Here is a 72,089-nt window from a genome sequence, read left to right on the forward strand (position 1 = left end):
ATATTACATTGTAGTCTGATAATTCTGTATTCTTCATTCTGATATTCCAGCAACTTGTATTTTTTTCCAACGGCTCAAAAGTTGTGTTTCTCAATAAAATAATTACAACAGAACAGTCTCCTTTCTATAAAATGAACATCAACATTTCAAATCCAAGGCCAGAGACCACAATTCTTTTGACAGTAGCAGAAGATATCTAGCGAGGAGTTAGCAGCAATATAGTTGGCTTGTGTTGCATTTTTAATTAAATCAGAAACTGTTGAATAGCACTCAAAGTAATCAAGTTCCTGCCCTGTTGACAAAAGGTGAAAATATACTGCTCCAGCTACTTTGGGGCTTAACACTTTCTCCAATCAAGAAGAGATGTTGACAACTTCTAGGGGCCCATCATCCAAGACACTGGCACTAAAGAAATACACCTAAGATTTTGCTCTGGAAAGGTATTTTATTAAATGCACTGCCTTTTTAATGGTTTCATTTATCATGGGTTTATTATTACCTTTCTGTGCATTAAGGAGATCACAAAAACACCATCCAAATGATAAGCCAAAGTGCACTGACTGAATTTTCTAATAAAAATAAGACACAAAAAACTAGTTCCAATTTGCTTATTTATTTTTGTTGAAATAAGTATGTTATAATTTTTGTAATCTTTTCAAGAGACAGGGTCACACTGTGTTGCCCAGGCTGTAGTACTAGAGTGCAGTGGCTATTCACAGGCACCAGCATTTTATGCTACAACCTTGAAGTCATGGGCTCAAGTGATCTTCCTGCATCAGCATCTGGAATAGCTGAGACTTCATTTGTGTCCCACTGCACCTGGCTTTTGTAATTTTCCCTTAGTTGAAAAATGGTCAAACCTTAGGAAAATTTCTTAAAATTAATCAAGCATAGTTGCACTATTTTTTCTTTACCAGCTCTATAATTGATACACCTTGTCATTATTGGATTCATTTTGGGATCCCCAGAAATGGACTCCTACCATGAGGGAAATCACATGTTGATACTATGGATCTCGGTGATCCAGAGTGTTCCTGGTTGTCTTCTTAGAGAAAGAATTCACCAAAAAGACCAATTAGTAAAGCAGGCAAAAGTTTTATTGGGGGAAGTAAAAGTGAACTTCAAGACAGGAGTGCACTGACCCTGCTGGAAACAGCCCCAGGACATTCTGCATTGTGGTCTTCTGTGGTCTTCTTCTCCTTAATTAATTGATTAAATTTTTGAGATGGGGTTTCACTCTTGTTGCCCAGGCTGGTGTGCAGTGCACAATCTCAGCTCATTGCAACCTCCGCCTTCTAAGTTCAAGCAAGTCTCCTGCTTCAGTCTCCCAAGTAGTTGGGATTACAGGCATGCGCCACCACACCTGGCTAATTTTTTCTATTTTAGTAGAAACCAGGCTTCACCATGTTGGCCAGGCTGGTTTTGAACTCCTGACCTCAGGTGATCCACCCACCTCAGCCCCCAAAGTGCTGGAATTACAGGCGTGAGCCACCATGCCTGACTGGTCTTGCTTCTCCTTTACTGTGCATAATGCATGTGTACTGGACCTAGAGATCAATACAAATCTTACCCAATAGTGACATTGCTCATTACTGCCACCCAGGAAGGTCATATAGCAGTCAAATTTGTACTCATTGCACCAGCGCAGCTCTCAGGAATTCTACTTTTGCCTTTTTCCTTCCTTATCAGGATCTAGTTAACCACATTTTGAGTTTGACCATAGAGTGAGTACTGGTCATCTGAAGAGGTGTTCTGGGCTGTTCCTTCCAACATGGATACCTCCCCTCTTGCCTGCTCATATCTGACCAACTGCCTACTCTTACATTTATCCCTCAAGGAGTTGGGACCCAGAAATCTTTTGGGAAATGAGACGGGGGTCATTCTGTAGATACTTTCTGCTAAAAAGGGGTATCGAGGGTCTTCAGGGTCCTCGCCTTCCTTGCTATCATGGTGACAAGGTTTCAGAGATTGTTGCTGTATCTCTAAAGGTTTGAACCACAGTGTCCAGTGGAGACGTGCAAGGATTTGATTGTCCTCGAGGGTAGGAAAGAGGTTGATAAACCTAGTTAGCAGGTTCAAGAAGCAAGGCCCAGAAAGGAGAAGAAGGAAGGTAGAGGCCAGGGGTCCTAGGAAGGGGATGAACAGTAAGAGTCAGAATCAGGAGAGCCAACCCTCAGTAGTCCTTTCCCAAAGGCAAGAGGCCTGGTTTATGAGATCTCTAATGTGCTCCTGGGTCTGCCCTGGTTTCTTAACCCAGATTAACGCTTTTCTCCAAGCATAGACTAATTTTCCCTAAATTACAACCAGCATGTCAAGACCTCAGCCACTTTTGAGAACTAGAGCTGCAAGAGAATTGACTTGCCACTGTAACTCTGTTACAGTTCAAGCAGTGGTTCCTATCTCTTGAGTCAATTCTAGAGACAGGCTGTGGTAGATTGAGGAATCTGTGCCAATGCTGGCTATTCCTATCATGGCATCTGTGGTGATGCCAAGTCTGATGAGAAAGGGAATTAATTGTATTGTTTGGTGGGCCCAGTGTGAGGTAATAAATAAGGGAAAAGGCAGAGAAGCATCACTGGCAGCAATGGTGATGTTAGCAGTGAGATAAGCCAGAGAGCAATCTCCAGTCCAGTTTGCAGGGAGACAGAGGTGGGCCTGTGTCCCACATAGAAAATAAAGTTCTGTTATAGGTAGACAAGGACGGACACTGAAGGAGGCAAGGTCAGTTCCAAACATTGACCAATATACCTGTTGGCTACCTGAGACGTGATATTCTGTCACTAAAGATTCAGCTGCCAGGGGAGCCAGACATGGGTGACTAATTTGAATAGAAGGATGGTTCTTCTTTCCCAGAGGATCATGTGTCCAGTAATGTCAAGGAGAAGAACCTCCCAAAGGGAGTTAAAGATTTGAAACTTTTTGCATGACCCAATGCTGGTTTGGTTGGGTAGAGAACCTTACTTAGTATTTGGAGATTTTAGTTTGTAGAGAAAAAAAGTATGAGAGATATTAACAATGGTGATGTTTGTGTTGAAGTGTTCAGAGTTAAGAGAACCCACAAAAGTTCCAGAATCTCTGGTAGTAGTGCTGCCTAGGGATGCCTGGCTGATGAGGGTAATGGGGGAGTACAAGGGGCCTAAAATAGTGCAAGTGGGCTTAGACAAGGCTTGAATGTCCACTTTAACTTGTATTAGGTACCGTATGACATCTCTTGGAATGTTTTGTATGCAGAGCTCCCAATGATAGGTGAATCTAAATTGGGCTTGAATAGTTGCCTACTCTTGTATCATGGCTAGGGAGCCTGTTCCTGCCCTGGGTGGAAAGAATTCATGTATAGCCAATAGGATGAGGCACAGGAAGATTTGGTGAACTTTAGTAGTTGTTGAGCTGCTTGTAGAGATTTTTGTTGTGGTTGTGGGCTGCTGGGGCCTATGAGGGTGATTTTAGGTAGAAGCATTAGTGAGCATAGAGCACTGAGTTGCATGATCCCAAAGAGAACAGATTAAAGCCAAATCAAGATGTCCCTTGATTAGGGAAACAGAAGCTGTTAACTCGGTGAGTATTAGAGAGAATGCCGCCCAGATTATGGCTTTGAGATTTAAATTCAGGTAGTACAGAACAGACCTTTTCTTGGAGGGGATTTTGGTTCATAGTAGCAAAGACATATTAGTAAACCTGCAAGGAGTATTATGACTCATGGTATAACAGGCCAAAGCATTACTAATTTACCTATGTTTATTCTTTTGGCTTTGCTTGAAGAGGAGTTTGAGACGCTGGAGGGAACAAGTGGTCCAGGTGTCCAATGGCACCTCTAGGACTTCCTCTGCCCGAGACGCATCATATAGCTTTACCTTGGAATAGTGGATCCACTTGGTGATCCCTGGCACCATAACTGCTATAGGAGTGGAGAGTAAAACAGTGTAAGGACCTCTCCAAATAAGACTCAGTTGAGAGTTTGGAGTTCCATCCTTCCAAATCTTGATGAGAACTTGAGTACGGGTGGGTTTAAAATTTGGTCAGAGTTTTCAGGGTGTGAAAATATATTTTGGCCTAGTTTTTGAGCCACCAGCAGAAACTGGGAGAGGGAATTAACATAATTAGAATTGGTAAGGTCAGTATCCAATAGGAAAGTGAAGAAAGGGTCTTCCACATAATAACTCAAAAGAACTGAGTTGTAAATTAGAGATGGGTATGTTTCTCATCCTTAGTAGAGCAATACGTAATTGTTTTGGTCATGGTTTGAAGTTTTTTGGAATAATTTTTCCAAGATTTGCTTGAGAGATTTGTTAATTCTGTCAACCATTCCACAGTGTTGTGGGTGCCAGGAGGAATTTAGAAAGTAACTGATTCCCAAGGCCTGGGAAACAAGTTGAGTAACCTGTGAAGTGAAGGATGTACTATTATCACTTTGCAGTGACCTGTGGATGCCAAACCAGGGATGACCTCCTTAAGGAGGGCCTATACTACACACATTGCTTTTTCCATTCACATGGAGTACGCTTATATCCAACCTGTAAATATGTCTACAAAGATCAGAAGATATTTAATCCCTGACAGGCAAGAAGTCAGGTAAAGTCAAACGGCCAGTCCTCCCCAGGATAAGTGACCCTCCATTGGACTGGCTGGAAAAGAAAAGGAGGTTTGGTTCCTTGTTTAATGTGCAAAATGTTTAATGTGCAAAGGGCACAGGCCCTACAAACTTGTTCTATAGTCTTGGAAATATTTTTTTCCCAAAAGAGCCGTTTGCACATTATTGAAAGCTGTTTCTTGAGAAAGTGGCAATAGTCATGCAAAGCATAGCTAACTGCCCATTGAACATTTTAAGGTAGATGAAGAACTTCTCCCAATTGATACCAGCTTCCAGAGCCTTGTGTCCCAGTGCCCATTCCTATTCCTCTGGTGAGAACAAGGAGCTGGTGGCTTTGGATCCTCAGTGGGAGGATTAAAGGAAGCTGAGGATGCTGTGCTGGGAAATTTCCTAAGACATTTAATGGAGAATTATCTGCTGAGGGGCTCATGAGAGTCAAGATGGCAGAGTCCCATCTGCATTTTTAGCAGAGATACTAGTCTTCTTTTAGAGCCATAATGGCCTGGACATAGGGCACCTCTGACCATTTTCCCTGTCACCTGCAAAGTAGGTCCAACTGCAAGATGGTGTTAAAATTAAGGCTACCATTTTCTGGCCAGTCTTCCTAGTCATATAGTTTGCATTGAGGCTACGAAGCATTACAAAGGAAAACTAATATAGTTTTCTTTAATGTCTGGGGATCAGACTTGTCCTAACTGTTGAGAATGCATCCAAGGGGAGAGTCCTACAGTATGGAGTGCTGAATGCACGTCTGAAAAACAGAGAGAAGAAAATGCTAGTGGAGTGTGAGCATCCTCGCTTTCTGTCCATTCTCATCCATTGTGAAAGGGAGAGAGCATCCTTTCCATCCCTTTCCCACACTAGACCAGGTATCCCTAGTCTGTGAAGAGCTTCAGATTTCGTGCACCCTTACTACATGCTCCCAACCGAGCAGTGACCTCTTCCCCTCATTTGGTCTGTGGACCCCCTAGGTCCATAGGTCTTGCATCTAATTATAGATGACTCTGCCCAATTATAATTTTGTAGCCTTCAGTGATAATCCTCTGCATACAGGCAAAGCATGTCAAGGACAGCGGGGAGGGCTAGAGACAAGAGGGAAGTTGATAGGTAAATCCCTGAGAATTCAGTGGTAAGAACATGGAGAGAAAATTGGGTGCTAGATACATCCAAGGAGACCCCTAAACCTAGACCATAGCACCTAAAATTTACCTACATTCCATCTGGAGGTGGAATTAGTGCAGAGGAGATGGTGACAGAGCATGCAAAAAGCCATTCTACTGGGGCCTACCTGGGAAGAGACAGGGCAAAGGAGGTGGCATTGGCTAGCAAGAGAGATGCCATGATGGCACGGGCAGCAGGAGCAACTGTGAAGACAGGGTGGTGAGTCCCCAGAGGTCAGTTGTGAGAATATGGAAGTAATCAGAAGCCTTAGGTTCTCTGTCAAGAAAAAAGCATTCTGTGCTTGGGGAGCTCTGTTGGGCATTAGGTGAAAGTGCTCTAGTTGAACACACAAAGTGGAGATGCTAGGGAGATTGCTCAGCATGCTCAGCATTCTCACAGTCTATGCTGCATAGGAGCAGACATGTGAGAGGAGACAGTGGCGAGCACAGTCCCTACCTGACGACAGGATGCAAGTCACAGCACCAAAAGGTATGGCCAAGCCTGGAGTTCCAGAAAGTGTCCTCAGTTCTTGTCTTTTTGCATGAAAGAATTCAACCAAAACACCAGTTAGTAAATCCAGCAAAACATTTATTGTGCAAGTAACAGTATGCTTTAAGAGAAGAGTGGGCTGACTTGGCTGGGAACAGCCTCAATACATTCTGCATTTGATCTTTTCTCTCACTTTCTTCTTTAGGTTCCTGCCTTTGTTCTTGCCCAGTTCACACCCAGGCTGCAGACCCTCCCTTACTCTTGGTTAATGTGCATATGCAGATCCCAGTGATCAAGACAAATTCTACCCAATGATGGCATTGCTCATTACCTCCACCCCAGGAAGGTAGTATAGCACTCAAATTTGTACTCATTGTGCCCACACAGCTCTTAAGAATTCCCCTTTTGCCTTTCCCCTTCTTTATCAGATTGTAGTTAACACATTCTGACAGTTCAACCATAGAATGAGTAATTACTGAGCATCTTAAGAGTCGTTCTGTGGTGTTTCTTCCTACATAGCTACCTTTCCTCCTGCCTGTTAATGTCTGACTAACTGGCTACCCTAACAGTTGGATTGAAAAGTTCTTGTTCAGTTGAACCTTGAAAGTTTGAAAGTGTCATGTCCTAGGGAGCTGGGAACCCTGTGCAGTTTTACATGGAATTCTGAGTAGAAAGAACAGAATGTATTCTGTTTGGTCACATTTGCTATTTAACTACTCCTGATATCATTGCCATCTCAGCCATAAATCATTTGAGTGATGGTAAGATAGACATAAGTGAACTTCACTTTAAGAATTCAAATATTGCTTTAAGTATTTAAAAACCACTGTACAATTGCACAGCAACAGGCACATTTTGCAACAATTGAATTGAAATGCTGTAAGTACAACAGCAATTAAGGATGTAATCATGTAAGAAAAAAGAATGAGTTCATGTCCTTTGTTAGGGACATGGATGCAGCTGGAAACCGTCATTCTCAGCAAACTATGACAAGGACAAAAAAATCAAACACCGCATGTTCTCACTTATATGTGGGAATTGAACAATGAGAACACTTGGACACAGGAAGGGGAACATCACACACCAGGACTGTTGCGGGGTAGGGGGTGGGGGGAGGGATAGCATTAGGAGATATACTCAATGTAAATGATGAGCTAATGGGTGCAGTACACCAACAAAGCACATGTATGCATATGTAACAAACCTGCACGTTGTGCACATGTACCCTAGAACTTAAAAAAAAAAAAAGTAAGTAAGCCAAAGCATCTCCAAGTATAACTTTGGTTGTTAGGCAATACCAGTACATTTCCACAATCTAACTTAAATGCAATTTTTACAGAAATTTAAAACGTGCTGGTATAGTTACATTTGTTGAGTAAAGTTAAAAAATGAATATCTTTTGACAATTAAAACCACAGGGACTTAAAAAAAAAAAAAAAGCTGTAAGATTTGTTTCCTTTCCTTAGAAACACAGATAATTATGACCTTTATTTAAAATGTATGGTCAGTTAGACAACTCAATATCTTGCCAAAAATATAGAGAGAACTATATCAGAAGTCTGAAAACCAAAGAAAAAACAATACTATACCTAACTTTTGACAAGTCATTCTCCATTCTGATATTTGAAGACAATGAGCTTGAAGTAGGAATCATTAAGGTTTCTCTTGGGATATGTATTCTGTTGAGATCTAAATTATCATTAAGATTTCCATTGCATGGTGACTCTAGGACTGGCCTTGTAGTATGAGAAGTAAATAAAGATCTGCTCCACTCATTTTCTTGAAGAAGTTTGGTGCTGACATCTGCTAGAATTTCTTCACGTCTGTGAAGATTGCAAAAGACAGATACTGAGTATTTTGTTTTTTAACAAATGTGTCTAAATGACTTGCGTTGTTTAAATAGTGACCATGAGTCAATGAAAGATACAACAAACCATGTTTTAACTCTGAAAGTGTATTAGAGCCTATATGCTGTATACAGTTATAATTTTAAAATTGTTGTAAAGGGCCGGGCGCGGTGGCTCAAGCCTATAATCCCAGCACTTTGGGAGGCCGAGACGGGCGGATCACAAGGTCAGGAGATCGAGACCAGCCTGGCTAATACGGTGAAACCCCGTCTCTACTAAAAAAAAAAATACAAAAAACTAGCCGGGTGAGGTGGCGGGCGCCTGTAGTCCCAGCTACTCGGGAGGCTGAGGCAGGAGAATGGCGTAGACCCGGGAGGCGGAGCTTGCAGTGAGCTGAGATGCGGCCACTGCACTCCAGCCTGGGCGACAGAGCGAGACTCCGTCTCAAAAAAAAAAAAAAAAAAAAAAAAAAAATTGTTGTAAAGAAGTACATATATTTCTCAAGGATTTCTAACAAATAAGTAATTCAAACAAAGTAGGGAGGGAAGAGCAAAAGCTATTAATGATGTATGGATTAACAAGTCACACTTGTTGCCTTCTGAAATGGCTCTACTTCTAAGATTCTTAAAGATACCATTAGAAATATTTGTGTTTAGCCGAGGCACAGTGTCTCATGGCTGTAATCCCAGCACTTTGAGAGGCAGAGTCAGAGGATCACCAGAGGTGGGGAGATTGAGACCAGCTTGATCAACACGGAGAAACCTTGTCTCTACTAAAAATACAAAAATTTGCTGGACTTGGTGGTGCATGCCTGTAATGCCAGCTACTCGGGAGGGTGAGGCAGGAGAAACACTTGAACCCTGGAGGCCGAGGATGCGGTGCGCCAAAATCGCGCTATTGCACTACAGCCTGGGGAACAAGAGCGAAATTCTGCCTCAGAAACAAAAACAAACAAACAAACAAAAAGAAATATTTGTGTTTAGGCTGGGGTCGGTGGCTCACACCTGTAATCCTAGCACTTTGGGAAGCCGAGGCTGGCGGATCATTTGAGATCAGGAGTTTGAGACCAGCCTGCCCAACATGGTGAAACCCCGTCTCTACTAAAAATACAAAAATTAGCCGCGCGCGGTGCTGGGCGCCTGTAATTCCAGCACTCAGGAGGTTGAGGCAGGAGAATCGCTTGAACCTGGGAAGCGGAGGTTGCAGTGACCCGAGATTGTGCCACTGCACTTGAGGCTGGGTGACAGAGCAGAGCAAGACTCCATCTCCAAAAAAAAAAAAAAAAAAAAAAAAAAAAAGGCCAGCAGTGGTGGTGTGGTGGTTGCTCACCCCTGTACCCAGCACTTTGGGAGGCTGAGGACGGCGGATCAGCTGAGTTCAGGAATTGGAGAGCAGCCTAACCCACATGGCAAGAAACCCCGTCTCCACTAAAAATACAAAACTTAGCTGGGCGTGGTGGTGGACGCTTGTAATCCCAACTCTTTGGGAGGCTGAGGCAAGAGAATTGCTTGAATCTGGGAGGAGAAGTTTGGAGTGAGCCGAGATCCCACCATTGCACTCCAGCCTGGGCGACATAGGGAGATTCCATCTCAAAAAACAAAGAAAGAAAGAAAAGAAAAGAAAAAAATACTTGTGTTTCAAGAGTAACTACATGAAATGTTAAAGATGCTAATTCGCTGGACCAGAGTAACCATTGGACTGTGTATAAATATATTAAAACATCATGTCTTACTCCTTAAATATGGACAGTAAAATAAATAAAATGAAGCTTGTATTTAGTAAACCAGTTACAGCAAACAAACAAACAAAAAAAACACTGTCTCTCAAAGACATTTTCAAACATTTCTATTGAACACTCTTATACATTTCACCCATTATCTGAGAAAAATTAAGCATTTGGCACCAAGGAATCATTCAGAACAACAACTCTCAGGGGAGAAGGAGACAGCTGAGATCAAAGAGAACTTAATCATCTCCTAAGGCATTTTGCTCCTAAAATCGTGGCCAAGGCATCAGAAGTAGGGCCTGCCCTTTTGGTCTTCCACCCAACACTTCAGGCTGACCAAGGTGTTATTCTTCACCACTTTATGAATTATATTTTCTTTCAACCCTGTGTTTACCATTCCCTATTTCACAACTATGCCTTTATGTGGAGTGGAAAAACTGCACAAAATACTTTGTTCCAAGGTGACCTCTAAGGATAATACCAAAGATTGCAATCAAGGAAAGTTAATTTACTGAGTGCCAGAATGTGCAAAGGAGTAGAAGTGCCTGACCCTTATTTCAGTTTAAGTTGTAATCTTATCAAAAATAATTAAACTAAATATTTCTATATAGAGGAATGCTGACAAACAATTGTATAACAGTATCACTGTCTAAATTATGAAGCTTCAAGATACTTGGCAGAAAAATTAATAGATCAGGTTAACTACATAAGAATATTAAGGGGAAAAGGAACCATATAAAACCAAAAATCAGGCCAGGCATGATGGCTCATGCTTGTAGTCCCAGCACTGTGGGAGGCAAAGGTGGGCAGATCACTTGAGGTCAAGAGTTTGAGACCAGCCTGGCCAACATGGTGATACCCCGTCTCTACTACAAATACAAAACTTAGCTGGGCGTGGCGAGATCATGAAAGGTCATACTTGGGAGTCTGAGGCTGGAGAATTGCTAGAACTCCGGAGGCACAGTTGCAGTGAGTCCAGATCATGCCACTAACTGCACTCTAGTTTGGGCAACAGAGTGAGAATCCATCTCAAAGAAACAGAAAACAAAAGAAAAACAAACAAACAAAAACCCCCACCAAAAAAAACAGGGGAGTGGTATGAATTGTCCTAGACTAACATTTTAAAAGTAAGTTCATTTACTAACATCATTTTCCAAAATTGTCTAATCTAGTTAGCTTTGGCTTCCCCCAATCTTATGAATCTGTCTCACTAAAAATTATGCTTTTGAGGCAAATTAATGATCTTCATTTATTTTCTGTGATTCTGTCTTTGACGTACTTGCTTAATTTATCTGACAGAGATTCTCTAGCTTTTAATTCTTCTAGATGTAGTTTCTTATATGTTTCCAATTCTGCTGTATTATAGTCTGCTTGTGAAGTGTTTGCTTTGTAGAGTTGGAATTCCAGATTTTCAATTATAAGTTCCATCTGACTTTACATGGAAGCAATGTTATCTTCTGTTAACTACTGTAGCTCTTCTTGAGATGTTTCTTGTGTCTAAAACAAATTAAAAGGGTACATAAAAAATGATAGCCTGAATAACTATTGTATATTTGTTTCTTTTTGTTTTGGGTCAGTGATCTAGAGAGCATTTTTAACTATATGAAAAAAGAATCTCAAGTTTAATATATTTATTGTCAGTATCAGCTAAGTTAATAATTTAATCTGAATTATAAAAAAATGAAATCATATTTATGGTAGTACTCATGAAATGTAACACTCCAAAGAATAACAGAATCAATTTAAATACTAAAAAGTTGAACAATATAACTTAAGAATATTTTAAGAGTGTAGTATAATTTTTAAATCACATTTTTCTTTCTCTATTAGTCTTGTTTTATGCCAACTGATTTTAGTAATCAAATGATTCACTAATGAGAATCATTATTATGGAAGATCAGTTTAGTTACAGTAATGGTGGCAAGTGAAATATTTAGAGAGAGAAACAGATATCACCTTCCTTCTAGAAATCTACCAAACAAATTGCTATAAGAGAAGTAGAGGAAACACATAGAATGTTTATATCCAAACTATAATTTGCAGTGAAATGAATGAAGGCACATTATGGATAATAAACTAACCTGTAAAAATAGATTGACTTTTTCTAATTGTTCTATTATCTCCTGCCTTGCTCTTCTTCAACCTCCTGTTTATGGTGTTCCAATAGACCACGTTCTAACATATTCATTTCCATGTGACTTTTGAGGTTCACTACTTCTTCTTCCAACCTCTCCTGATCCATCTGTAGTGTTTCACATTTATTTTGCATCATTTTCATATATAATGCCTGTTGAAGAACTTCAATCTATCCATCCACATGTCGATCTTCTGAAGATGCAATTTCCACTGCTTCTACAGGATCAAACAATAAGGTTTGGTAATGAAGAAGGAAGACTGAGAATAGTCTAACATAAAAGTAGTAATTTTTAGTTGTAATAAAGTTCAGACACAGAGCCAAACCATATCAAAATGTAAATTACACTTTTAGCTGGGGGACAAGATGGTCAACCAGATGCAGTCAGGAAACACCTCTTCCACAGAAAGAAAACAAAATATTAAGTAAATCGTCACACTTTGAACAGATCTTTGGGAAAAAAAGAAACACATGAAGTCAATAGAGCGGCAATACAGACACGGAGTTTGAAGAGGGAGGAAGCTAGGAAGCCAGACGGAGTCACCAGACACCAGGACCAGCTCTTGGTCCAGAACGGGACCTAAGGAAGGAGAGAGTGAAGGAACTATGGGTCACACACGCTTGCCGTGGACCCCTAAGATCCTAGCTACAAGAGATCCCATGATCCACACAGACATTTGAACTGGCAGAGGGCACTGCCAGGAGAGTAGGGAGAGGCGGAGCTCAAACATGCATGGAGCCCAAAAGGTTTCATGCATGAGGCAGCTGTAGCAAAATACAGGAATAGGCACCCATTCCTCAAGGCTCTCCCCCTTTCTCTGCATGACTCTAGTCCCTGCTGACAGCTGGACCAGGAGAGAGCAGGGCTGCCTTTCCTGAGGGTCTGAAGTGCATCTGATCTGTACAGCCCCTTTTCTGCCGGGGCCTTCCCCAGTTGATGCCTGGTTGCTCCCTCAAGGGTGTACACGTAGCACAGCCTCCACTGTACCACCTGAGTGTTTTTCTGGCAGACCAAAAGCAGTTTTCCTGCTTCAGCACAGCTTATCCCTGAGGTACAAGAGGATACAGCTACAAGACCTGTCCCAGCTTCCCAGAGTTTGAGCACAGTTAAGGGGTATTGAGCTCATAACTGTGGCCCGAGCTCAAGTTGGGGTGGCGCTCCTACTCTCAGAACACTGAGAAGAGTGAGGCACAGGAAAAAACAAATAACTCCATCAAAAAGTGGGCAAAGGATATGAACAGACACTTCTCAAAAGAAGACATTTATGCAGCCAACAGACACGTGAAAAAATGCTCATCATCACTTGAATCAGAGAAATGCAAATCAAAACCACAATGAGATATCATCTCACACCAGTTAGAATGGCGATCATTAAAAAGTCAGGAAACAACAGGTGTTGGAGAGAGTGTGGAGAAATAGGAACACTTTTACACTGTTGGTGGGACTGTAAACTGGTTCAACCATTGTAGAAGACAGTGTGGCAATTCCTCAAGGATCTAGAACTAGAAATACCATTTGACCCAGCCATCCCATTACTGGGTATATACCCAAAGGATTATAAATCATGCTGCCATAAAGACACATGCACATGTATGTTTATTACGGCACTATTCACAATAGCAAAGACTTGGAACCAACGCAAATGTCCATCAACGACAGACTGGATTAAGAAAATGTGGCACATATACACCATGGAATACTATGCAGCCATAAAAAAGGATGAGTGTGTGTCCTTTGTAGGGACATGGATGCAGCTGGAAAGCATCATTCTCAGCAAACTATAGCGAGAACAGAAAACCAAACACCGCATGTTTTCACTCATAGGTGGGACTTGAACAATGAGATCACTTGGACACAGAAAGGAAAATATCACACACCAGGGCCTATTGTGGGGTAGGGGGAGGGGAGAGGGATAGCATTAGGAAACATACCTAATGTAAATGACTATTTAATGGGTACAGTACCCCAACATGGCACATGTATACATATGTAACAAACCTACATGTTGTGGACATGTATCCTAGAACATAAAGTATAATTGAAAAAAAAAAAACCACACATCTTGGCTGGAATACCATAAGCAGTGAGTTTTATCTCAACAACAGTAGAAAAGCAACCAGATACAGAGTAAGCAGGAAAAAAATAGAGAACTTAGAGGACTCCATACGTTAACTCTATAGTTGTGAGTTTTTAAAATAATAACCATTTAAGCCCTAAATTTTCCTGATGTAATTTTGCCTTTTTATTTTAAAATGTCCAAAAGAAGCATTATACTATGTAGCCATGAGGAGTCCAAGAAACCTAGCATATCTGAATGTTGGAGAATCCCATTCTGTTTCTTATTAATATCTAGAGAGCAAAGGAAATTCTATAAATCTTGTAAGAAAATGCCAGGAGGTTAGCCCAGTGTTTTAGATAGTGGCAACTAAGCTAGTGTCACTTTTTAGAAACAAGTAAGGGGGAAACGTCACACAAATTCAAAGGAGCCCAAGATAAAAACGTTCATATAAAATATAACCTTGCTGTGTAAATCAAACAAAATATAAAACTATGTGTGCAAACTAGAAAATAAATGCTTCACAAACAGAAGGTAAGTTCTGTAGAAACCAAGAGTACACAATCCAGAAAGATGTTTGTCTTTATAGCAGAAAGGACTTACCAGAAATGACAAAAAAGCTTTCATTGTTCTAGGAGGGATATATGGTCTTTTATTAAAGGAGCCTTATTCAAACCAGACCTCAACATACCAAAAATCATGTATCAAATAACTGAGGTTTAAACTGAAAGAAGACTCACCAGGGCAGAAAGGGTGACTTATAGAAGCAGAGCGCTAAAAGGTATGAAGTGAAGACTGCATGCATGCTCCAAGAATCACCAATTCCTTCCAATTGTAAACTTTGCAGGTCCCATTTATGACACCATATGTGTAAACCTAAACAGCAAACAAAGAGTCTCTGAAGTAAAAAATATTTACGTGGAATAAATTATTGTAATGAGAATGTAAATGTCATAGTAAACCATGTGCATATTAATAGAGGTAAAGAAGAACAAAATTTTAATGTGGAGGATTGCATAGTTGTTTTTGAATTAATTATTCTTGGCTGCAAAGATCAGTAACAAGGGTGATGAGTCTGAGGTTAGACCAGCAGTTTCTGGGCCTGTGTCACTGCAGGTGTCTTTTCTGTGTAAGGCTGCAATGCCCTTTGTGCAAGGTTGCGGTTTTTTAAGTCTTTTCTGATAGTTTTTATCAGACATATAAACATGACAATCCTCTAATGATGGCCTTCTTGGGTATATTTGACCAGGTTTTCTTTTTTTTTTTTTTTTTTTTGAGACGGAGTCTCGCTCTGTCGCCCGGGCTGGAGTGCAGTGGCCGGATCTCCGCTCACTGCAAGCTCCGCCTCCTGGGTTTACGCCATTCTCCTGCCTCAGCCTCCGGAGTAGCTGGGACTACAGGCGCCCACCACCTTGCCCGGCTAGTTTTTTGTATTTTTTTAGTAGAGACGGGGTTTCACTGTGTTAGCCAGGATGGTCTCGATCTCCTGACCTCGTGATTCGCCCGTCTCGGCCTCTCAAAGTGCTGGGATTACAGGCTTGAGCCACCGCGCCCGGCCTGCCCAGGTTTTCTTAGTCTTAGTGAGACCATTTTGATTCTGATAACTTCCAGAGGGGTAAGGTGTACACGAGAGCAACATACCTTTTGTTTAATTTTGCTGTCAATGTTAAAGTTTTCTAATACAGAGTATATTAAGAAAAAGAAGGAAATATAATTAACCAATATTTATATTTAAATTTAAAGATTACCCTGGCCTTTATTGGGAACCTGATAAGATCTGATTTATTTCAGCATGAGTGTGCATAAATTTTACATCAGATAGAGTTTCTGTGCAATGGGAATATTGTAAGATTGTTCATTTTGTTAATTTGATCATTTTAAAACCATATTAAATGAAAATAAAACATATAGAATATTTTGGCTTTAATCCCCATCAGAGACAAACAAACAAAAACATAAACAATGGAATCCATTTAAATTTAGCCATTAATATAAATTGAATTTTATCCTGCTAATAAAACAATAATTTACAACTCAAACTTTATGCATTAAGTCAAAAAATTAAAGAAGGAAAAATTACAACATTAGATCCTAGAATAAAGTATTTGATGATTACACATGCAAAATAGCATAATTTAAAAATTCTTAGTAAAAAAGGAAAATTCTGCAAATATACTAATCAAGAAAAAACATTAGAAGTATTTCAATAAAGGTAAAGTTAAAAGATGGAGGGGACTGGGCTCTCACAATTCACCACTGTGTGAGATGGCTGAGTAGGAACCAAAACAAGGAAGAGAAGAAAAACAGGAAAGAAGCTGATTCAAAGAATCTGAATTGTAGCTGTTCACAGATGACATGGATGTAAACTAGAAATGGAAGAAAATCTATTTTAACATGCAGAACATGAACTGTTAGAAACACAACATCCAGAAAATTGGGTAAATGCATGGTCAACATACTACTCTTCAGTAGTAATAATGGATGAACAACAGGAATAACAACAGCATAACACAGACAATCAACGTCTATCTTGATTATCAAATGTACCAAAATACACATTTACAAGACATGTCTAGGCCTGCAAAAACTCATAAAACTTTACTGAATGACACACACAAAAAAAGACATGTTTTAAGACAAATCAAATCCTTGGATCAGAAAAGTTAGTAAAATAAAGATCTTTACGACACAAATTTAGTGTACTTTAAACCTGAAGTCAACATATTTCCAAAAAAGTCTCTTATGTATTAATCAAGAGACAAAATTATAGTAAAAGGAAACAAAATGGAGGGCTTGTCAAGTTTGATAGAAACTTATATGTATAATATAGTTTGGCTATGCCCCCACGCAAATCTCACCTTGCATTGTAATAATCCCCATGTGTCATGGGCGGGGCTAGGTAGAGATAATTAAATCATGGGAGTGGTTCCCCTATACTGTTCTCGTGGGAGTGAATAAGTCTCATGAGATCTGACACTTTTATAAATGGGATTCCCCTTGCAAAAGCTCTCTTGCTTGTCATCATATAAGACATGACTTTGCTCCTCATTTGCCTTCAGCCACGATTGCCAGGGCTACCCAGTCATGTGAAACTGTGAGTCAACTAAACCTCTTTCCCTGATAAATTACCCACTCTCGGGTATGTCTTCATTAGCAGTGTGAGAACAGACTAATACGATGTATTATCTTAAACTTCTAAATGAATCAAATACAAAACACATACCAAACAATATTGAAATAAAATGACCTTAATACTACTTAAAACAAAATAAACAAAGACTCAAAAAATGACCCAAAAATGAAAATAAACTTCATAACCCCATAGCTCCTAAGAATTCTCTCACCTGCCTTCTGGTCTTAGGCTCCGGGAGATTGCAAATGACCTGCTTTCTTTCTGATCCCAGGCTGTGCTCCCCCTGTCAGATAGTAAATCCCAGGTAACATACCTGCTGTCTGTAGATCTGAGCTTTCTTCTTGGACACCTTATACCCACAGTCCTCCAGGTGCAAGAGCAGGGTATCCATTCCCTTGGCACATCCGACTGCCATGGGGTGTCCCTGCAGGAGGTCGTCAATGTACTGGAGCAACATGCAGCCTAGGTCTCTAACGGCAACCAGTTTCTGGCTCTCAGGGGCTAGTCTGATGCTAAAGAAAGCGTCCTTCAGGTCTAGGCAGGTGAACCCACTCTCCTTAGCTGGCAGCAACCCCAACAACATGTACAGGTTAGGTACCATTGGGTGCAAAGTCACTATAGCTTGGTTGACCAAGTGCAAATCCTGTACCAGACTGTAGTCTTTGGTCCCTGGCTTGGGAACAAGCAGGAGGGGAGTGTTCCATGGAGACTGACAAGGGACTATAATTCCAAAAGCCTTCAGGCATTTGAGATGGACCTGGATACCTTCAGGAGCTTCTCTGGAAACTGGCTACTGTTTTTGCCTGACTAGCTGGGACCCAGGCATAACTTCCATGAGTACGGGGACTTAGTTGATTGCCAACCCTGGAAGGTTGTCTTCCGCCCACAACTTTGGTCACCACTTAGCCAGAACTGGTCCTATCTCCTGGCCTGGCTCAGTTAAGAAGAGTCTCCATTCCTCCTCCCGAGAAACCATAAGAGCCATGATGACTCCCGTTCCAGGTAGCTTTAGCTGTAAAGAACTGTGCTTTGTAAAAGAGATGGTGGCTCTCAGCTTGCTAAGTAAGTCCCTTCTTAGCAAAGCAAGGGGCAGTCAGGCATGTACAGAAACTGGTGAATCACTTCATGCTCCCCAACAGTGCAGGTCCAGGGCAAACAGAAAGCTTGCTTTGCCAAAACCCCTGTGGCTCCAATTATATCACCAGTCTTTGTGGATAAGGGGGCAACTGGGGTGGTTACTACTGAATGTTCAGCACCAGTATCGACAAGAAACTCAATGTCCTTGCCCCCGACTGTCATCCTGACCATGGGCTCTTTGGGGGCACATGAGCCTGGCCCCCTCAGTCCAGTAACCCTTCTGCCAGATTGAACAAGGCCCCTTCATCCTTGTCTAAGGCCTCCTGTTCAGAGTCACCTTGTTTCACTTTCAACTGGGGGCACTTGTCCTTCCAGTGTCTTATTTCCTTACAGTCTCCCTTCTTTAACCCTTCCAGAAGGGCTTCCCTGTATCAGTTTAGACTTTGCATACCCTGTCTTTCATTTGGGTCCCACTGGGGGTCTGTTCCTGGTAATTGGATCCTCGTATACTCTTGGGGCTTTGGTAATCAGCTGGAACATGTTTTTCCAGCCACTTAGTTGCTGCTTGGAGCACTCTCTTCCTTTCCTCTGTGTTAAAGAGGTATGTGAGCAACTGGTGGCAATCAGCCCAGGTGGGGTTGTGGGTCTGGGTAACAGCTTGGAGCAAATCAATTGTAGCTTGAGGCTTTTCAGTATAGCATGGGGTATTGTTTATCCAATTGAGGAGATCAGCAGAGGTGAAGGGTTGGTACACCAAGGCATGCCTTTCCACCATATGCCCATCCTCATCTACCCCAGTATACCATTGCTCTCTCAGGGGCATTTGTATCCCAGTTCTAGGCCTTAAACAGGCTGCCAAGGAAGGGGTTTCCTGAGGTCTCGCATCCTTTCTTTTCCACTCTGGGTGGCCTAGGGCTGTGTAGGCCTTGTGGAAGCTCAGGCACAGTGGGCTCAGGAGTAGGAGGTCTTCCTTTTTGGTGAAAGTAGGGGGTCACTGGCACCATTTCTTGCCATGAATCCTCTGATGTCGGGTAGGAGAGGACTTTAGGAGCCGACTCCCCTTGGCGAGTACAGGGGGATTCTTCCTTGGCTGTCTGTTCCTTTGCCGCTAGTACTACTGTTGCCTGTCCTCTTAACCACTGTGGGGGTCTAAAACCAGCTGTAACCAAGTGTCTATGTACGTAAACTGGTCTGGGTATCTGGACTTATGAGTTACCTTGTGCCATACCTTTGAAACAAGGGACCTGACTAGGCTTCCTTCAGATGGCCAACCCACTTCTAATGCCAGTCAGTCTATCTCACACAAAGTTCTAAGCTTTCCTGCTGTCATAGTAACTCCACAGTCTCCAATAAATGCTTTCTTAAAAATTTTTAACACAGTTCCTAGCAGAGAGGTCTTACTTTATGTTCTACCCATCTTCCTCCCAAGATAAAACAACACTCACACCACAAGAAGGAAAGGGTTAAGGGGTCACTCCTTTGCCTCACCTGTCTGAAACTCAAGCACTTACTCACTTTCACTTTCCTTTTTGCAAACAAGTCAAGTCAAATCAATACTGAGATCAAAGTACCAATAAGGGCACATCTTGGGTGATCAGGCCATGCTTCCACTCAAATGGAGCAGACAAGTTCCCAGGACTGGTCCTCCCAGATTCCAGATGTCCAGACTCCAAGCGCTGGTTCCTTCCTGGTGTTCAGCCGCTGTGTTGATCCTCCACAGGGGCCTACCATGCACTGCTCTGACAAAGGGTTCCACCGGGGCAAATGCCTACCTGGGAGCACTCTCAGGATCCGCATCACTCAAGCTGGCAGGAGTCCCCTACAGGGATGCTCAATAGGGCAGGCCTAAGCCAACTAAGGGGCTGCCTCAACCATCCATTAATCACCTCACTTCCCAATCAGGGAACCAAGAAATGTAGCAAGACTAGCCACAGACAAAACCCCTCAGACACCAGGTTAAAGAAGAAAGAGGCTTTATTTGACCAGAAGAATTGGCAGGCTTGTGTCTCAAGAACCGAGCTCTCCAAAGAAAGAGTTCCTGGCCCTTTTAAGGGCTTACAAATCTAAGGGGTTCACGTGAAAAGGTCATGACAGATTAAGATCCACAGATAGCACATGTGGTTAGAGTGGGGGGTTAATCTTTAACCTCAGGAGAAATGGCCTCTGTCCTCAATAGGCGGCAGAGATCTCCCTCACTCCCACATATCACACACATGTGTTGATAAATCTAATCACATGACCCTTGCTCTGTGAGAAGCACTGGGAAAGGTTGGGGAACAGTTAACCACTCAGATATAATGAGCATTTCAACTGCACTCACTCCACCCAGCCTTCAGGTGAGAAGTCCCTAGGTTCTTTCACAGCCCATGCTCTGTTTTTATGCAGCCTGTCTACAGTGGACAGTAAAGTGTCCATTGTGGAAATAGATTTTTTTAAAGTTAGATAATAGGTTATGCTCACACATTTCACATTGGTGCAACTAAAATACAATAATTTATCTTTTTCCATTGCTATTACTTTTTGTTCAGAGATATCAAAAAAAAGACTGGTGTACAGTGTCAGAAAATATTATTTGTATTTTGTCTTATGTACACTGTGAATAGTAGCAACTCAGTGCTGATGAAATAGCCCAATGACCTTACAAGGTATCAGTTAGTTTTTCTCTTTTCTCTCTGATTATGTGCGTACTTAGTCATTGTGCTCATGCCTAATTTTTTAGAACCCAATGTTGGCTGCTTCACCGACAGGTATCAAATCACATTCCACACAACATCAAAGAGGAAACGTCAAGCCAATAGCACATAGAATATTTGAATAAAAACCATTGCTTTTTAGTTCAGAGAACATTCTCCCCAGGTGTTCTCTTTAAATCATATTGATTGAAACTCTAATATATGGCCACCCTACGCAGAGACAACTCTCTGACTCACAGAAGAACACAAGAGAACATGCATGAGCATGGCTGTTGTTACTTGTACTGTTTCACAGGACCTGACAAAAAGGCTGTCAGCTTCTGCACTGGAACAGGGTGTCATGATAAACCTGTCATATTGAGAACACTCATCACAGATGCACAAGAATATACATGCAGTCCAAGGGCAGTGTGCTGGACAAGATAATTAAGTAAAATAACTTCCTATTTTTAGATTTGTACAATTTATTATATTATTATACTAAAGCTAAACATAGAAAGTGATTAAATTCATCATCTTGTATAAGAACAAAAATAGCCCTTAAATGATGGTTTTGTTTTTGCTTTTTTTTTTGTTTGCTTTGTTGTTTTGTTTTGTTTTGTTTTGTTTTGTTTGACACAGAATTTCACGTTTTTGTTGCCCAGGCTGGAATGCAGTGGCACAATCTCGGCTCACTGCAACCTCTGCCTCCCAGGTTCAAGCGATTTTCCTGCCTCAGCCTCCCAAGTAGCTGGGGTTACAGGCACCTGCCACCAAGCTTAGCTTCGTTTTTGTTTGTTTGTTTGTTTGTATTTTTAGTAGAGACGGGATTTCACCATGTTGGCCAGGCTAGTAACGAACTCCTGACCACAGGTGATCCACCCACCTTGGCCTTCCAAAGTGCTGGGATTACAGGTGTAAGCCATTGCGCCTGGCCAAATGAGGTTCAAAAAATATTACTACAGATGCATAAATAACTTATTTAAATACAAATAACACATCTAAAACACCAAAATGAAGCATGACAATTTTATGTAATAATTGAAAAGGCTTTTTATAAGTATAAAATAAAACATAAGCATAATTTAGAACAGTAATAACAACACATTTGCATGTCCGTTTGTTTTTTTGAGACAGAGTCTCGCTCTATCACCCAGACTGAAGTGCAGCGGTACAATCTCAGCTCACTGCAACCTCTGGCTCCTGGGTTCAAGCATTTCTCATGCCTCACCACACCCAGCTGTACACCACCACACCCAGCTGATTTTTGTATTTTTAGTAGAGACAGGGTTTCAACATATTGGCCAGACTGGTCTCAAACTCTTGAACTCATGATCCACCCACCTCGGCCTCCCAAAGTACTGGGATTACAGGCATGAGCTATCGCACCGGGCCTGCATGTTTTATTTTTTCAGAAAGTTTAAACAGATACAAAGTCAAAATTGATTAGAGACTAAATAATGGATTATAATTTATTTTGTAAGGAAATAATTCAGTTTAAAAACATCTCCAAGAAATCAAAACTAACAAAAAAAAGAAATTTAAAATGCAAACAAATATTACCTAAAAATAAAAGTTCTCAATTCGATTTATAATTTGTGAACTGTGATTAGATATGGGTTGAGAAGTTTATATAGATCATTTCACCAACTACTGAATAGGCAGTAAATATTTCCATAACATTTTTCTGAGGGTGTCAATTGAGAGAGAATTTCACAGCAGGTAAAATAAGAGAAGAAAACTGAAAAAGCTCCCAAGAGTATGTGGAGGCAACACTATGACCCATTTCTTTCCCTGAAATGGCAAAAACAAAAGTGCAGTACCCTGGGTGAGATTCTGCTCGTGAGAGAAAGCACCCCGAGGAGGCTCACGTGGGTGTGAAGAACATCATTTAGATAAAAGGCTACAAAAACGACATGCTGTGTATCAGAAGGTGCTGCTGTCCTTTCCTGCCCACTACCACTGGGCAGTGCAGTTATGTTGTTATCTTGTCCAGCCCACCACCCTGTCAGGTGAAGATTTTGTCCAGCCCACTGCCACTGGACTGTATGTAAGGCGATATTTAGCCTGCTGCCACTGAACCATTTCTGTACATAAGATGGCCGTGCTCCAGCCTGCCACCACCGAACACTTACCCCTATGTTTAAACTTCTACTAAACCTGGTATCTCTTTTGCTGGCTCTGAGACTCTTTTTTGGCTACTTGAACCTGGTGCCTTCCCTATTGAAGTTAATAGGAGTTTGGCACAACAAGTAGCCCATCAGCACAATAAAACTAAGATCAGGGAAGGGGAAATCCATGGGGGGAATCCCAGCCTGTCTATCCACTTTGTTGTTGAGCTCAATAGCCACTATCCCTGAAGGATGGGCCCCACTGCATAAGTACAAGGACATCCTGACAATGCTGAAGGATCTGGAGGAGTTTTTGCAGGGTGGGTATTTGACTGAGCAAGAGTCAGATACTAGAGTGGAAGCAGCCATGGCTGGCTGGCAACTTCCAACTATGCTCCAAGCATCCAGGGAGGCTCTGCTCACAGCGCAGGCAAGGGTTCATCGGTTCAGGATGAACTGTCATTAGAGAGAGATGCCAGACAAAACGGAGACCATGGATTGTTAGGTAGCCTGTTTGAAGGGTCAGCAACTCTTACGCACACACAGGAAACAGACCCACAGTACTTGCCCTCACTAGAAGATTACAGTGCACCAGAATGCATGGCTGCATTGCAGTGCAATTGGTGACTCTGAGAAATACGTTCAGACAGAAGGTGAGAGAGTTGTTTGCAGGGTGCCTTCTCCATCTATGGGACATGGAGGTGGAGGGCATTATACTCTCCAAACTGCAGATGAGTAGAATGGCATTCATCATAAACCACCTGGCCCTGAAGGCCATGTCTTGGTGGCACCTGTAATGGGGATCAGACTATCTCCCTCAGCTGGGTGGTTGTGGGCTGCAAGGTAGCCTGGCCAAATGAGGCTGATGTCCATGTCTTCTCCGTGATGGCAGGTTGTGGAGAAATTGAAATACATACTTCAGGAACTAGGGATAAGACATGCTACCTTTAAGGAGCATTACTGTGGGTCCTTACAATGAGTTCTCACTGCCAACATAAAAGATACTATCCTACAGTCAGTACTCAACCAAGAGTGTGTCTATCCTGTGCCCCCTGGTAGGACAGCCACGGTCTCAAACAGCCCTGGTGGCCACTGACTTAGGAGAAATGGAGAAAGTGCATGGGCAATAAGTGTGCACTGCCAGAATTAAAGACAAGGGAGCCAAAGGGAAGAACACAGCCATGGGGCCCATCCGGGTAACCCAGCGACAAATGTAGCATGACCTGGTCATGGCAGGGACACCAACCATGTAAATAGATAAGCAGCCTAGCACTGTTCTAGTCAGATTGAGGTGGAAACTCAAAAAGGGGCCTCAGGTTCAGCCTACAGGCTCTCCTGCAAATGACTGGCAGGTACCAACCTCTGTAGACTAGAATTAACGCCAAGGCCCTGAAAACCCACTAAAAGCAATGGATGGTGGCCAGGGTATCTGGGGACTGGAGGCCACAGAGACTGGAGGCTAACTATGTATTTGTCATCTAAGAAAAAACAGACTGCTTGCCCTATGACAGCAATAGATGGTTATGGAAGAGGGGCCATGAAAGCCAAACAGGTTGAACTAGAATTACAAGTTGAGAGACTGCCACCAAAACCCTATTTAGTATACATAGCTCCTATCATGGAATACATCTTGGAAGTGGATATTTTATCAGGCCTGACCTTGCAAACAACTGCCAGGAAATTTCAACTGAGAGTCAATATGGTAAAGCATTCAACTGGGGGAAAGTAAAATGGACACGGGTATAGTTGCCAACCCCACAGCAAGTAGTAGCACTGAAGCAATACCACCTGCAGGGGTGGGAATTAGGACATCCCAGGGACTGTTAAGGAGTTAGCCCAGGTAGACATTATAAGGCCAGGATACAGCCCATGCAACAGCCCTATATGACCTGTGTGAAAGCCTGATGGGACATCAAGAATGAAGATAGATAGCTGGGAACTAAATAAGATGGTTCCCCCAAAGTATGCAGCTGTTGTCAATATTGCCTCCCTTCTGACATGAGTAGGAGAATTTCTACACACATGTTTTTTGATCAATTTATCCAATGCCTTCTTCGGCACACTCATTACTCCAAAGAGTCAAGGCCAATTTGTGTTCACCTGAGAAGGAGAACAATGAACCCTCTCCACCTTGCTCCAGGGATACCATTCTGGAGGGGGTACAGATTTTCATTACATTGATAATATCATGCTAACTTTGAAGATTTTTTCCAGCTTACCAACTGCACCCCCCAGCCTGTGACCTTGACAACAGAGGGTAGGTGGTCAGCATGGACAAAGTCTAAGGTTGAGGCTTCTTAGTCAAATACTTTGGTGTCATCTGGTCAGGTAAGACTAAAGTTGTTCCATCTGCCTTTATGAATAGAGTGCAAGCCAACCCATGTCCTGCCACACCAAAGCAGTTGGAAAGCTTCTTAGGCCTGCTAGGGTATTATTTTCCTCCCCATTTGGAGAAATTTCTTAGGCCCCCTATACCACTTAGTCAAGAAGGGGACCTCTGGGATTGGTTCACAAGGAAAGACGATGCCTTTGAACAAGGTAGTCACAGTGAAACTGTGGTAGGCCAGGTCTCCAAAAGCTGAACAGGCAGGCCTCCATCACAAGTGTTTCAGCACTGACTGAGTGGTTAGGTTAAATATTAAAGGCTGAGAGAGCTGGTGCCCTTACACAGAGGCTGGATCAAGTAATAAAGGCCCATCAAGAGTCTTGCCCAGGTCTTCCTGGGCCTTGAAGCATGACAAGATAATGAAAGATTGCTAACATTCTTCATACTAAGACCCATTCAGGATTAAACAAGTTTTATTGGCAGTCAGAAGGAACTCCCCAAACCCCCACAACTTAGTGGGAGACAAGGTAAGTATAATCACCTTTGATAAGGGTAATGATCTTTGATAAGGGTAATCAACTTTGGCACCTGAACTTATCTAGATTTAGTACACTTACTGAGCCTCTGGAAGAAGGTCCCCAAGACTCAGACTTTAGTTATAGATTAGAAGAAATTAATTACTTATGTCTTTAGATGAATGCACAGTTACAGGTAGACACATAGCTTAGAAGCACTGGAAAACTTTGTAATTTTGAGTTAGTTTGGACATATTTTCACTGTCTTTTCCCTGTGCCTGGTTTGAGGAACAAACTCTCTTTCTCAGTTCATCTGCATCTCATTATTGGGCCGTGAGAATAAGCAGCCTGACCCTCAGTTTGGTCCAGGAACAAAACAAACACAAGCCTTGCGGGGAGGGTCTAGTGCAGGAACAGTCTTGTGAGGTGAAAATAGACAGGTACCCTGAGGGGTCTGGGTGGGACCCATGGCAAAGTCTAGGTCAGAAATGTGTGCCTTCAGGATTCTGGTCCCAACTATGGAAGGGAACTGAAGTTGGATAACGGTATAATGAAATAACTCTGTGCTGCATGTCATGCTCTGCGGTCGCTGGGGGATGTTGCAGAGTGGGTCCCAGTGCTGCCATGTGCCCAGTGTCCATGGCAGGTTGGCTGAAGGCTGCTATCTAGAGAATGAAGTCTGAAAGTGCCCAGACACAGACTATGACCAGATGGCATGCATGCCTGTCACAAAGGAGCACATTAACCAATAACCCCTTAAGCACAGAACTGTATTTGGTGCTTGGCCCTATCACCTATGTGGCAGCTGAAGGGCAGTCTTTGATAGAGGCCATTGACCTCTATAGGTTTCCTCCTTCATACAAGATGGACAGGACCCAATTCCTGACACACCTTTGCCTCAGCCTGAGACTCGTGGAAACCTAGTGTTTTCCTTGCCACAGGACCTGCCCACATTATTAGTGACCCTAGAAAAAGAAAACCAGTCCTCTAATGGTTCAATTTCCCACTCTATGGGGGAAGGGTCTAGAACAAGATATACAGTTCACACTTCTCCTGCATCCTACTCCCTCTCATACCTCCGGAATAATGAGTCCTGATCCTCTATTACTCAACGGGCAATCATCCTCATTGTGGATCATTGTAGTAGGCTTGGTGTCTTGCTCTGTCCTTCTGTGTCACAGAGGGGGCCAATACATTTGGTACTGTAAACCAGGCACCAGGCCATTGCCAAGGGTGTGCTCCAATAGAGCAACACAACTTTCTGTGTCTTGCTAAAGGGTCATGACTTGCCCTTGCTTGTATCCACTAAACATCTCATTTTCCACCCATAGATGATGTGCAGAAAACTTCTTTGCTGACTGGGCACAGTCAGTGACCTTTCTCCAGAACAAAATAGGTTGCTGATCTCATGGAGAGCTGCTCCTTTCCTCCACTAAGGGCCTGCCATGGCATAGCCAAGAGCAACTCCCAAGCGCTGGGAATAGCCTACCGGTTGTTATTGTATTCATGATTTCATTGTTGCTGTAGTCTGTCCTGCTGCTGTGGCATCTGGCTACAATGCTCCTTTGCATACCTTGCCCCAGGAAATTTTTTTAAAATGGCGTTATCAGAATGTGGGGGCCATTCCAGTATTCTGGGATGGGCTGTAGGGTAAACACAACTGAGAGCAATAACGGAAGCATACCCTGAGAATGACCTTGTATGGCAGATGCATCTGAATATGTGTTTCCTGCTAGGAAAACTGGGAGCAGCCACCTTGGAGATTCGTTCCTCATCTGTAAGGAATATTTGAGCCCCCGATCTGTCCTGTGGGATTGAAGTCCTGCATTTTATGTTAAATAAAGTTTGCCTTGAGGAGGTTATTAAGGGTAGGGTATAAGTGAAAATGCTGTATAACCTGCATGCTGTTAGCAAATGGTTGCAGTTCTCCTGCCTATCCTACTGGCACTGAGCTGCACAGTTATCTTGTCCAGCGTGCCACCCCCTAGACTGTATGTAAGGTGGGTACCTTGTCTGGCCCATCAGCTCTAGACTGTATGTGATGCAGATACCTTTTCCAGCCTGCCAGTCCCGGACTGTTTCTGTACGACAGCTCTCCTGCCCAGCTGATCACCACTGGACTCTCCCCAGCATGGAAACCCCTATTAAACCCCATGGATCATTTGCTGATGCTGAGTCTCTTCTTTAACCTCTTGAACCTGGTGCCTTCTTCATTGTAGTTAATGAGGTTTGGCCCAACATGATGTTATAAAGGTGACCAAAATTCAATAAACATTATTATCAATAAAATAAATCTTAAAAAAAAAAAAAAAAACCCAGCTTATCTGGAAACCATCACTCTCAGCAAACTAACACAAGAACGGAAAATCAAACACCACATGCTCTCACTCATAAGTGGGAGTGGAACAATGAGAACACATGGACACAGGGAGGGGAACATCACGCACTGGGGCCTGTCAGGGGATAGGGGCTAGGGGAGGGATAGCATTAGTAGAAATACCTAATGTAGCTGACAGGTTGATGGGTGCAGCAAATCACTATGGCACATGTATACCTATGTAGCAAACCTGTACATTCTGCACATTTATCCCAGAGCTTAAAGTATAATAAAAGAAAAAAAAGAAAAACAGCTTCTGTTGGCTTCTTACTCTTCCTTTTCTCACTTCCCTACTGTGCTTCCAGTGATCACCATTCCAATAACGTGTGCTAACCCTAGCCTAACCCTGAACCTAAACTTGCACTCATGTCAAGCATCATAATAATACAATTTAAAACAAACAGTAAACCTTTCAACAAATAAGATATAATACATGTGGCCAAAGATTAAGATATGTTATATTTCATGAATATAATTTTCTTATTATTAAACCATTATACTATCATAATAATGTCCATCATAGAGTCATAAACAACAATCAATTAAATAGCTCTTTAAGCACACCTCTAAAGAATGGACACATCATTTACATACGCAATTAAATTCTTGCGCATGTGGAAAGAGTGTATTTTGAACTTGAGGATTTTGATAACACCCTGTTCTAGTGCACAAAGGATGGCCTTTTTGTCAGACCTTGTAAAACAGCACAAGTAACAATAGCCATTCCCAACCACATGCTCATGTGTCTTCCAGTGCCTGAGAGATGTTTCTTCATAGAGTGGCCACAGGATACGGTTCTGGTCAATGAGGTTTAGAGAGAAGTTCCTGGCAATGATGGCCTTCTCTGAATTAAAGAGAAATGGCTTCATACCTAATTCCCTATGTCCTGTTAGCTTTACATTTTCTCCTCATTGCTGTTTGGAATATGGTTTGAGGAAATGAAAACAAACTGGTATTCAATAAGACCACTGCACTGTGGCATCAGTCCTGGGATGCTACCTATTCACAGTGAAAATAAGACAAATACACATATTCTATTCTGATACTATCCAACAGTCTTTTCTTCGTACATCTGAACACAAACTCGAAGCTACAGAGTGAGATGCATTATTGTATTTCAATTGTACCAATGTTAAATGTGTGAGCTACCCAACTTTGTTGCATCTATTTCCAAAAATTGACACTCCACTTTCTACTCTAGACAGGCTGGGTGAAAACGGAACATTGACTGTGAAAGAACCTGGGAACTTTCCTGCTAAACGCTGGTTGGAATGTTTGAGGATAAAATGCTCACTGCATCTGACTGGCCAACTGCTCCCCCATTTTTGCCAGTGCCTCTCACAAAGCCAGGACCACAGGACTACACTGATCCATAGGCTGGGTGGAAGTCAGGAAGGGCCCTGCCACCTGTGGGTCAGCTTCCCTGGAAAATCACCCATCTACGGTGGATTAAAACTAAGTTGAGGTTATATTTTGTGATCATCTCCCAAGATACTGGAGTATGAGTAACCACAGCACCTGCCAATCCTGCCTAGTACAGTCTCCCAAAGGCATCATCACCCCGAACATCTTGTCTGACAACATAATATCTTAAAGCTGTGCCCACAGAGTTTGCTTCAGCCACCACCTCATCTTCTCACTGCCCCGATCTAGGCCTGAGAAAGTACAACAAGCTCTGTTTCCCAACAGCTGATGGTCTGCACTACTGCTAAATAAGTCCCATAAGTCATAAAGACCCAATACCACTTCCCTAATCCTCAAAATGGACCACATTCCCCACATCCCCTTTTTATCTCTGTTACATATTTCCTTGAGATGACATCACCAGTAGCTACCCTATGACCTCAAAGTGATTTTTAAAAACTCACTTCCACTTTAATTCCAGAAGTGTTCCCCATATTTTCTTTCAGTAGGTCGTATCTACCTCTCTGAGAAAAACGTCATCATCGTGTTTCTCTGTCTCCACATCCGCCACAGAGCTGGCTACCTGGTTCAATCCTCTGGATCATGAGACTCTTTCCCTCTTATCTCAATTAAGTGGTCAGAATGTTGTATTTAAAGCTTTCAAATGGATACAAACTTCTCAGTTAAAACTACTTCTCATTGCATTAAAGAATTCCATCCCACTCATGAGAACCAAGAAAGCCCTGTGTGACATGACCTTGGGTGGAGAGAGCGCTGAGAAAGTTGCAGCCACAGCACAGGCGTAGGAGAAGAGTTGTAATGAATGTGGAGCTGAGGGTGAAGAGACAATGAGAAACTACAAATAATTAGAAAATAAAGCAGACAGAACTATGTCTTCTAAATTCATGGAGCCAATTGTGCTGCCTGGATACAGATGTTCTCTCGCTACATGTAGAAGTAATGTCACTTCTGGACTGGATGTTTCAGTCTCTTACCTGGAGCTCAAATACATTTCAATAGGAATACTTTACTACTAATTCTGGAGCACCGAATAAACACCCAGAATTGTCTTGGTTATTAGTTTACTCTATAGATGTGTTAAAACAACGCCTTGATTCGTGAGGCCTCACAAGTTTTCACCTGATTCAACTGTTACAGTATAGTCAGAAAACCTTATGATGCTACTTATAAAAAGAGAATGGAACAATTAAAAATGGCTTCAATACAGTTCTTCAATTGAGTAGAAAAAATGGAATGTATACATTAAATAAAATATAACTTGTTATACTTACCAGGGAATTACATCTTTTAATTAATTTCTGAATACCATTAAATTTCATAAAAGTGTCATTAGTAGATTATATGAACAGAACTATTAGCAGAATATATAAACAAAACCTAATGAATGCTGGAACGTGTAAATCATGTAGTAGTTCTCACATGAGTAATAGGCAAAAAACACAGGACTTCTACTAAGGGAGACATATTTTTGAATACATGAATTCAATGTAGAGACCATCAATTTATTTCATTATCTGTGAGGTTTCTAGATTGCTATTAAAACATCAACTCTTTTAAAATAATCTGTTTTGTTCTAATATTTTCTGTTTCTTCTTCTCATTCTCAAGATAGGAACTCTCTCTCTCTTGCTTGCACACACACACACACACACACATACACGTGCACACATTAATTGTTTCATAGTGCTCATACTCCTAAACTTTAGATTTGCGTATTTGTATATTTGTTATTATAAATAAAATCCAAAACTCTCTGTGCGTGTGTGTGTGTGTGTGTGTGTGTGTGTGTGTGTATTATTTATTTATTTTTGAAGTGTAGTTTCGCTCTTGTTGCCCAGGCTAGAGCGCAACGGCAGGATCTTGGCTCATCACAACATCCACCTCCCAGGTTCAAGTGATTCTCCTGCCTCAGCCTCCCAAGCAGCTGGAATTACAAGCATGTGTCACCACGTCTGGCTAATTTTTGTATTTTTAGTAGAGACAGGGTTTCCCCGTGTTGGTCAGGCTGGTCTCGAACTCCTGACCTCAGGCGATCTGCCTGCCTCAGCCTCCCAAAGTGCAGGGATTACAGGCATGAGCCACCACGCCTGGCCCTCTGTGTATATTTTATAGGCCCAGAGGGGTGGCATGTAGAAAAGACATTATAGGATCAAATGTTATAGAAAGATTATAGTTTATTATTATACTCCTATAAAATTTTCATTATGGCCATGATAAAGTCCCAGTAGTTACAATAAAAGAATAAAATACAACTTACGGAATTAATGTTCTTGATATATGGAATTAATATTCTTGGAACTATTTAGAGTTTAACACCACTGGGAATAAAAATTGCTAGAGATGGGGCTAGGTTATCCCATAGTATGTAATTATCATATGCTATCTAGAATCTTAAGCAAGGTTAATAGGTTAATATTTTTGTAGGATACCATGTCATTCAATACACAACAGTGTTAAAAAAAGTTTAGTTTTAATTGTTAAAACAAATTAAGTATACACATAGATTAAATAAGACATTTCAAAACCTGCTGTATCCTCAAAGGCTAAAATGTAGATTACAAACCCTCACAAAGCATTCTTGTCTTTCTGATACCATGCTCTATGTAAAAAATGGGCATCCTTTTTTAAAAAATCTGAGGTTAAGTATTTAGAAAATTGAGTTCACAATAAATCTACATCCTAACTGATAGGAGTTACATCTGAACATTTCTCTAACATGTGAAAATTTCTTTACTGCTACTACACCAACTAACATTCAGGACTTCTAACTATTGCTACTATAAAGGTGTATCCAAAAAGCTCAGCTTTTTCTCCCGAATAACTCGTTGGTAAAACTATTTATTTCTAAATCTCAGAGTGCCCCTGTCTCATAATTTAATGCAGAAGAATTGTATCCTGAATACCTGACTCATGCATGACTTACAACACTGTTATATGTCAAATCTAAGAGCACCCACATTCATTTAGATTTTTGTACCCTTAATCTTCCATGTGAATGATCTTCACATAATATATAAGAGCCTGTAATAGCTAATGGGTAGCACAAATCCACTTCACACTTTTACTTAAATGTTACAAATGAAGAAAAAGCATCAGATAACTCAAGAGTTTAATTATATTAACAAGATTTGCTCAAATAATTTCAAATAATGTCATTACCAAAAAAGTATACACTGAATATATCTATCGCTCCATCAATCTCTGGTTTTTGAAACATACAATTAAATTATTTTATTGTTTGGACTTTGGATTATTCTTCATAATAAACACTCTGATTTAGAGTAATGTATGCCACTGTGAGTCTCCTAGTTGTTTCTAGGGTGATTAATCCAATTTTTATTTTTATTTATCAAATTTTCAGAGTTGATTTTTTTTAATTAATTTCCCAAATTTATTGTACCTGTAAAGTTTCCTTCCAGTAGAAGCTCTCTGGTGTTTTTTAAGGTATACATTTTGAACAAAGGCTATTCTACAATTATTTCATTTGTAGAGTTTCTCACTCATAGGAATTATCTGTTGAGTAAGATTAAAGTATCAATTAAAGGTTTTGCTAACTGCTTTATGTTTATAATTTTTTCCAGTGTAATTACTCTGGTGTCCTCTGTGGTGCAGAGCATGTACAAAGGTCTTTTCAAAATAATTATGTGTATAAGATTTTTATCCAGTACTTAATTTCTAATGTTGAGGGAGGTGTGAGCATGAGTTGAGGGTTTTGCCACATTTTTTGAATTTGCAGTTTTTCTCTGCTGTGAATTCTTTTGTGTTGAGTAAGGTTTTAGCACCTTTTAAAGGGTTTGCCATATTCTTTATAGTTTTAGTTTTTCTCTGCTATGGATTCTGCAATGTTGTGTAAGGGTTGAGTACTGGTTGAAGGCTTTGCCACATTCATTAAATTTGAGTGGTTTCTCTCCAGTATGAATTATCTGACGTTTAGTAAGGAATGAGCCCTAGTTAAAAGCTTTGCTACATTCTTTACATTTGTAGGGTTCCTCACCAGTATGGTCCAGGTGAAAGCTGATGGTGGCCTGACTTGGGGAGGCAGAAGGTGGGATTGGTTGACTTACTGACAGATTGGATGGGATGGGAATGGGGATGAAAATGGGGATGGGGATGGGGATGGGGATTGGGTGGGGGCAAAAGACTCCTAGGTTCTGGAAGGATCATGAAATGTTTATTGAATGAAGGATAAATGGATGCTGTTGCTGTTGCCCAGGTACTGATATGTGTCCGAGGCTTTACACACTCTACTTCAGTTACTCCTCACCAGAAGTCTAAGGACTAAGCATGATCTCCACATTGGAGATGAGGATGCTGAGGCTCAGAGAGGTTCCGTGACTTGCCCAGGATAAAAGGAAAAAGGTAAAAGGAAGAGCAAGATTGAAACTCAGGCCTGTTTGACCCCAGGTGTGGGCTCTTCGGAACTCCATCCCACCCAGCCCAGCAGGCATGCACCTAGTGGGGGAGACAAAGCCACTGTAGGGTCAGGTCCCAGGAGTATAAAAGGCATATATTTGTTTTTGGTTGAAACCCCACTGGTCCATAGCCCTGGTTTGGGCAAGATGGGAAAGTAGGAACCAGGAGGCAGACACTAGCTCTTAAGGCCTAGTTAAGCTATCAACTGGCCACGTGTGCGTGGAAACATCTCATCACGTTTTAGGGCTTCCATTTCCTTCTTTGGACTGGTTAATTGGCAATGGCATCTCTGAGAAGCTGAAACTCACCTTAAAAATATAAAAATATTTTAATCTCACCTTAAAATCTATTACATATTTTAAATCCTACCTAACATTGTTTTGTAACCAAGCGAGTTAGAGAGAAATGCCACACTTTGAGTCGAATTAAGGAGTCCTTTATTAGCCGGCGACCAAGAGACGGCTAATGCTCAAAATTCTCTCGGCCCCTAAGAAGGGGCTAGATTTTCTTTTATACTTTGGTTTAGCGAGGGGTGGGGGATTCTAGCTGTAGCAATCTTACAGAAGTAAAACAGGCAAAAAAGTTAAAAAGACAAACGGTTACAGGAAAACAAACAGCTCCAGGTGCAGGGGCTTAAAATCATTACAAGCTGATAGGTGTGGGGCTCTGCGTGTTATCTGCCGGACACAAACGCAGGGGCTTTGTGGTACTATCTCCCGAGCCAATTCCTGGGAACTGCGGACATTGCTTGCCTCAGTACCTTATCAGTTAATTGGGCTCTTTGATATGCTGAGAGTCAGCTTGCACAAGTCAAGTCCTTGAGGAAGGGGGTGGGTAAGGAGCCCTTGATGTCTTGCAAATGAAGGAGCCAAAAGGAGTCCCTCTAGTTTTCTCAGCTAAAGGAGAGTGTATTCATGTTAAAACAAGGTGAGGTATTATAACATGGCATTTTAATTCAGACACTTCAAGATCCCTCTTGGAAAAACCATCCATAATTTCAGCATGTTTTTGGAGCTGGGGCCTTTGGTCAGAAAGGATGGGAGAATGGAAATTGAGTTGTGATTCAGGATGGGGTGCCAGGGTGCACCTCAGTGAGCTGAATGAGGCTGGGTCTCAGAATTCCTGAGCCCAGACCAGGTCTCCAAGGTTGGTGAGGGGAACTTCTTCCAAAACCCTTCCACCCAGCCCTGACTCCTGAGAAGGAGATAGTGTGCTTCAGGTGGCAGAACCCAAGTGCCCAGGTCATAGGCAGGTTTTCTCATGCCTCACTCACCAGAGATTACCCTTATCCTATATCCTGCTAAATCACAGAGGTTTGGGGAGTTCCTTTATGCCCCCAATATAACTTGTTTGTGGAGGTCGGGGGAGTTTCTTCAGACCCCCAATAAAACTTGTTCAATTCTAAACAAAACAAAACAAAACAAAACAAAAAAAAGTTGATGGGTGCTGACGCGTTGATTGGTGCAGCACACCAACATGGCACAAGTATACATAAGTAACAAACCTGCACGTTATGCACACGTACCCTAGAACTTAAAGTATAATAATAATAATAATAAATAAATTTTTAAAAAAACTTGTTCAATTCTAACCAGGTACTGTTAAGAATTTCTTTGTTATCTTGTTATACTTCAAGGCCCAGGAAAGCTCTTGGCACAACTCTTGGTGGGCTTTTGTTACATTCCAGGCTTTGTGTAAGGACACTGGCTCTATCAGCTTTTAGTATTTAACTTAACCACTCAGTCAGTGCTGGAACAGTTGTCATGGAAGCCTGCCTGTTCAGCTGTTAGTGAGACCTGGGCTGCCACAATGAGGCTGTACAACTCCCCAACAGGAACCAATATAGTGGCAGGTGTGGTGGGTCAGCTGGGGAGACAGACAGCAGGATGCAGGAGTGACAGGTGGTGCAGCTATGCTGAGCCTCCTGTAAAGGCAGCACAGAAGGCCCTGGCAGGGCAGCATGGCCCAAAGCCTCCCAACCCCTCCCATAGGCCTCGACCCTTCCAGGCCCACCCCCAGTTGAGACTGGGGAAGGCAGAGAAACCAGGACTAGTCAGGAGAAGTGGATTTCCTGGGTTCTGGGTCTGAGGATGGGGGCATCCAGGAGAAAGCCTTCTGCTCCCTAGAGAGCTTCCTCTTTGGTAGCCCTGCTCCTTCTAGGAAAAATGTCCTCTCTTATTCCAACCCCAGGAGACCATAGATTTGGGGTCTGGAGAGATCTTAAAGAGCCCACCTTCGACAGAGAGGTCAGCAGAGGGGCTGAGAGGGAAATGGCTTGCCAAAGGTCATAGGGCAAATCTGAAGCAGAACCAAGAGGGGAGTCCCAGGGGGCTCTTTCCAGGATCCCATGGATGACAGGTCAAGTGGTGAGGGAAGGAGGGAGCCTCTGCAAATGGGAATGGATGCTAGGGCTCACAAAGGTCTAACAGTTGGGAGCGGGGTTGGAACTATGGCTGCAGCAGTACCTTTGGAGAGCCCAAATCGGCCAGGATTCGGCGGGGCCCAGCTCTGTTCCATGTTTAGAGAGGGATCTTTGAGCATCCCATCTTCATAAATTTGAGAACAGCGTCACTGAGAGGCAGCCTCTGAGGTGGCAGAGTGTATTAGTTTTCGCACTGCTATGAAGAAATACCTAAGTCTGGGTAATTTGTAAAGAAAAGAGGTTTAATTGATTGACAGTTCTGCATGGGTGAAGAGGCCTCAGGAAACTTATAATCATGGTGGTAGGGGAAGCAAACACGTCCTTCTTCACATAGCAACAGGAGAGATAAGTGCAGAACAAAGAGGAAAAGGCCCCTTATAAAACCATCAGATATTGTGAGAACTCACTCACTATCTTGAGAACGGCATGGGGGAACCACTCCTATGATCTAATCACCTCCCAGGAGGTCCCTCTCCCAACACATGTGGATTAAAACCAAGATGAGATCTGGGTAGGGACACAGAGCCAGATCATATCACAGAGCCAGAAGAGCTGAGCAGTGGGGTCTTAGTAAATGTTCATTAAATCAAACCCATGCACAAGGCTGGCTTCAGAGGTGCCACCTGTACAGTGGCAGAGGTGCCACCTGTGCAGTGGCAAAGGTCCCACACTCAGAAGGGACCTGAACTTGGTTTAATGTTCTGCTATCACTGTCTTGAAATTCTTAACAATTTTTGAACAACGTACTCCACATTTTCAGTTCACACTGGGTCCCATAAATTATGTACCCAGTTTTGCCCCTGAAGCAAAGACATGGTTTGTTCATGAAGGGCCCTCCCTACTCCTCCCTGTCCATCCCACTCCAAGGTACCCTAAGTGAAGGGGAACACACAGCTAGGAGAAGGTGGTGTTTGATGATGATCTTGGAAGTCTCACCTGAGCATGGCTGGTGATGCACGTGTGTGGGTGGGAGAATTTGGCTGCTCTCTATTCTGGCAGCCTCCATCCCATGCACAAGGCCTGCACTTTGCCTCTCTGTCCCCCTGTGTCCCCCTACCTGACTCAGACCAGAAGTGTAGATGGGGGGTGGACACTGAGCCCCAGTGCTCCTGGGCCCAGCTGGAGTTCCCTGTTGATTGGGGAGATTTGGCCCCTCTGACTACTCCTACCCCATCCCCACTATGACAGGAGTTGGTGAAGGGACAGGGTGGGAGGCTTAATTAACAGCCAGGCCAGACAGCAGGCAGTGAGGCAAAGATCAGGCTAACTTTTCCTGCTACAGATCTGCTCTTCAGAGGAGGTATTCATGGACTGGCTTAGGCTGTGGCTTGTCTACTTTAGGAATATTCTTAACCCTTCCTGGGTCACTTGCCATCATCAGGCTTCTCTCTTAGAGCACAGAGCACCAGACTGTTGCCCCTCCCTGTCCCCTCCTCCCCAGTCCCTGCTTTCCTCCCTGCAGCTGAGAAGGTTAGAGTTTTCTCAGGGATGGGGCAAGTTGACTTCTGTCAAGGAAAACTTCCAGGCCCCTGGGCCCCATTCTTTGTCCTGCCCTGTGCTTTCTCCCTCTTCACTTCATCACAGCTCTGGACTCAGCAAAGTGGCAGAAGGGGCCTCACCTCAGCCCTTCATCTTATAAAACTGGAACATTAGACTCCCTCATCTGAGGGAAAACAACTAACCTGCATCCTGAGAATAAGATGGGAAGCTGTGGTCCTGGCTTCCAAACTCTGGTAGAGAAGGAGCCCCTGCTTGCCTGGCTTTGAGGCCCCATTAGGGGCAAGTTTCCAGCAGGGTGTCCCATACAGCACCCAGAGCCCCTCAATATCATGGGGTTCACTCTGCCTGGATTTTCCTCCACTCCACGTCCTTCCCAGAGTCTGGATTCTTGCAAAAGCCTAGGCCAGGATATAGGCATTACCTGTGTAAGGCCAAGGGGAGTCCCACTGTGGGCCAGGAGGGCTCAACATTAATAAATCTGAAATTCAAGCCAGACAAGGGGATAGATCTTGGCTCGGTGTCAGGGGTTCTCTGTGTCATGTTGGGCTTGCCTAAGGTGGGAGGCCCAGGACATCTGGGCCTTGTGGTGCCTTCTGACACAAGGAATTCGAGTTTGCCACCAAGAGCTAATGGGAAAGTTTGACTTGGTGATCCAGGCATAAGACTGACGATGCCACACAAATGCCCAGGGGCCTGTGGTGCACCTGACACTGTCCTGGGCAATGAACGGGTAAAGAGGACCAATAATCAATAATCATTCTCTTCCTGAGAAAGGAAGCTCTCTTGGGCTGGTTAACCAGGCATCTGGCCACAAGCCTGGGCCAGTGTTGATGGGCTCCAGCAAGTGAGTCATCCCAACTAATTCCCCCTCCTCCAGGTTATCACAATCAGCCCAGCTCCAGAAGTGAAAGAGCTGGCTGCAGATGGGGGTGAGGCCAGATGAAAATGCTTTCGCTCCCCTCAAGAGCTGCGGAGCAGACCCTTGCAAAGGGGTTCACCAAGCTGCAGTGTCTTCAGCCTCCAATCTAGTAAGAGCCTGATGGATCGATCAAGGTGTCCTGGGAAAGATTTTGAGTTCAAAGAGACAATCCCCTCCAGAAACTCCAGGAGAATTTTGTGTGTCATTTAAAGAGTAAGAAGCTGCTGGGTGTCTTGGCTCACACCTGTAATTGCTATGCTTTGGGAACTCGAGACAGGAGGAGCACGTGAAGCCAGGAATTAGAGACCAGTCTGGGCAACATAGTGAGATGGCCCCTCTACAAAAAAAGGCAAGAAGACCTCTCTCTTTACCCGTTTACTTGAAAGATGTGACTAGAAGACAGGAAGCTGGCTGTTGAGGGGGAGTCTCTTCATCAGGCAGAGGTAGGGGAGCTTCCTGAGGCAGAGGCGTGGATGGTATTTCTGGCTCTGCAGTTCCTGAAGAAATACTGGGGCACCCAGGCTAACCTTTGGCAAAACTACGAGCTGAACTCAGGAGTCCCTGATGCCAGCCTCTCCGATGCGGTCCCCTGCTTCCCTCCCCCATGTGTCTTGCTCTCTAGCTCCCTCCCCACCAACTTCCAGGCTAGGAGCCCCAGCTGGCTGGTGGAGGATGTCTTGCTCCTCAGCAGCTGGGATTTGTAAGTATTTACAGTAACATGTAACAGATTAGGAGCTGACAGGCCCAGTGAGTGGGCAGGCCCCTTCCCAGAGGTCAGCAGCTTCACTCCCCCTTCCCGCTACTGTCCTGATTTGAGGGTGCACAGGATGACAAAGAGGGAGTAGTTGAACAAGGTATGGGGTGGCAGCCTCCACAGAACTCAAAGGATGCATTTGTCCATCTGTCCCCGGCTCAGTTTCCACACTCAGAGTCACTCACATTGCTCCACCCTTGCCACAGCTCACCTGTATGTCCACATGATCAAGGTCACACTGACCCCAAACACACACTCTCTCAACTCTCAACACTTCACCATCACACTCACATGTGTACACACATGCTTTTGAAATTCCACAGCCACGTGGATGCACACAGGCTCACATCTTTGCACACACAGAGGCTCACACTCACAGACCCATTGGGGGCCCAGATCCTGGTCATTCCACAGGTCTTAATAAAGGTTCTGGGAGAGAAACTTGTTTCCTGTCGAAGGCAGAGTGGGAGTGTGTTTGTGGGCGGGGCGGGGTGGGGAGGGAGAGTGTCAGAGTGCGTGTATGTTAGAGTGTGTGTGTGTGTGTGTGTGTGTGTAAGAGAGTATGTGTGTAAGGAGCAGGAGTGACTATGTCCTGAGTTTAAGGAGGGGGGAAGAGAAGGGAGAGATGGAGACAGGTGTGGACCAAGAGCCACTTAGAGCTGAAATCCTGGAAGGAAGCGAAGCTGAGATAATGGCAAGGCAAAGAAATAGACGCCAACAAGGATCAAGCTAGAGGAGGGCATGGACTGGGGACAGAGCCCACCCTCATGAGAAGCTGTCACATTGCTGCTCTGAAGGCCTCTGACACCAGCGCCACCTCCAGCTGGAGCTTCCTCTCTCTGGATCTTGTCACTGTGACTTTGCTTTGCTACTTGGGCAGCTAGGAGCGGTGACAGGCAGGGAAGACGGTGCCCACAGCAGCTGGCCATGCCACTCCAGCCCGGCTACCAACCCACCTGTCATTGCCAATCTTATCACCTGCGGAGTCCCAGATGAAACCAGCAATTGGTCTGGCTGCCTTTGCCTCCTAGTGTCACAGTGAAGGCCAGGGGAGCAACCGGCCTTCCTCCACAAAAGATGGGCAGGTTTAACCAGACCTTGCCCAGGTCCCTGAAGACTACAGCTGAGTCTGGGGAGAACGGGCCGAGTCTCTGCTCCCAGGCACACAGGACCTATTTATTATAAGAAAGAAATAGGAACCAGCATGAGACAGGGGCTTGAGGAGGAGGTTGGAGAAGACACGTTTTTGGCATAAACTTTGGGTCCCTGTCTATGCTCACTGCGCCGGGCTGAGCCTGCCCCTGGCCGCTTCCACCGGCAGCATCTGGTGCTGCGCCTGGGACAGCCCCTGAATGGTGGCCGATCCTGCCTGGACGTCCCGGGCCGGTTCCTAACCCACGTCCGCCGTCCCCGCCCCGGTGGGGAGAGGCTTGCGCTGCTCCTCGACATGCTTGGCAGCGGCTGCTGCGGATCTCTGGGTCCAGGGTCGCACACGCCCCGCCAACCCTGGCCACTGCTTAGGAGGGGACGCCCGGGGCTGCAGTTCTAGGCCCCGCAGGCTGTGGCTAGCGAGACGGCTGAGGGCCTGGAGCCAAGAGAAGCAGCAGGTCCCAGGGCCGACTCCGAAGTCGTTATCTCCAGCTTTGTTCCCTGGTCCGGGAACCAGCGGCCGCCGTCGGCCACTGTCGTGGGCGAGAACGCGGGCGCGGGGCGGTCGGGGATTCTGCTGGGCACCTCACGTGCGCGCAGGGCCCAGCTTCACCACCGCAGCTGCAGCCGGGCCGCCTGGGGCCTGCGAGTTTCCCGGGCTGCGGCGCTGTACCGCCGCGAGGAATGAGGGCGCGGCCCCGGTGGGGAAGGGGCAGGTCTGCGGCTCCGGCCACTGGGGGCAGAGAAAAGACCCCGGCGCAGTCTGGGCGCCCAGCTCCGTTCCCGCCGCGGCTAGGAGACTCCCGGGAGCGCCAGCGGCTCGGGTCCCACAGAGTCCTGGAACTCAAGGGCGGCCTTGCGGCGCAGAAGCGGGGGCAGCCTGAGACCGCACTCGGCTAGGCAGCCACGCTCCACCCACCACGCGGCCGCAGGACTCGGATTTCGCCGCTAGTTTTAAAATTGTACCCGCGTAGCCCGGAACGCTGGGAGGGGGAGTATTCTGCGCCCCTCCGGTTGCGGTCTCCGCCTTAAACCGACTTCCAGAGCTGCCTCTGCTCCCCGTAGGGGCGGGCACCGGCGTTCCACGAGGTCGCCGGTCCTCAGCCTCCCGCCCGCCTGCCTCGCTCCGGATGCGCGGGGGACCCCCGCTTCGCTGCGCTCCCCACTGGCGGCTGAGGCGCGCTGCAGGCGGGAGCTGCGGCTCCGAGATTCCGGGCGTCCCCGCCGTGCCAGCGATGGAGAAGCGCCGAGAGCTTCCAGGTCGCGGCTTCCGGAAATTCGGTTATTGAGCGGAGTTGGGGGTCAGGTTGCAAAAGGAGAGCCCCCCTCCTCCAGGTTGTAATCACCACCCGGCCCGCCGCTTCCGCAGCCGCGAGTCTAGGGCGGAGCTGTTCGGTTGACAGAGCACAGAGCGGGTGGGGCACGGGCGAGCAGTTGCACGGCCTGGGAATCCGCCTCCAACCGGAGCCCAGGGGCCGGCCCCACCTTTCCCTGCGTCAACCCTCAGCCCCATTCCCTCGACCCTCAGCATCCTTCCAGGCCCAGTTCGCTTCAGAGGCGCGAGACCTGTAAGAAGGAAGAAGCGAGCTCAGCCTCAATCACTGTCCCCACCCCACTTTTGGGGCCGCTGAGCTGGAGAATTGAAGGGGGCCGGCGCCGAATTACAGCCGCTCCCTTCCCAGCCTCGCCCGGCTTTCCTTCTGTCCATGATGATTTTCTTATTGTCAGGCGACAGCCAGGCTTCCCGCGCTCCTGGGACGGGGCGGTTGGGAGGGGGCTCTGGAGCCCACGCCTACGGTCGGGCCTGGCAGGGATGACCCCAGCCCCCTGGCTGGTGCAGCGGGAACAGCTGGTTCCTGCCGGGGCGGGGAAGCGTGGACAGCTTGGGCCCGGGCGCCTGAGAGGCACTCGGGGCCTCTAAGGCTTGGCCACTGTCATGGGTCGTGTGGTTGTCGCTTCCGCCCCCGCCACGCCCTCCTCCTTGGAGGCCGATTCACTGGCAGATGTCGGGGACCTGGCGCCTTTGCAGGGGAGGCCCCCAGGAGCCTAAGGCGGGGACTTGAGACGCTTGGGGGCCAGGATGGGAATAACTAGCGGAAAATGTAACTGAACTCTCAATGCCAGTCTGTTGTAGAAGCTCCTGGGACAAGCAGTGGAAAGTCCCCGCAGGAGGCTTCCCACGATGTCCTAGGCGGTTGCGGCGCCTCTTCGTGGGGAGCGTAGCCCGGAGCTGCGGGCAGGGCAGCGCTGGGGGTGGCTCGTCAGAGGCTGGGTCTGGGGACCCGAGACCAGGCCGGGACAGGAGGCGGGCTCAGGATTCTCGGGAGCATCCCCCTGAGCTGTCCTGGCGGGAGCAGCCACTGCAAACGCCGCGCTGGCCTCAAACACCGCGTCCTTTGAATGTTTTAATTAAGAATAATTAATAGAGAAGGGCTTGGAGGCTCACGACTGGATCCCAGTACTTGGCGAGGAGGGAGGATTGCTTGAGGCCAGAGGTTGGAGACCAGCCTGGGCAACACAGTCAGACTCCATGCCTACAAAACAAACGAAGGAAAACAAACAGAAAAGAACCAAATTAGCCAGGCATGGTGGTGCAGGCCTGTGGTCCCAGATCTTCGGGAGGCTGAGGCAGGACGACTGCTTGTGACCGAACCACTGCACTCCAGCCTGGGCGACAGAGCAAGACCATGTCCCAAAAAATGTGTATGTCTGGGTGAATGTATAGATTTTACAACTATTTTGAAGGTGGCCTTTTTAACTTTAAACAGAGCATTCTGGAGGAGACGCCTGACCCAGAGCGCTTTCCCTGAAGTTCGGTGCCCGAAGTGCACCCTTCCACTGGCTGGGGTCTATCCATTCTACCAAGCCCTGCCTTCTGCAGAGGTTGGCTCCATGGTGTCTCCCGCCGCGTCCCAACTGGAGAACAGTGTAAAGAATTGTCAAATAGAGGGAGCTGAAATTCAGAAGCACGCTTAAGCCAAGTCCTCAAAACTAGAAAGCATAAAGCAGGGTAGGCGTTTTGAAAGCTTAAGGACAAAACACCATGGGCATGGATGGCTGAATCCGGGGATCAGCATCATAATTTGTTGAGAAGGAGGCCGTGCTGTGCTGCCAGTTATTAATGGGTTTAATCGGTTGGTCCACAGCCCTACTGGTGGCCTAACCAGTAGCCCAGGGCCTGGGAGGATTTGCAGGACGTGTCAGAATTTGACTGCAGTTCCTTCCACTTGGCATAAGGAGGCACCATCAGCTTGATTGGGAGGGTCATGTGGGATGGAGCCCTCCGAGGTGGCGGCACTGAGCTGACCATGCCACAGACCATGGAGTGGGAGCCTTTCCTGCCCCCTTTACTGCAGCTAACATCAAAAGCGCTTGTATGGGCTGTCTGTCTGCGCTGGAACTGGAGTTTGTCTTTGTCTGCAATTAAGATTCTTCTGGGTTTATGTTGCCAGTTCATCATCCAGCTCTCTGGAATCAGGCCTCCCAAATTTAGCAGATGTTGGGGAGGACTCCAGGGAGTGGCTTATGAGGGCCGGCTGATGAAACTGCTCTTTCCTTTCTGTTCTGTGAGTGTGACGGTGTTTGAGATACATGGGGCTATGGTTCAGGAGCACTTCACATGTGCAAATATGGAGACAGCACTCACCTACACATTTAGGCTCAGAATATTGATTGAAATTAGCATTTATCACACACTGTGGCTGTAACTTTTGCAGTTTGAGGTACAAAAGCAAAACTAGCAAGAATTTATTTTTCCTTTTCCACAATTTTACAAATAAAAGATTAATTCTTACCCTAGATGTAAGCAACCTCAGCACATTTTTTGCCTCATTAAGTGGAAAACTTTAGGCTTTTCAGTTACTGAAAGCATTTTCATGTTTCTCTTTTGCATATCTGAATTGCGAGCATCACTATTCTTGCATATTGGGGCCATTACTTGAACACAAACACCGCAATACCGAGACAATCCATCTGATAACTTAGATGGCTGCAAGTGACTAATGAGCAGGAGGCAGCAAGTGTGGATCTGCTGAGCAAAGGGATATTCACATCCTGAACCCAATACAGCAAAATGGCGGGAGATTGCATCACAATCCTCAGAACAACGCATGACTTAGAACTTATAAACTGTTTATTTCTGGAGTTTTATATTTAATATTTTTTGACTATGGGTGACTGAAAGTGAGGAAAGTGAAGCCACAAATAAGGGGATACTACTATATTATAAATATGCTTAAGGACTGAAATAATAATCATATTGAGTAAACACATGTGAAATCTCAGCAGAGATAACACTTTAAAAATAAAAATTCAAGTACTTAAAAGTACAATATCTTACAGAAAAAATTTCATTAGACTGAGAAGAGGTAGGAGAATAATTCCCCAAATTAATTTTTCAAAAGTCAATCAATTTTAATTTCTTCAAGTGCCTTCTGCGATTTTAGGAAACCAGATTACTACTTAGAAAACTGGTAAATAAAATAGTAACTGATAAATAGAAAATGGTAAATAAAGGAAAATAATCACATATTCTACCTTTGCTCTACAGGCAGTACCTAAGGGTAACCAAAGAGATAACGAAGAAAAACTATCTACAAAAGTTTTATATTTAATATATGAAAGAAGAACAATAGAATTAAAATGGCTCCATTTCTTGACCTCTAATTTAATCAGTTTTGCAAGTTATCATCCCTGCTGCTCTTTCTTTGGTTCAGCCAGGAAAACAGCCAATTAAGTATTATAGAAATAAACATTTTAATGTAAGAATTAGTGCCTACATTCATGTGCATGTAAGCAAAAATAATGAAGGTTTGGCAGGTTTCCTTCAGAAAGTCAGAAACGCAATCACAAATGGCATCAGCTGACAACATTGATATAGGCGGGAAAGCAGCAGCTCATGAAAGAGTCCAGGCAACTTCTGTATTCAGCAGGATTATGAAGTACATGCTCGTGCGAGGTCTATCATGGGGCTACATCTGGATGCTAGAATTGCTGAGAAGAACCGTGTTAAAGGTTCTGAAAGTCTCAGTGCCTGGCTGCCAAAAATTGCTGACAGTGACTTCGGCTTCACTCTTATCTTTGGAACTGTGTGTGAATTTTCTTCATTTGCAAATTTTTTGAGGATTCATTTAGGGAAGAGGATTCTAGAATATAGAGTTCTTAGTTTTAGAAAAGTGTAGTGGTTGCTGCCAAGTTGACAAAAGAATTCAAAACAGCTGCTAATATCACAAAAAGAAAGACAGCTAGAAATAATGTTTGGGTAGAAAAAATATAACGTCATCTATAAATTATTCTTGAAAAAATCTAAACGGTTCCTTAAACTTTTGTTTTTTTGTAAAAACACTTATAAATGTAACAGAAGACATCCTAAAACTCTTCATTTAAATTTATAAAATATTTTTGAGAGAATTAAACTGAGAAGCAAATAAAGGTTGGTATATACCATGTTCGTGAATAGAAAAGATCAATGCTCTTTGGATTCCAGTGTTCTTCAAATTGGTGTATATATTCTCTGCAACACCAATAAAAATTCCAAAATTTATTTTTATAAAATGACCAGCTGATGATAATATTTACATAAGAATGTGAAGGACCTAGCATAGACAAAGAATTCTAGAGAAAGGAAAACAAACCTGGAGGGTTTTTACTACTACAAGATTTACAATAAAAGTACAGTAATTCAGAGCGTGTGTTATTGACACAAGAATGAACATATAGATCAGTGGAACGGAATAGAAAGCCCAGACATAGATCCAGCCATAAACAATCAATTTAACAAAAACCAAGGCAAGAAGATAGAGAAATAGAAGTCTTTGCAGAAAATGGTGCTGGAACAACTGAATAAATACACTGAAACTGTGAATATAGACCTCTACCTTATCCCATAGACAAAAGCTAATTTGAGATCATTGTAGATGTAAACATAAAAACTAAAATTAGGCCAGGCGTGGTGACTTATGCGTGTAATCCCCGCACTTTGAGAGGCTAAGGTGGGAGGATCACTTAAGGTCAGGAGTTCAAGACCAGCCTGGGCAACATGGCAAAACCCTGTCTCTACTGAAAATAGAAAAATTAGCTGGGCATGGTGGCACGTGCCTGTATTCCCAGCTACTTAGGAGGCTGAGACAGGAGAATTGCTTAGACCCGGGAAACAGGTTGCAGTGAGCTGAGATCGTGCCACTGCACTCCAGCCTGGGCTACAGAGTGAGACTCTGTCTCAAAAGAAAGAAATACATGTTATTTCTAGAAGAAAATATAGGAGAACATCTTCATCAATTCTGGATAGTCAAAGACTTTTTAGGCAAGACTCAGAAAGCAATAACCATAACCACAGAAATTAAACTTTTGTTTCAAAAAGTTAAATTTAATTAACCATCAAAATTATAACATGCTCATCAAAGTTACTGCTAAGGAAATAAAAAGAGAAGTCATTAACTGGGATATATTCCTTATAGCACAGATATGTGACACAAGGTTTGTACCTGAAAGTTATGCAATGCATCTGTACATCTATAAAGACAATAACCTTTAAAACAATGAGCAAATTATTAGACACTTCACCAGAGAAGATATACAAATAAATATACAATAAATATTTGCAAAGCTGTTGAAACTCATTATTTGTGAGGAATACGAGTATATTATATTTATGAATAATATACTTTAATATATAGAATTAAAGCCATCATAATTTACCACTTCATGCCCTATCCACAAAAATGGCTAAGACTGTAAATATTGGCAAAACTACATGTTAATGAACATATGAGATAACTGGAACTTCAACACGTTTCTAGTTGGAAGGTAAAATGACCTAACCACTTTAGAAAATGATGTGGCAGGCCAGGCGTGGTGGCTCACTGTAATCCCAGCACTTTGGGAGGCTGAGGCGGATGTATAATGAGGCATGCCACCACCCCCAGCTATCTTTTGTATTTTTAGTAGAGACGGGGTTTCACCATTTTGGCCAGGATGATCTCGATCTCTTGACCTCGTGATCCGCCCACCTCAGTCTCCCAAAGTGCTAGGATTACAGGTGTGAGCCAATGTGCCCGGTGTAGAGCTGTTTTCTTAAAGGTGCTTTGAGGGATTAGAAGCGGAAGAAAATTTCCAAGCATAAGTTTGTAAAATACGCAAGGTAATAAAAAACCCAGAATTGTCTAAGTTGTATACCTTTCATGTATATTTTGCTCTTTTAGTCTTACTTTATTTGTCCCTATCTGTAGACTATGGTGCCATCCAGGATTTTTTACATTTTGAGATGAAAGTGGGGTTTTTTTTTTTTTTTTTGGAGAGGGAGTCTTGCTCTGTTGCCCTGGCTGGAGTGCAGTGGCATGATCTCGGCTCACTGCAACCTCCACCTCCCAGGTTCAAGCGATTCCCCTGCCTCAGCCTCCCGAGTAGGTGGGACTACAAGCACATGCCACTTCGCCCAGCTAATTTTTTGTATTTTTAGTAGAGTTGAGGTTTCGCCATGTTAGCCAGGATGGTCTCGATCTCCTGACCTCATGCTCTGCCCGCCTCGGCCTCTCAAAGTGCTGGGATTACAGGCGTGAGCCACCATGCCTGACTCAAAAGTGGCATTATTTAAATTAAAAAATTATGTAAATGTTGCCCTTTAAGGCCCTGCCACCTCTTTGTGGCACTTAGCATTTGCACATTGAAATCCCCTGCAGTCAAACAGTATCAGATTCCATAGATCTCATAAGTCTGGTTTCCCTGTTTCCCAGGTCTTCATAGAGCTGTTTTATTGCCAAAGCTGAGAGAATGAAAAATAAAAAACAAAAGTAAAAATATTTGGTTAGAAAATATTATTTGGAAAGAACAAATAACATTACATTTTTGCCCCACAAGCTGATGATGCATTACATGAGACCAGAGAAGGATTTTAGGAAATTGTAGTTTCTAGCCTAAAGAAAGATAATTTGAAAATTGTGCTTTGCTTATTTCTTTTTGTTACATTATTTGAGAATAAATGTTTGTGTTTTATTCCTAATGCATTGTGGTGGGTACAGTCAATACTGTAGGGTCTAAATTATAACAAAATACAAATAGGCTAACAAATCCATGAAAAAATCATAATAATGCAGCAATGTTGCATTCACTAAGTAACCATTTATGAGATCAAGATTTTACTCTTTCATTATAGATAATGGGAATGCAGCATTGTCAGTGGAGATGTATTCCTGTAAGAAATACAAGACATAGAATAAAATATATTTGTAGAAATTCTGATATATTTGATTTTAATTATAGTCACCCATAGTTTTAATCAAGATAAAATAGATGGCAGAATATTATTTAGATTATTTAGCTTTGTCAACACAAATATAAAAGGAAAACTAATTCTCATAATTTTCCTATTTGCTCCATTATATTCGAACATTGGACAATGTTTGATACTCTGTGTCATACTCATTTTTAAATTTTATTTAAAACTTTTAAAACTATTAAGTTATTAAATTGGTTTATAAAATATCTCAACACCATAGCAATTTATTAAATGTATCTCATGTTTCAAAATCCTTACTTTAGAAATACATCAAAATTATTTAAAATCTAACTTAATAATATGTTTCCCAAAATATGCCAGCACAAAGTAATGAATGGTTGACTCTGTAGTGAACCTAATAATGAATGATTAAATTACAAAAATTTTATCCCTAACTAGTGTCTTCAAAAGGGGCAATTTCAGTAAAAATTTTAAGTTCAAAAAATATCTTTAAAAATACAATGAAGACATGAAGCTTGAAACTTCTAAGTTAAAAAAATTGTAGAGACAACTTTTTCAGACCAGAATATATAATTGTTTTTTTTTTTTCATTTTTATTCTCTCACAATCATAGAGAATCAGGCCAATAATAAAGTTAGAAGTTATTCAAGAATGTCAGATCTGCTTGAAATTTTTATAAGGTAGATATAAACAAATAAAATCTTTGTTTTTGTAAAGGGGGTTACAAAGGTTTTCTTTAGACCAGGAACCATTTTCCTTTTTTATTTTTTTTCTTCTTCTTTTTTAGATGGAGGTTTGCTCTTGTTGTCAGGCTGGAGTGCAGCAGTGGCAGGATCTAGGCTCACTGCAACCTCCGCCTTCTGGTTTCAAGCCATTCTCCTGCCTCAGCCTCCTGAGTAGCTGGGATTACAGGTGTCCACCACCACACCCGGCTAATTTTTGTATTTTTAGTAGAGACAGGGTTTCACCATGTTGGCCAGGCTGGTCTTGAACTCCTGACCTCGTGATCCACCTGACTTGGCCTCCCAAAGTGTTGGGATACAGGCGTGAGCCACCGCTCCCGGCCACTGGGAAACATTTTCTATATATGTTCCAAATAAGTGATATTAAATGCTCAATCACTATTTCTTCAATAACAAGCCAGCACTAGTGTCAAGTGTTGGAAATAAAAACATTAAAATTATTTCAATTATTCATCTTGAAATAAAATTTAAAGAGCTATCTTTTTTGTTGTGGTGATTCTTCATCAGGTATGCATGGATGATAGGGTATAAATGTCCAACGTAAAACATTCCAGACTAAAGACGGGGTCCTCATCACACAGTCGTGAAATATTAGGCTCACAGACACTTCGAAGGGTGAGAAAAGTGGAATTTATTAAGCAAAGAGGATAAAGGGGAACCAGGGACCCTCAGCAGTGTGAGAGTCATGCTAGCATCCGCTTCCTGCCTCACAGATTGAATTCCAGGTTCCACCCAGGAAGGAAAGGGGCCAGGCTCCCCACTATAAACACAGCGAACTTCCCGGGGCTCCACCCCAGTGCACACTTCTTCCATTGTGCAGGCCAGTTGGAGGTTCTCTGATGACCCCTTTATACTCAGCTGCCTCATTCCTCCCTCTAAAGAAGCACATCTAACTGCCATTAGAATAAGGATACTGCTTCCATCTGTCAGGGGCAGTTTTGGGAAAACAGCACTCAGAGTCCCCTCAGAGGCCTACCTAAGGGTCCCTGGGAGAAGGGGCCATTGTCCAAGGCTCCAGCTGCATGTACATCCAAAGTTTGATGGCTGAAGGTGAGAAAAGACATAGCACGTTATTAGAAAACATGTATCAAAACAAAATGAGCCAAGCACAGTGACTCACACCTGTAATCCCAGCACTTTGGGAGGCTGCAGCAGGTGGATCATGAGGTCAAGAGATTGAGACCATCCTGGCCAACATGGTGAAAACAAACAAAACAAAACAAGAGGAGGGGTAAGGACAGTTCAGAAGTCCCTTTTACCAGTTTGCACAGGGAGAGGGAGGCCAAAAGCTCAACTGGTAAAGAACTTGACCCTTTGGCCAGCATGTTGGGCTTCTGGTTCCCTTCACCTAAGCCCAGTCCTAAGCCAACCAGTTTAAGGTTTGGGAAATTAACTTTTCTCAGTTTGGAGGATGCAACTGAGGAAAACGTTCCACAGTGTGGAGACACAATTACCTATCTGTGAAGAGGACAGAGGAGGAGAAAGGAAAAGATGTTTTTTCAAAGGAGTCCCAGGGGTTCAGGATACATTTGAAAGCGATATAGACTGAAGATTGATGGCTACCCATCTAGAAAGAGGGGAGCAGGCACACCTGGTTCCCTTCTTTTCCTAGTAGATATGCCCAGGGTACATGAGGGAGAGAAGGAAGAATGTCCTCTTTCCCTCTTCCGTCCTTGCATCCCTGAGTCCTTGCAACCTTGGCAGGTGCCGCTCATAAGTGCCAAAGCAGCTTGCACTCATGAAGCAGGGAGGGCCTAGAGAATAAGAATTATCCACTCTCATGCATGTCTCTATCCCACTTACTCTCAGTAGCCTTGGAGTTCCCTAGACTGCATTTATGCCAAGGATACTACTCACCCATAAAAAGGAACAAAATAATGGCATTCATAGCAACATGGATGAAACTGGAGACCATTATCCTAAGTGAAGTAACTGAGGAATAGAAAACCAAACATCATGTGCTCTCATTCATAAGTAGGAGCTAAGCTATGAGGATGCAAAGGCATAAGAATGATACAATAGACTTTGGGGATTTGGGGGAAAGGGTAGGAGGTGGGTGAGGGATAAAAGACTACATATTGGGTAGTGCACACTGCTCAGGTGATGGGTGCACCAAAATCTCAGAAATCACCACTAAAGAACATATCCATGTAACCAAATACTACCTGTTCACCAAAAATCTATTTAAATAAAAAACAAAAATAAAAAGAGAAAAAAAATTAAGTCTCAAATAGGAAAAAAAAAAAAGGTCTTATGAATCTATAAGACATACTTCTGTCAGCGTAGCTAATAGGTTTATGTATTTATGTGTTGTGTACACAATGTTTCCCTACTATAAATAGATAGCTCTAATTAATTTGTTTAAAGAAAAATACAAGTACATAAATCAACCATTATATCATAAAAAAGACTAGTCAAATGCTTTTTCAAGTTCATGTGACTTAAGTAAAATCTTTTATAAATAAAGTGGCTTTCAAATTATTGACAAAATAATATTAGAAATGTAAGAATTATTAGCATTTTTTTTTAAGATGGAGTTTCACTCTTGTTGCCCAGACTGGAGTGCAATGGTGCAATCTCAGCTCACCACAACCTCCGCTTCCCAGGTTCAAGTGATTCTCCTGCCTCAGCCTCCCAAGTAGCTGGGATTACAGGCATGTGCCACCACGCCCAGCTAATTTTGTATTTTTAGCAGAGACGGGGTTTCTCCCTGTTGGTCAGTCTGGTCTCGAACTCCCGACCTCAGGTGATCTGCCCGCCTTGGCCTCCCAAAGTGCTGGGATTATAGGTGTGAGTCACTGTGCCCGGTCTGTTTGTATGTGTTGATCAAGTGATTTCATGCTTATTCCTGCAGAATATTATAAAGTTTGTCATAAGGGTTATAAAACTATAAAACCCAGCCCAAGACAGAATGATCTTTGCTTGTGTAATTTTTGATAAGACATGGAATATGTTGGTTTAATGAAAACAGCTAAATTCTGAGTTATTAGTAAAAATACTCTTATATTTAGCCTTAAGAAAATTACTTAAATAAACACCTGAAATTCACAGCTATAAAAATAGTTAACAGGGAATTTACCTTAAATAATGACTATCACAGTTTTCATAAATAATCTAGGTAAAATATTAAATAATTTTGTAAATGTAATGGAATAAATACTTGTAAACAGACATGTCATATGATTGGGAATCTAAGGTTATTAATAGATATTAAGTAGCTGAGTAATTTCCAACTTAAAAAATATAGGAAAACATTTTTAAATGTTATTAAAAGGTAAATATTTTTGTCTAATTCAAAGCTTCTATAAAAATTATGTATAAAATGAGGTAAAAGGAACCAAGAAATAAGAGATGTAAAGAAAGTTTAAGATATAAACAGGTATTTTTGATAAAGAAGGTAAAAAAAGCAATTTTATGTAAGAAGGAATTTTGTGTGGTAAATTTTTTTGCCCTAAAATAAAATGACTGGGTTGTCCAAGAAAGAGAAATATTTAGGTGAAACACAAAGTCTAAGCATATTTTGAATCAACTATGTAAACTGTAATCAGATCAGTTAATAGGAACTTTTTTTTCTTTTTAGAAAACAGAGTTGTATAATTTAGTTGGGTATGATTAAGAAGAAAATTACAAAACTTTTTCTAGAGCTGGGTCTTTGATATTAACAAAATTACAAATGATTGATTAAAACAAGATTTTAAAACATGTAAAATGTTTTATTTAATATATTTATTTATTTTTGAGACAGAGTCTCACTCTGTCACCCTGGAGTGCAATGGCGCGATCTTGGCTCACTGCAACCTTTGCTTCCTGGGTTCCAGCGATTCCATCTATACTTCTGAGCTACTGTCCATAAATCATAGGCTTCCATAACCCCCTTGGCTCAAGTTTAATAATCTGATAAAACTACTCACAGAACTTAGCAGAGAAATTTTACCTGTGTTTACCAGGTTATTATATAGGTTACAACTCAGAAAAACCAAATCGAAAAAACTGTACAGGAAAAATAAATGATAGGACATCACTTTACTTTGTGAAAAGGAAAGATGTGGTGGGTAGTAAATATTGGTAAACAGCCACGATTAAGAACTCTCCATCCTTTGTGTTTTGCAGGAACAGCTTACTGCAAATAAATACCCTTTTTATTATGACTTTAGATGATGCTTCCTCTTTTAGATATCACAGATGCACAAACTCTAAATTCTCATTTTTCTCTCATAAACAAATAATTTTATCTTTGGTGTTCAGAACAAAATACTTGTTAAACAAAAAAAAAAGAATGCTTGTGATTTTTGCACATTAATTTTGTATCCTGAGACTTTGCTGAAGTTGCTTATCAGCTTAAGGAGATTTTGGGCTGAGACAATGGGGTTTTCTAAATATACAGTCATGTCATCTGCAAAGAGGGACAATTTGACTTCTTCTTTTCCTAACTGAATACCCTTGATTTCTTTCTCTTGCCTGATTGTCCTAGCCAGAACTTCCAACACTATGTTGAATAGGAGTGGTGAGAGAGGGCATCCCTGTCTTGTGCCAGTTTTCAAAGGGAATTTTTCCAGTTTTTGCCCATTCAGTATGATATTGGCTGTGGGTTTGTCTTAAATAGCTCTTATTATTTTGAGGTACGTTCCATCAACACCGAATTTATTGAGCGTTTCTAGCATGAAGGGCTGTTGAATTTTGTCAAAAACCTTTTCTGCGTATATTGAGATAATCATGTGGTTCTTGTCTTTGGTTCTGTTTATATGCTGGATTATGTTTATTGATTTGCGAATGTTGAACCAGCCTTGCATCCCAGGGATGAAGCCCACTTGATCATGGTGGATAAGCTTTTCAATGTGCTGCTGAATCCGGTTTGCCAGTATTTTATTGAGGATTTTTGCATCGATGTTCATCAGGGATATTGGTCTAAAATTCTCTTTTTTGTGTGTGTCTCTGCCAGGCTTTGGCATCAGGATGATGTTGGCCTCATAAAATGAGTTAGGGAGGATTCCCTCTTTTTCTATTGATTGGAATAGTTTCAGAAGGAATGGTACCAGCTCCTCCTTGTACCTCTGGTAGAATTCGGCTATGAATCCATCTGGTCCTGGACTTTTTTTGGTTGGTAGGCTATTAATTATTGCCTCAATTTCACAGCCTGCTATTGGTCTATTCAGGGATTCAACTTCTTCCTGGTTTAGTCTTGGAAGAGTGTAAGTGTCCAGGAAATTATCCATTTCTTCTAGATTTTCTAGTTTATTTGCATAGAGGTGTTTATAGTATTCTCTGATGGTAGTTTGTATTTCTGTGGCGTCAGTGGTGATATCCCCTTTATCATTTTTTATTGTGTCTATTTGATTCTTCTCTCTTTTCTTCTTTATTAGTCTTGCTAGCGGTCTGTCAATTTTGTTGATCTTTTCAAAAAACCAACTCCTGGATTCATTGATTATTTGGAGGGTTTTTTGTGTCTCTATCTCCTTCAGTTCTGCTCTGATCTTAGTTATTTCTTGCCTTCTGCTAGCTTTCGAATGTGTTTGCTCTTGCTTCTCTAGTTCTTTTAATTGTGATGTTAGGGTGTCAATTTTAGATCTTTCAAGCTTTCTCTTGTGGGCATTTAGTGCTATAAATTTCCCTCTACACACTGCTTTAAATGTGTCCCAGAGATTCTGGTATGTTGTATCTTTGTTCTCATTGGTTTCAAAGAACATCTTTATTTCTGTCTTCATTTCGTTATGTACCCAGTAGTCATTCAGGAGCAGGTTGTTCAGTTTCCATGTAGTTGAGCGGTTTTGATTGAGTTTCTTAGTCCTGAGTTCTAGTTTGATTGCACTGTGGTCTGAAAGACAGTTTGTTATAATTTCTGTTCTTGTACATTTGCTGAGGAGTGCTTTACTTCCAATTATGTGGTCTATTTTGGAATAAGTGTGATGTGGTGCTGAGAAGAATGTATATTCTGTTGATTTGGGGTGGAGAGTTCTATAGATGTCTTTTAGGTCTGCTTGCTGCAGAGATGAGTTCAATTCCTGGATATCATTGTTTACTTTCTGTCTCGTTGATCTGTCTAATGTTGACAGTGAGGTGTTGAAGTCTCCCATTATTATTGTATGGGAGTCCAAGTCTCTTTGTAAGTTTCTAAGGACTTGCTTTATGAATCTGGGTGCTCCTGTATTGGGTGCATATATATTTAGGATAGTTAGCTCTTCCTGTTGAATTGATCCCTTTACCATTATGTAATGGCCTTCTTTGTCTCTTTTGATCTTTGATGGTTTAAAGTCTGTTTTATCAGAGACTAGTATTGCAACTCCTGATTTTTTTTGTTCTCCATTTGCTTGGTAAATCTTCCTCCATCCCTTTATTTTGAGCCTATGTATGTCTCTGCATGTGAGATGGGTCTCCTGAATACAGCAGACTGATGGGTCTTGACTCTTTATCCAGTTTGCCAGTCTGTGTCTTTTAATTGGAGCATTTAGTCCATTTATATTTAAGGTTAATATTCTTATGTGTGAACTTGATCCTGCCATTATGATATTAACTGGTTATTTTGCTCGTTAGTTGATGCAGTTTCTTCCTAGCCTCGATGATCTTTACATTTTGGCATGTTTTTGCAATGGCTGGTACGGGTTGTTCCTTTCCATGTTTAGTGCTTCATTCAGGGTCTGTTGTAAGGGAGGCCTAGTGGTGACAAAATCTCTAAGCATTTGCTTATCTTTAAAGGATTTTATTTCTCCTTCACTTATGAAACTTAGTTTGGATGGATATGAAATTCTGGATTTAAAATTCTTTTCTTTAAGAATGTTGATTATTGGCCCCCAGTCTCTTCTGGCTTGTAGAGTTTCAGCCGAGAGATCTGCTGTTAGTCTCATGGGCTTCCCTTTGTGGGTAACCCAACCTTTCTCTCTGGCTGCCCTTAAGATTTTTTCCTTCATTTCAACTTTGGTGAATCTGACAATTATGTGTCTTGGAGTTGCTCTTCTCGAGGAGTATCTTTGTGGCGTTCTCTGTATTTCCTGGATTTGAATGTTGGCCTGCCCGACTAGGTTGGGGAAGTTCTCCTGGATGATATCCTGCAGAGTGTTTTCCAACTTGGTTCCATTTTCCCCCTCACTTTCAGGCACCCCAATCAGATGTAGATTTGGTCTTTTTACATAATCCCATACTTCTTGCAGGCTTTGTTCATTTCTTTTTCTTCTTTTTTCTTTTGGTTTCTCTTCTCGCTTCATTTCGTTCATTTGATCCTCAATCGCTGATACTCTTTCTTCCAGTTGATCGAGTCGGTTACTGAAGCTTGTGCATTTGTCACGTATTTCTCGTGTCATGGTTTTCATCTCTTTCATTTCGTTTATGACCTTCTCTGCATTAATTACTCTAGCCATCAATTCTTCCACTTTTTTTTCAAGATTTTTAGTTTCTTTGTGCTGGGTACGTAATTCCTCCTTTAGCTCTGAGAAGTTTGATGGACTGAAGCCTTCTTCTCTCATCTCGTCAAAGTCATTCTCCGTCAAGCTTTGATCCATTGCTGGCAATGAGCTGCGCTCCTTTGCCGGGGGAGATGCACTCTTATTTTTCGAATTTCCAGCTTTTCTGCCCTGCTTTTTCCCCATCTTTGTGGTTTTATCTGCCTCTGGTCTTTGATGATGATGGTGACGTACTCATGGGGTTTTGGTGTAGGTGTCCTTCCTGTTTGATAGTTTTCCTCCTAACAGTCAGGACCCTCAGCTGCAGGTCTGTTGGAGATTGCTTGAGGTCCACTCCAGACCGTGTTTGCCTGGGTGTCAGCAGCAGAGGCTGCAGAAGATAGAATATTACTGAACAGGGAGTGTACCTGTCTGATTCTTGCTTTGGAGGCTTTCTCTCAGGGGTGTACTCCACCATGTGAGGTGTGGGGTGTCAGACTGCCCCTAGTGGGGGATGTCTCCCAGTTAGGCTACTCAGGGGTCAGGGACCCACTCGAGCAGGCAGTCTGTCCCTTCTCAGATCTCAACCTCCGTGTTGGGAGATCCACTGCTCTCTTCAAAGCTGTCAGACAGAGTCGTTTGCATCTGCAGAGGTTTCTGCTGCTTTTGTTGTTGTTTACTGTGCCCTATCCCCAGAGGTGGAGTCTACAGAGACAGGCAGGTTTCCTTGAGCTGCTGTGAGCTCCACCCAGTTCGAGCTTCCCAGCGGCTCAATGTACCTACTTAAGCCTCAGCAATGACGGGCGCCCCTCCCCCAGCCTCGCTGTTGCCTTGCCTCGAGATCGCAGACTGCTGTGCTAGCAATGAAGGAGGCTCCGTGAGCATGGGACCCTCCCGGCTAGGTGTGGGATATAATCTCCTGGTGTGCCTGTTTGCTTAAAGCGCAGTATTGGGGTGGGAGTTACCTGATTTTCCAGGTGTTGTGTGTCTCAGTTCCCCTGGCTAGGAAAAGGGATTCCCTTTCCCCTTGCGCTTCCCAAGTGAGGCGATGCCTCGCCCTGCTTCAGCTCTCGCTGGTTGGGCTGCAGCAGCTGACCAGCACCGATTATCCAGCACTCCCTAGTGAGATGAACCCAGTACCTCAGTTGAAAATGCAGAAATCACCGGTCTTCTGTGTCGCTCGCACTGGAGGTTGGAGACTGGAGCTGTTCCTATTCAGCCATCTTGCTCCGCCCCCCCGCAAAAATACTTTTTAAACTCTCAAGTTGTTTCTCTGTGTGTTACTGATATTCTTTGGTGTTTTCTTAAAACACATGTTTCAAGGTCTTTGACTATGAGACCACACATCTTCATCACTTTAGTGTCAATCTCTGGTGCTTTAGCTTTCAAGTCATGGTTTTATGAATGTATTTGATGCTTGTGGGCATCAAATAAGCACATTACATGATTAGGTATTTATTACAGCCTCAGCGGTCTGGCTTTGTGCTTATTCTTTCACAGATTCTAAGCAGGTTGGTTCTTGTGTTCTCCTATGGTCACTGCTTCTTTTCAGCATTAGAGGGCGCTCTAAGCCTAGGTTTGCACATGTTCAAAGTTGCTGTGTTGTTCTGGCCGGAAAGGACTAGAAGAGGGCTTGAAGTGGCTACTCCAACCCACTGGCTTTGCAAGTTTCCTGATGGGACTGGGACAGGTCCAGAGTTTCTGTTTATGGTCCTCTCGTTGGGGTCAGGCACTTTAGTGCTCTGCCCACTGTGAGGCCCAGCACTGGGCTTCATGGCAACATGTGCCTGCTTCCCTCTCCTTCCTTTAAGCAGACACTGCCTCTGTCTGTGCTGTGCTTCCTGGGGTAGGGGAATGATGAGACTGGCAGTCTCATGGCTACCACAGCTGCTGTAATGCTGAGTCACACCCAAAGCCCACAGCCAGAGACCAGCACAGCACAGAGTGATGCCCGAGGCCCACACTGCTACAACTGCCTGCCACTGAGGTTTATGTGTGTCTCAAGGCTGCTGCAGAGCGTCAGTGGTGATGTGGGCTGGGAAACAAGACTGTCTTACCGAGGCTGTGGGTCTCTATCTGGCACTGTGGCGGGTCCAGCAGCTCTGTCCACAGGCACCAGCCTGGAGTCAAGGCCACTGGGTTTTGCCTAGTGTTGGATTTCACCATGGCCAGCCTGGCACTGGGTTGCCAGGCAAAGCCTTGAGCTCATGTTCCTCTCCTTTTCCCTAGTAGATAGTCACTTCCAGTATTGTGCTGCTGAGGAATGGTGGGGGCAGTCCCTTGGTCACCAAGGCTTAGCTGGGCAATGCCCAAAGCTCATGGAAATTGGAACCAGAAAAAAACCTGGAGCATGTCCCAGACCAGTGCTGATATGCTCCGCCTGCTGCTCAAGTTTACTCATCGCCCAATGCCACTGGAGAAGGCCAGCAGTGATACAAACCAGAACCTGAGACTGTCCTGTTGGGGCTGCAGTTTTCCACCAGGTGCTGGGGGGAGTCTAGGGACTTTGTCCATGGGTCCTGGTCTGGGGTCAGGACTGTAGGGTTCTCCCTGGCACTGCATTTTACTGTGATGGGCCCAGCACTGGCCTTCAAGTCAAAACTCTTCACTCTCATCACTTTCCTTCCTCAAGTCAGCCATGTCCCTGAGCTGCACTGCTTGGAGTTGGGGAAAGGGGGAGATTAGCAATGGAATATTGCCTTTCCTCCATATTCAAAGCCTCTTTTCTTATTGCTGTGCTAAAATCAGGTACTCTGATCTCTCACCTGGTTGCCTTAGCTCTTGTGAAGGTATTTCTGTGCTTAGTTGTTCAATTTTATTTTTCTGTGGAGGAGATGATTTCTGGAGGGTCCTATTTCACCATCTTGCTTCACTCTTCCCTCAATTAAAGATTATTTCCCAAAGCATCCTTCTGATTTTCCTGGAGCTGACTCTCCTGTCTCCATCTTTAAGGGTTTTTCATATTAAATATTTAGCCTTAAATGGCTTTAAGTTTTGGAAGATAAATTTCTCTTGGGGAAGGGAGCAGAAACAACCCTTGTATTCATATAAAAAAGAGAGGGAGAGGAAAGCCCTGTCCACTTCTTTCCAGGTCTCCAGGGCTGAATTCTCTTGCCATGAGCTTTGCTCACTCCACTTAGACCTGCTGGGAAGTGGGCACAGATGACGGAGCCGGGACTGTTTACCATTTAGGCCTCAAGGTTTGCTGATATCTCCTCTCCATAGTTTTCCTTCTGCCCGTTCTCTCCTTTCATAGGATTTGAGTGATGTAGCTCTGCCTATGGAAACTATCTACCTCCTACCACCTTCTCCATCAAATCTTCTGCGCTCATATTTATTTGTAGTGTGTGCTCCTGGAGTCTCCAAATTGACTGAGGTGGTTCCTCTTGTGCCTATTTGGGATACAGACTGGCTGGAAGTTTCCAAACACCCTGTGAGAAGCTGCGTCTGTAAGATAGATGTCTTGGTACACCATGGTCTTTCCACAGTCTCTCTTGGTCTCTGTTTTCTTGGCTGGGCACTAAATTCGATAACTAATGATGAGTGAAAAAAGAGTGACAAGGAATTGAAGAATACTTTCTTCACTTTATGTTTTCATGGATCCAAGGCATGCCCCAGCCAACACAGCAGATAAAGCAGGACATTGAGAATTTCAGTGCTCCAGTGGGGGTTCCAGCAGGAGGCACCCAATAATCACTACAGAGTGAGCTCTAACCATCCTGCTCTGGTGGGCAGGAGACTAGGAACCTGCCTTTTCTGCTCTGAACGGCACAGATGCATCTCTGGTGCGTCTAGGGGGACAGTTCGAGGAAGGTAAATTTTAGAAAACTGTGGCCATGTTTGAAAGACTGGAGAGAGCTGAACTCACTGAAAGGCTTCTATTACTCTATGAGCAGAGAGACAGGAGGCTATAGAAGAGATAATCATAGTGAAAGTTGTGAGGATCCAGAGTAAACAGGAGGGAAAGGGAGACTTCATCCTATAGGAAGGGCCAGGCCAGGACCATCCTTCAGCACAGCAGTCCCAGGTACCACAGGCTTGTGAAGCTAAACCTGTCTGACCTCACATTTGGTAATGACACCTGATCTCTGGTCAGATGAGAGAGGCAGCAAGTGCTGACTCCAGGTTCTGTATAAAGTCTGATCAGTCATGCAGAACGACGGACATTGCACCAAAGGTCAATAATATTTTAATGAATAATATACCTGTAGCATTTATGTATTGCATTTTGTTATATAAGAAACAATTTCAGGCCAGGTGCAGTGGCTCACGCCTGTAATCCCAATACTTTGGGAGGCCGAGGTGGGTGGATCACGAGGTCACGAGTTCAAGACCAGCCTGGCCAAGATACTGAAACCCCATCTCTACTAAAAATACAAAAAATTAGCTGGGTGTCATGGCAGGAACCTGTAATCCCAGCTACTCAGGAAACTGAGGCAGGAGGATTGCTTGAACCCAGGAAGTGGAGGTTGCAGTGAGCTGAGATCATGCCACTGCACTTTAGCCTGGGCAACAGAATGAGACTCCGTCTCAAAAACAAAACAAAACAAACAAAACAAAACAAAAGCACTTTCTCTATTGGTTCATTTAAAACATTTAATCACATTAAAATGATTCTTAAATAATTTCGCAGATGAGAATTGTGAGTTTCAGATTGGGGAATCATTTGTCCATAGTCACAATTAATCAGATTCATGACATAATTGCTTGCATGTGGTTAGTTCACAGATTTAATTAAAATACCTGGGATCAGAGTTTACTTATAGATTTTCAAGTCTTTTAGAATCAGCAGTCAGTAGTCACCTTTAGCATCTCATTGTAGAATGGTCAGGATATTTATACCACACCTTATGTCATGTCCTCATGGTAAAATTTATCATGTATTTAGAGTGTATTCATCTCTGTGAATGTATCTGAAAGGCATATGCCAAGTCAGCCTGGAGAATATTTGACTGGGCCCTAAGCAGATTTTGACCTTTTAGTATACGCAGCTACCTTTTCCCAGTGGAAAGGGAGATAGGCCTTGACCATTTCCTGTGGACATTGCCAGAGATGGTGCAGGCTGAATAAGAATGCCCACCATCTGTCCAGGAACCAGTGTCCTTCAAGGATGTTGCTGTGGACTTCACCAGGGAGAGTGTGTCCTGCAGAGAAAGCAGCACAGAGGTGCTTTGCTAGAGAGGCATAGCCATCTGTGCATGGGATGTCTGTGGCTGACACTTCCAAACTCGCGTATTTAATACAAAGTCATCCAGAACACTTTCTCCGTATTCCACCCTGCCTGTATCCTGATTCCTAGACTTCCTTACATGTGCACGAAGGAAATTTGTTTATTCACATATTTACTTACTCATTCACTGACTGTGCAATGATGAGGGGGCACTGGCTCTGGGAAGGGAGGTTGGAGAAGGAGGCAGAATGCAGTTTGGGGTTAAGGCTCGGTAATGGAAGAGAGACTGGGAAGCTGAGGACCAGGAGCAAGGAAAAGCTCTACTCAGCCTCCCCTGGTGATGCTATGCTCACCAGGGGCTGGCAGGACCTGCAGGTTTGTGACCTGAAGTGGAGGGTCAGTGCAGCCACATACCCAAGGCAGGCACCTAATGTGTGGGCTTCACTAGGAAGGACGGTGTCCTGAGGACAGCAATAGAAATAGCGCTCCTTTTGTCTCACATTGGAGTTTCTTGTTCCTACATTCTCCTGTCCCAGTGAACAGCATAGGACCATCCTTCCCACATGCTGAGTTCCTTCCCTTTTGGCACAGGAAGGGGTGTGTTGATTTGAAGCCCTAAAATAAATATTCTCAGCACTCAGGACCGATTTGTCAATACTGATTGTACCTAAGAAAGTACCCTGGAGGAAGAGAAAAGGAGGAAGCGTCAGAAATGGCACCTTTCCTTATGGAATCACGGGTCTGTCTCCATCCTGCAGTGCTGTGTTTAGGACTTGCTCATCTTCTCCGACTCTGCAGTGTCCTGCCTCACACATTTGCTCACATTTACCGAGGGCCTGGCTTCAGCCCTCTCCCATCTCCTTTTCACAGCCTCCCAGTGAAATGAAAGCTGTGAAGAGCTTCTGTTTGGGGCATCATCCTTGGCAGGGCTCCACCCCAGACCTAAGGTGGCAACGAAGAGCAGATCCTGTGTGGTCAGTGGGGTTGGGCTGCAGCAATTGTTCAAAGTCCACATCTGGATACACTGTCTGCTCTTTGTGGTCCAGGATTAAAGAAACAGCACACATCAGTGCTGTATTAATGGCAGGAAGAGCTGGAAAATTCAGGACAAGGAAGATTTTTGAAAAGGAAACTGCTCTGCCTAATGCTGCAATGAACTTGAAGCTAAACCGAGTGAATCAGTATAATTTTGACTTTAAACTAGTAATTACAATTTTAGAAATACAATGGAAAAGAATATTCAAAACCTGATACTAATGAAAAATAAAGGTTCCACTACATTTAGATAATAAAGGGTGTTTTTTTCTATCATTGCTTTAAAAAAGTTGAATCAACCTAAATATCTAATGCTAGCAAGTTGTTTAAATCATTGACAGCACATCCATCTCAATGAAATTTTGTTCATGGAGGTACTCTCATTCATCTTTTGTTATAGGTTAAAGAAATTTAAAATTCTGCTGAGACGTTGAAGCAGACAACTTTCTTAACCATCCAGAGGTTGAAGCAAAATTCTGGTTATTAAATATTATTTTTCTTGTAAATAATATATATATTTATTTTGTGGTAAAATTATTAACAGTGACACAGCTTTGATACTAAGGAGTAAAACACCCTTCCTTGTCACATCCTCCACTACCAATCATTGTCTCAACCAGGAGCCACTGTCATCATGGTACTACATATTAAAATATTTGCTTTTAAGGTCTGTGTTGGAGTATTTTCTTACTTAGGACATATGGGTACTATACAATTTTTACTATTATAAATAATGTCACTGTGGATTCTGTGGGCTGTGATGATGTCATGGCAGACGTCAGGTTTTTTCTGGGTTGGGCAACTTGAAGTGTGAGTGTGGGGCCAAATTTTTGATACATTCTGGAAAGATCCCTTTCACAAAGCTGCAAAGATAGTCTCTCCCACCAAAGATGTGTGCTTTCCCTCCTGCTTTAACCGATACCTAGTAAGACACTCTTTTATTTTTATTTTCTTTGTTTTTTGATCTAAGGTCTCACTCTGTTACCCAGGCTGGAGTACAGTGATATCAACATAGTTCACTGTAGCCTCAACCTCTTGGGCTCAAGTGATCCTCCCACCTCAGCATCCTGAGTAGCTGGAACCACAGGCATGTGCCACCATACCAGGATAATTACACACTCTTTTACATACAGGATAATTACGTTTAAGTTGTGAAAATAACATGTTTTCTTTTGTATTCCTACTTATTTGACTATATGTAAGCCTGGCATTCTATGTGTGAAGTTTATTTTCATTTTTGGGTCATTTTTTGAGTCATTGTTTATTTTGTTTTAAGTAGTATTAAGGTCATTTTATTTCAATATTGTTTGGTATGTGTTTTGTATTTGATTCATTTAGAAGTTTAAGATAATACATCGTATTAGTCTGTTCTCACACTGCTAATAAAGACATATCCGAGAGTGGGTAATTTATCAGGGAAAGAGGTTTAATTGACTCACAGTTTCACATGACTGGGTAGCCCTGGCAATCATGGCTGAAGGCAAATGAGGAGCAAAGTCATGTCTTATATGATGACAAGTAAGAGAGCTTTTGCAAGGGGAATCCCATTTATAAAAGTGTCAGATCTCATGAGACTTATTCACTCCCACGAGAACAGTATAGGGGAACCACTCTCATGATTTAATTATCTCTACCTAGCCCCGCCCATGACACATGGGATTATTACAATGCAAGGTGAGATTTGCGTGGGGGCATAGCCAAACTATATTATACATATAAGTTTCTATCAAACTTGACAAGCCCTCCATTTTGTTTCCTTTTACTATAATTTTGTCTCTTGATTAATACATAAGAGACTTTTTTTGAAATATGTTGACTTCAGGTTTAAAGTACACTAAATTTGTGTCGTAAAGATCTTTATTTTACTACCTTTTCTGATCCAAGGATTTGATTTGTCTTAAAACATGTCTTTTTGTGTGTGTGTCATTCAGTAAAGTTTTATGAGTTTTTGCAGGCCTAGACATGTCTTGTAAATGTGTACTTTGGTACATTTGATAATCAAAATACACGTTGATTGTCTGTGTTATGCTGTTGTTATTCCTGTTGTTCATCCATTATTACTACTGAAGAGTAGTATGTTGACCATGCATTTACCCAATTTTCTGGATGTTGTGTTTCTAACAGTTCATGTTCTGCACGTTAAAATAGATTTTCTTCCTTTTCTAGTTTACATCCATGTCATCTGTGAACAACTACAATTCAGATTCTTTGAATCAGCTTCTTTCCTGTTTTTCTTCTCTTCCTTGTTTTGGTTCCTACTCAGCCATCTCACACAGTGGTGAATTGTGAGAGCCCAGTCCCCTCCATCTTTTAACTTTACCTTTATTGAAATACTTCTAATGTTTTTTCTTGATTAGTATATTTGCAGAATTTTCCTTTTTTACTAAGAATTTTTAAATTATGCTATTTTGCATGTGTAATCATCAAATACTTTATTCTAGGATCTAATGTTGTAATTTTTCCTTCTTTAATTTTTTGACTTAATGCATAAAGTTTGAATTGTAAATTATTGTTTTATTAGCAGGATAAAATTCAATTTATATTAATGGCTAAATTTAAATGGATTACATTGTTTATGTTTTTGTTTGTTTGTCTCTGATGGGGATTAAAGCCAAAATATTCTATATGTTTTATTTTCATTTAATATGGTTTTAAAATGATCAGATTAACAAAATGAACAATCTTACAATATTCCCATTGCACAGAAACTCTATCTGATGTAAAATTTATGCACACTCATGCTGAAATAAATCAGATCTTACCAGGTTCCCAATAAAGGCCAGGGTAATCTTTAAATTTAAATATAAATATTGGTTAATTATATTTCCTTCTTTTTCTTAATATACTCTGTATTAGAAAACTTTAACATTGACAGCAAAATTAAACAAAAGGTATGTTGCTCTTGTGTACACCTTACCCCTCTGGAAGTTATCAGAATCAAAATGGTCTCACTAAGACTAAGAAAACCTGGGCAGGCCGGGCGCGGTGGCTCAAGCCTGTAATCCCAGCACTTTGGGAGGCCGAGACGGGCGGATCACGAGGTCAGGAGATCGAGACCATCCCGGCTAACACAGTGAAACCCCGTCTCTACTAAAAAAATACAAAAAACTAGCTGGGCGAGGTGGCGGGCGCCTGTAGTCCCAGCTACTCCGGAGGCTGAGGCAGGAGAATGGCGTAAACCCGGGAGGCGGAGCTTGCAGTGAGCGGAGATCCGGCCACTGCACTGCAGCCCGGGTGACAGAGCGAGACTCCGTCTCAAAAAAGAAAAAAAAGAAAAAAAAAAAAAAAGAAAACCTGGGCAAATAGACCCAAGAAGACCATCATTAGAGGATTGTTATGTTTATATGTCTGATAACAAAAACTATCAGAAAAGACTAAAAAAACCGCAACCTTGCACAAAGGGCATTGCAGCCTTACACAGAAAAGACACCTGCAGTGACACAGGCCCAGAAACTGCTGGTCTAACCTCAGACTCATCACTCTTGTTACTGATCTTTGCAGCCAAGAATAATTAATTCAAAAACAACTATGCAATCCTCCACATTAAAAATTTTGTTCTTCTTTACCTCTATTAATATGCACATGGTTTACTATGACATTTACATTCTCATTACAATAATCTATTCCACGTAAATATTTTTTACTTGAGAGACTCTTTGTTTGCTGTTTAGGTTTACACATATGGTGTCTTAAATGGGACCTGCAAAGTTTACAATTGGAAGGAATTGGTGATTCTTGGAGCATGCATGCAGTCTTCACTTTATACCCTTTAGCGCTCTGCTTCTATAAGTCACCCTTTCTGCCCTGGTGAGTCTTCTTTCAGTTTAAACCTCAGTTATTTGATACATGATTTTTGGTATGTTGAGGTCTGGTTTGAATAAGGCTCCTTTAATAAAAGACCATATATCCCTCCTAGAACAATGAAAGCTTTTTGGTCATTTCTGGTAAGTCCTTTCTGCTATAAAGACAAACATCTTTCTGGATTGTGTACTCTTGGTTTCTACAGAACTTACCTTCTGTTTGTGAAGCATTTATTTTCTAGTTTGCACACATAGTTTTATATTTTGTTTGATTTACACAGCAAGGTTATATTTTATATGAACGTTTTTATCTTGGGCTCCTTTGAATTTGTTTGAGGTTTCCCCCTTACTTGTTTCTAAAAAGTGACACTAGCTTAGTTGCCACTATCTAAAACACTGGGCTAACCTCCTGGCATTTTCTTACAAGATTTATAGAATTTCCTTTGCTCTCTAGATATTAATAAGAAACAGAATAGGATTCTCAAACATTCAGATATGCTAGGTTTCTTGGACTCCTCATGGCTACATAGTATGATGCTTCTTTTGGACATTTTAAAATAAAAAGGCAAAATTACATCAGGAAAATTTAGGGCTTAAATGGTTATTATTTTAAAAACTCACAACTGTAGAGTTAACATATGGAGTCCTCTAAGTTCTCTATTTTTTTCCTGCTTACTCTGTATCTGCTTGCTTTTCTACTGTTGTTGAGATAAAACTCACTGCTTATGGTATTCTAGCCAAGATGTGTATTTTTTTTTTTAAATTATACTTTATGTTCTAGGATACATGTGCACAACATGTAGGTTTGTTACATATGCATACATGTGCCATGTTGGGGTGCTGTACCCATTAAATAGTCATTTACATTAGGTATGTTTCTTAATGCTATCCCTCTCCCCTCCCCCTACCCCACAATAGGCCCTGGTGTGTGATATTTTCCTTTCTGTGTCCAAGTGATCTCATTGTTCAAGTCCCACCTATGAGTGAGAACATGCGGTGTTTGGTTTTCTGTTCTCGCTATAGTTTGCTGAGAATGATGCTTTCCAGCTGCATCCATGTCCCTACAAAGGACACAAACTCATCCTTTTTCATGGCTGCATAGTATTCCATGGTGTATATGTGCCACATTTTCTTAATCCAGTCTGTCGTTGATGGACATTTGCGTTGGTTCCAAGTCTTTGCTATTGTGAATAGTGCCGTAATAAACATACATGTGCAATATGTCTTTATGGCAGCATGATTTATAATCCTTTGGGTATATACCCAGTAATGGGATGGCTGGGTCAAATGGTATTTCTAGTTCTAGATCCTTGAGGAATCACCACACTGTCTTCTACAATGGTTGAACCAGTTTACAGTCCCACCAACAGTGTAAAAGTGTTCCTATTTCTCCACACTCTCTCCAACACCTGTTGTTTCCTGACTTTTTAATGATCGCCATTCTAACTGGTGTGAGATGATATCTCATTGTGGTTTTGATTTGCATTTCTCTGATTCAAGTGATGATGAGCATTTTTTCACGTGTCTGTTGGCTGCATAAATGTCTTCTTTTGAGAAGTGTCTGTTCATATCCTTTGCCCACTTTTTGATGGAGTTATTTGTTTTTTCCTGTGCCTCACTCTTCTCAGTGTTTTGAGAGGAGGAGCGCCACCCCAACTTGAGCTCGGGCCACAGTTATGAGCTCAATACCCCTTAACTGTGCTCAAACTCTGGGAAGCTGGGACAGGTCTTGTAGCTGTATCCTCCTGTACCTCAGGGATAAGCTGTGCTGAAGCAGGAAAACTGCTTTTGGTCTGCCAGAAAAACACTCAGGTGGTACAGTGGAGGCTGTGCTATGTGTACACCCTTGAGGGAGCATCCAGGCATCAACTGGGGAAGGGCCCGGCAGAAAAGGGGCTGTACAGATCAGATGCACTTCAGACCCTCAGGAAAGGCAGCCTTGCTCTCTCCTGGTCCAGCTGTCAGCAGGGACTAGAGTCATGCAGAGAAAGATGGAGAGCCTTGAGGAATGGGTGCCTATTCCTGTATTTAGCTGCAGCTGCCTCATGCATGAAACCTTTTGGGCTCCATGCATGTTTGAGCTCCGCCTCTCCCTACTCTCCTGGCAGTGCCCTCTGCCAGTTCAAATGTCTGTGTGGATCATGGGATCTCTTGTAGCTAGGATCTTAGAGGTCCATGGCAAGCGTGTGTGACCCATAGTTCCTTCACTCTCTCCTTCCTTAGGTCCCGTTCTGGACCAAGAGCTGGTCCTGGTGTCTGGTGACTCAGTCTGGCTTCCTAGCTTCCTCCCTCTTCAAACTCAGTGTCTGTATTGCCGCTCTATTGACTTCATGTGTTTCTTTTTTTCCCAAAGATCTGTTCAAAGTGTGACGATTTACTTAATATTTTGTTTTCTCTCTGTGGAAGAGATGTTTCCTGACTGCATCTGGTTGACCATCTTGTCCCCCAGCTAAAAGTGTAATTTACATTTTGATATGGTTTGGCTCTGTGTCTGAACTTTATTACAACTAAAAATTACTACTTTTATGTTAGACTATTCTCAGTCTTCCTTCTTCATTACCAAACCTTATTGTTTGATCCTATAGAAGCAGTGGAAATTGCATCTTCAGAAGATCGACATGTGGATGGAGAGATTGAAGTTCTTCAACAGGCATTATATATGAAAATGATGCAAAATAAATGTGAAACACTACAGATGGATCAGGGGAGGTTGGAAGAAGAACTAGTGAACCTCAAAAGTCACATGGAAATGAATATGTTAGAACGTGGTCTATTGGAACACCATAAACAGGAGGTTGAAGAAGAGCAAGGCAGGAGATAATAGAACAATTAGAAAAAGTCAATCTATTTTTACAGGTTAGTTTATTATCCATAATGTGCCTTCATTCATTTCACTGCAAATTATAGTTTGGATATAAACATTTATGTGTTTCCTCTACTTCTGTTATAGCAATTTGTTTGGTAGATTTCTAGAAGGAAGGTGATATCTGTTTCTCTCTCTAAATATTTCACTTGCCACCATTACTGTAACTAAATTGATCTTCTGTAATAATGATTCTCATTAGTGAATCATTTGATTACTAAAATCAGTTGGCATAAAACAAGACTAATAGAGAAAGAAAAATGGGATTTAAAAATTATACTACACTCTTAAAATATTCTTAAGTTATATTGTTCAACTTTTTAGAATTTAAATTGATTCTGTTATTCTTTGGAGTGTTACATTTCATGAGTACTACCATAAGTATGATTTCATTTTTTTATAATTCAGATTAAATTATTAACTTAGCTGATACTGACAATAAATATATTAAACTTGAGATTCTTTTTTCATATAGTTAAAAATGCTCTCTAGATCACTGACCCAAAACAAAAAGAAACAAATATACAATGGTTATTCAGGCTATAATTTTTTATATACCCTTTTAATTTGTTTTAGACACAAGAAACATCTCAAGAAGAGCTACAGTGGTTAACAGAAGAAAACATTGCTTCCATGTAAGGTCAGATGGAACTGATAATTGAAAATCTGGAATTCCAACTCTACAAAGCAAACACTTCACAAGCAGACTATAATACAGCAGAATTGGAAACATATAAGAAACTGCATCTAGAAGAATTAAAAGCTAGAGAATCTCTGTCAGATAAATTAAGCAAGTACGTCAAAGACAGAATCACAGAAAATAAATGAAGATCATTAATTTGCCTCAAAAGCATAATTTTTAGTGAGACAGATTCATAAGATTGGGGGAAGCAAAAGCTAACTAGATTAGACAATTTTGGAAAATGATGTTAGTAAATGAACTTACTTTTAAAATGTTAGTCTAGGACAATTCATACCACTCCCCTGTTTTTTTTGGTGGGGGTTTTTGTTTGTTTGTTTTTCTTTTGTTTTCTGTTTCTTTGAGATGGATTCTCACTCTGTTGCCCAAACTAGAGTGCAGTTAGTGGCATGATCTGGACTCACTGCAACTGTGCCTCCGGAGTTCTAGCAATTCTCCGGCCTCAGACTCCCAAGTATGACCTTTCATGATCTCGCCACGCCCAGCTAAGTTTTGTATTTGTAGTAGAGACGGGGTATCATCATGTTGGCCAGGCTGGTCTCAAACTCTTGACCTCAAGTGATCTGCCCACCTTCGCCTCCCACAGTGCTGGGACTACAAGCATGAGCCATCATGCCTGGCCTGATTTTTGGTTTTATATGGTTCCTTTTCCCCTTAATATTCTTATGTAGTTAACCTGATCTATTAATTTTTCTGCCAAGTATCTTGAAGCTTCATAATTTAGACAGTGATACTGTTATACAATTGTTTGTCAGCATTCCTCTATATAGAAATATTAATTAGTTTAATTATTTTTGATAAGATTACAACTTAAACTGAAAAAAGGGTCAGGCACTTCTACTCCTTTGCACATTCTGGCACTCAGTAAATTAACTTTCCTTGATTGCAATCTTTGGTATTATCCTTAGAGGTCACCTTGGAACAAAGTATTTTGTACAGTTTTTCCACTCCACATAAAGGCATAGTTGTGAAATAGGGAATGGTAAACACAGGCTTGAAAGGAAATATAATTCATAAAGTGGTGAAAAATAACACCTTGGTCAGCCTGAAGCGGTGGGTGGAAGACCAAAAGGGCAGGCCCTACTTCTGATGCTGTGGCCACGATTTTAGGAGCAAAATGCCTTTGGAGATGATTAAGTTCTCTTTGATCTCAGCTGTCTCCTCCTCCCCTGAGAGTTGTTGTTCTGAATGATTCCTTGGTACCAAATGCTTAATTTTTCTCAGATAATGGGTGAAATGTACAAGAGTGTTCAATAGATATGTTTGAAAATGTCTTTGAGGGCCGGGCGCGGTGGCTCAAGCCTGTAATCCCAGCTCTTTGGGAGGCCCAGACGGGCGGATCACGAGGTCAGGAGATTGAGACCATCCTGGCTAACCCGGT

General features: G+C 42.6%; 1 protein-coding gene and 2 long non-coding RNA genes across 3 annotated transcripts in view; 1 reads left to right on the top strand and 2 right to left on the bottom strand.

The window, feature by feature from the left end:
- Positions 1 to 11,046: 11,046 nt before the first annotated feature.
- Positions 11,047 to 12,708, bottom strand: LOC135964946 (uncharacterized). The gene is made up of 2 exons (XR_010577686.2): positions 11,893 to 12,708; positions 11,047 to 11,308 (listed from the first exon to the last, which is right to left on the bottom strand). It is a non-coding gene; the product is annotated as an uncharacterized lncRNA (long non-coding RNA).
- A 19,382-nt stretch (positions 12,709 to 32,090) lies between these two features.
- LOC141407622 (uncharacterized) lies at positions 32,091 to 42,307 on the bottom strand. Its single transcript, XM_074000847.1, has 5 exons — positions 42,141 to 42,307; positions 41,833 to 42,061; positions 41,385 to 41,690; positions 40,602 to 40,817; positions 32,091 to 34,358 (listed from the first exon to the last, which is right to left on the bottom strand). Exons 1-4 carry the CDS (start codon positions 42,305 to 42,307, stop codon positions 40,620 to 40,622), a joined length of 900 nt encoding a protein of 299 aa, XP_073856948.1. The 3' UTR covers positions 32,091 to 34,358; positions 40,602 to 40,619.
- Positions 42,308 to 67,014: 24,707 nt separating this feature from the next.
- Positions 67,015 to 72,089, top strand: part of LOC135965086 (uncharacterized) — an 8,548-nt gene continuing 3,473 nt past the window's right edge. Inside the window, exons 1-3 of the long non-coding RNA XR_010577945.2 lie at positions 67,015 to 67,152; positions 69,731 to 70,001; positions 70,585 to 70,802. This is a non-coding gene — a long non-coding RNA (uncharacterized lncRNA). The remainder of the gene's footprint in view (positions 67,153 to 69,730; positions 70,002 to 70,584; positions 70,803 to 72,089) is intronic.

Source organism: Macaca fascicularis, chromosome 9, assembly GCF_037993035.2.
Source record: "Macaca fascicularis isolate 582-1 chromosome 9, T2T-MFA8v1.1".
NCBI lineage: Eukaryota > Metazoa > Chordata > Mammalia > Primates > Cercopithecidae > Macaca > Macaca fascicularis.

Bases quoted from the DNA above. Each gene is read 5' to 3' on its own strand.
- LOC141407622 (XM_074000847.1), bottom strand. From the start codon at position 42,307: ATGGGGCTGAGGGTTGACGCAGGGAAAGGTGGGGCCGGCCCCTGGGCT. The intron at 42,062-42,140 runs GTGATTACAACC...AATTTCCGGAAG, and splicing joins CGGAAGCGGCGGGCCGGGTG to CCGCGACCTGGAAGCTCTCG. The intron at 41,691-41,832 runs GTCGGTTTAAGG...GTGGCTGCCTAG, and splicing joins GAGCAGAGGCAGCTCTGGAA to CCGAGTGCGGTCTCAGGCTG.